Source organism: Chionomys nivalis, chromosome 2 (assembly GCF_950005125.1).
Source record: "Chionomys nivalis chromosome 2, mChiNiv1.1, whole genome shotgun sequence".
Lineage (NCBI taxonomy): Eukaryota > Metazoa > Chordata > Mammalia > Rodentia > Cricetidae > Chionomys > Chionomys nivalis.
The window spans coordinates 3968755-4039396 of NC_080087.1; the positions used below are offsets into that span (position 1 = coordinate 3968755).

Genomic DNA, 70642 nt, shown 5'->3' on the forward strand with positions numbered 1-70642 from the left:
CCTGCTGAGGGGCTAGAGTGATGGCTAGGGGGTTAAGTGGCTGCTCTTCAGGAGGGCCTGAGTTCAATTCCCAGCAATCACAGGGAGGCTCACAACCATCTGTAATGAGACGTGGTGCCCCTCTTCTGACCTGCAGGGATACATGCAGGCAGAACACTGTATACATAATAAATAAATAAACAAATAAATAAATAAATATGAAAAAAGAATTCCCTGCTAAGTCTAGCCCAACATCCAACCCTGAAAAACCACAAACTAGTAAACCATGTTTCTGTTATACTACTAAGATTTCAGGTGAAAACCAGGAGTGATGGTGCATGTATTCAATCTTAGCACTCAGAAGGCAGAGACAGGATGATCTCTATGAGTTCAGGGCCAGTCTGGACTATATTGAGAGTGGCGCACCAGCAAGAGCTACAAAGTAAGACCCTATTTCTAAAACTTGGTGGGGAGAGGGTTCAATTTCTTGTTTGCTGCCAAAATGTAGTGTTTCATTAAATAAGCTTATAGGAAAGGTCGCCATGCTTGGGATTGGACCTTCAAATGCTATAGAAAACATAAAGGCCGCCGGGCGGTGGTGGCGCACGCCTTTAATCCCAGCACTCGGGAGGCAGAGGCAGGCGGATCTCTGTGAGTTCGAGGCCAGCCTGGTCTACAAGAGCTAGTTCCGGGACGGGCACCAAAGCTACAGAGAAGCCCTGTCTCGGAAAACCAAAAAAAAAAAAAAAAAAAAAAAAGAAATATAACACCATGGGGCACAAAAAGCTTATCAGTTAGCTGAAACCACAGCCAGAGATGGATTTTGTAAGGCTTTTACAAAGGTCAGATTCTGAACCCACCTTCTTATAGTAAGGTGTACCAAGCATTAGGTCTGAACAAAGGACTTTTTACAATCCTGAGGTAAAACTCAGATACAGATTGCCTTACTTTACAATCTTCATTAATAGAGTTTTTTTCAGTTAAACTAGTGTTTGTACTTAATCTACTGTTTCCCTGGTATTTCCAGGTGGTGTTTGCTGAGCTCTGAGCTCTCCCCTTAGATGTTGCCAGTTTCATGTAGCAGGAACAATGCACAACCCAGTGTTGACTGAGGTTCCTGTCCCACCTGGTCCTTCAGTCCTTCAGTCCCATAGAGATCTACTACATTAATTATAAACGGATTGGCCTATTAGCTCACGCTTCTTATTAACTCTTATAACTTATATTAGCACATAATTCTTGTCTGTGTTAGCCATGTGGCTTGGTACCTTTTTGGGTGAGGCAGTCACATCTTGCTTCTTCCGTGTCTGGGTGACAACTGCAGACTGAAACTTCCCTCTTCCCAGAATTCTCGTTGTCCTGCCTCTACTTCCTGCCTGGTTGCCCTGCCTCTACTTCCTGCCTGGATACTGACCAATCAGCATCTTATTAAAATACAAGTGACAGGTCACAAACTGTTGTCCCATAGCACTCCCCTCCTTTTTAAAAAAAAAACAAGAACTCTGAATTGAATCTCCTTTGTTTAGCTTTTCTACTGACCATTATCCATAACAACTTTTAACCAACATTCTGAACAAAGGCAAGCATCCATAGTCCATTTTTTGGGAACATGGGTGTAGTTTTCCAGGCTATTTCCTGCTGGCTGGGAGCACTGATAATCTTATGGGGACCTAAAGAAAATTTAGAATTATGATCAAATCCTGACTGGAGTATCCTCTGAGTCTTGATCCTCTCAGGCAGCAGTCTTTGAACTGTTCTGGATGTAGAACTCAGACATCTGAGCCATTCCTCCTATCAGAGATTTCTCAGGGGGTCTTCCTTGGTCAAACCTGATTTTTCTTTTTTCTTTTCCTTTTTTTTTCCGGTTTTTCGAGACAGGGTTTCTCTGTGGTTTTTGGAGCCTGTCCTGGAACTAGCTCTTGTAGACCAGGCTGGTATCGAACTCACAGAGATCCTCCTGCCTCTGCCTCCTGAGTGCTGGGATTAAAGGCGTGCGCCACCACTGCCCGGCCTCAAACCTGATTTTGCTTAACACAGAATGAATCCATAGTCCCTCATTTCCTGTGGAAACAAAAGAAAAAACTCTTCTCCAAAGTAACATACCTTTTGATTTAAATTTTTAAAGTCAAAGCATTTTCAAAATATATATATTGGATTAATCCAGCAGCATTTATAATCAAATGTCTTTTATCAGCTTTTGCTCCTTCCTCAGTCATCAAACAATTTGAAGACAACACAATAACACACAGTATCCAGACTCTCTGTGTATTTTTCATCTTTACGTGACTTTATTTTAAACCTTATTTTATTTTTATTTTAATTTTTGGCTTTTGGAGACAGGGTTTCTCTGTGTATCTTTGGTTGTCCTGGAATTCACTCTGTAGACCGGCTGTCCATGAACTGAACTCACTGAGATCGGCCGGCCAAGTCCTGGGATTAAAGGTGTGTGCCACCACACTCAACTACTCTTTCTTTTTTTATTTTAAGGACTTTATCATTTTTCTTTTATCTTTTATTTTGGTTTTTCAAGACAGGGTTTCTCTGTAGCTTTGAAGTGTGTCCTAGAACTAGCTCTTGTAGTCCAGGCTGGCCTTGAACTCACAGATATTTGCTTGCCTCTGCCTCCCGAGTGCTGGGATAAAAGGCATGTGCCACTGCCGCCCAGCTATCCTTTTTCTTTTCTACATATATGTTTTAAACACACTGTAAACTTGGTTTAGAGGAAACCCGGAACACCATGGTACCTCATGAATCAGGTATTTGCACCTGGTGCTGTTGTTCGACCCTAGTGTCCAAACACCGAGGAGGAGTCGCCCCCAGAGACCACCTCACACACCACAGCCAATGCAAAAGCATGAGGATTTTATTAATTCTGTCATGACAGGGTCTCCCAGCATTCGAGAAGCTGAGGGACCCCAAATAGACGGCACAGGCTACTTTTAAAGGAGAAGGCCACAGAAGCAAGGGGGGTTGTTCTTTGACTAATCTGATTGGCTTATTCAAAAGGGCTATTACCAATAATTGGCTGGAGAGCTGTTGCCAGATCAGATGAGGTAAGAGGTCATTTTGACCCCATTTCCCAGGGGACCGAATCAAAACATACGTATATGGGTAATTGTTCAGGAACTGAGTACGTGCATATGTAGCTGTTAGGTCCTTGCTTCCCAGGGGAGGAGGGGAAGCACTATGGCATGGAGGCTGAGAGGATTCAGAATTGTCAGAAATGGCTTCAGAATTGTCTTAAAGTCTTACATACTTATACTTTGGCTAGTAGATTTCCATATCTCAAAACAAACTGATAGAAGCTTCTGACAATACAGTGTAATAATAGTCAAAGAACAACCCCCCTTGCTTCTATGGCCTTCTTTAAAAGTAGCCTGTGCCAGCTATTCGAGGTCTCTCAGCTTTCCAAATGCTGAGGGACCCTGTCATGACAGAATTAATAAAATCCTCATGCTTTTGCATCGGCTGTGGTGTGTGAGGTGGTCTCTGGGGGCGACTCCTCCTCCTCCTCGGTGTTTGGACGCTAGAGTCCAACAAGTATAGGAAGAAATAAAGATGCAGCGAGGGACGGCACTTCAGTTCACTGGGACTGAGCTCCCTGCATCCTCAGAGGCTAAGATCATTCTCTATGCGTCTGAGTCTTCATTTCACGAACTCACGTGAAGTCACATACCTGCGCTGAAATATTTCTGACAAGGACAAGCTAGAAAAAATGAAAATCTTTTTTCTTCTATGTCCTTTCATGTGGGCTGCTAACAGAAGGTATGGTACAGATTTAAAATTCATCTTCTGCCGGGCAGTGTTGGCACACACCTTTAATCGCAGAACTCAGGAGGATCGCTGAGAATTGGAGGTGAGCCTGGTCTATAGAGCTAGTTCCAGGACAGCCAGGACTGTTACACAGGAAAACCCCGTGTCAAAAAAAAAAAAAAAAGGCAGAATTTATCTTACCCTAGTAACCATAGATGTACCATAAACCAACTCCCCAGAGCCATCTGCTCTGAAAATGTTTTTTTTCCATTGTTCCAGGACCCATTTTCCTTAACTGCCTGGTCCTGTTTTTGTAAACTTGTTTACATGCAAAAGCCGCTCCCTATGATTTTGCCCTACAAAAAGGGCTTGAGAAATTGGCTTGAGGCTGGTCTCAGGAACCCTGCCTTAGGGGAAGACAGCAGCTGAACTGATTACAGAAGCAAGATCAGGTAGTTAAGGAAAATGGGTACATAGAGAAAAAGATTCTCCAAGGGGGGCAGGGGGAGAAACGGGTCAGGATGGGGACGGACACACCTTGGGAAGCCAAAAAATCCAGACAGGTTAAACCCACTAGTAACAGAAAAGGTAGGAAATGATGCTGGGCAAACTATAAACGTGAACATGCAATATCTATCAGTAGGCTTGCAGGCGTAATAAAGATGAATTCTCCACAGCATGAGAGTGAAAGACCCATGCAACAGGGCTCACATGGAGGGGCTTTATATTAGGGGAAAGAAAATGGGAAAAGGGGGGGGGGAGTCAGACACTCTGGGAGTGGGGGAGAGAGGGCGGGAGAGAGATGGGAGGTGAGCAAGGCCCACCTTTTAAAGGGGACATAGTGAATGTGCACAGCAGGTGTTCTTAGCAGCTGCAGCTGAGGATGTATCCTGTCAGGACCCCAAGGGCAGACCAGTACAGATGCCTGAATACTAACACTCACCCTGTGGTTTGGTTTCAAAGGTCTGATATGCAACATATGAAAAGGCTGTCTCTGAAAGAAAAAGGAGTAAGAAGAAGAAGGAGGAGAAGAAATAAAATTACCTTAAATTGAGCAAGACCAGGTGTGTACTTTTTTTTTTTTTTATTTTGTATGCATTGGTTGTTTTGACATGGGTGTTGGGTTCCCTGGAACTGGTGGTACAGACAGTTGTAAGCTGCTGGGAAATGAACCCGGGTCCTCTGGAAGAACAACCAGTGCTCTTAACCACTGAGCCATCTCTCCAGCCCCCCAAGAGTGTACTTTTTTTTTTTTTTTTTTTTTTTTTCGAGACAGGGTTTCTCTGTGGTTTTGGAGCCTGTCCTGGAACTAGCTCTTGTAGACCAGGCTGGTCTCGAACTCACAGAGATCCGCCTGCCTCTGCCTCCCAAGTGCTGGGATTAAAGGCGTGCGCCACCACCGCCCGGCTCCAAGAGTGTACTCTTAACAGCATGTTTAGAAACGAGCTGACCTCTCTATGAACATATTTGTCACTCCAGTGCTCTCGTTGTCTGCTGAAATTAATCTTTTTCCACTCTTCTTGGCTGAGCTTAATTTGACTCTGCATACACCAAGATGGGAGCCCACCGCATTCGGTCACATTACTAATGTTGACTTGAAACTACAGCTTTCACCTCAAATGGGGTTAAAATTGGTTCTGGACGCTGGGTGGCACACACTTTTAATCCCAGCACTCAAGAGGCAGAGATAGGCGGATCTCTGTCAGTTCGAGGCCAGCCTGGTATACAGAGTGAGTTCCAAGACAGACTCCAACGCTACAAGCAAATGAAATTAAAATGAAAAACAAAAAGTTTATTCTGAAGCTAAATTTGAGTGATCATAGCTCGGGAACAAATATTCAGGTCTTCTCAAGTACAATGTTCCAAGGTAGAAGCAGTTTTGTGGAGCTTTTACAGTAACAGAATAAAGAAAATTTAAAATCAAGGCATTCTAAAAATATACTGGTGGAGACATTAGTCAGTCACAGGCAGAGAAGTCTCACCTACAGGCCCATGAGCTATCCGAACACATTCTTAGCCTTTTGATTGGTGGAGAATAGCATTTTGTTAATCGTCTTTACCTGTTTTTCAGGATGTTAGGTCTGACACAAAGGTTGGGCAGTAAGGACTCTTTAAGGGGCAAAAGATAACCTGAGAGAAATAGTGTCAGCAACATTCTAAACTCTTTAAAGGCAAAAAACCATTTTGTTAGTTGACCAGGCTATGAAAGCAGCTTACTTCTAGGAATTCTGGTTTATACCAGCTAATATCACACTTTTGTTTTGTCTTTCCATTTCCCAGGGCAGTGCGTCTAAATCCAAGACACAGGGCAGTGCGTAGGGGAGCACCCAACGGTGTGAAGCATTTCCATAAATTTGTTTCTAATGCTTATTCTCAACTGCATCCGTTAATCTTTCTCTTCCACAGAGTTCTGAACATCCTTTAACTACGAGAGGGCAAGTTTCAAGGCTCTGTGTTTGCCCCAACCTCAATTCTCCTGCAGGACAGCAGAACCTCCCTTGGGAAGAAAGGAGGAAAGCAGCAAACTCTAACATTAATTATGATTAACAACCTTACTTAGGATGTATATGTTACATGAAAATAAGAAAACGATAAGAAACTGTCTCTAACATGATACAACAGAGTAGAACCAAACTACTGATCCCTGCCTCGGGAAGCCTGCTTGCCCCTCGCTCCTCTGAGGAGGAAATGCAATCTGTTCTCCTCCGGGAAACGACACCACCAATATCCACTTAGACAAGTTCTGTTTGCTAAAGACAAAACCGTTCTAAGAGAAATCTGCAAATTTTCAACGTACAAACTACAGTTTGTCCTTTATATCCAAGCGCTGAGAATCCCACCCGCCTCAACAGCCTTAGGATCTAGAATCAACACCTTAAACTCAGAGGTCCCAAAAGTCCTGAAAAAGCGTCCAGTCTCCGCGCCCCCGGAAGTAGAGACCTGTAGCGGAAGGCTGCGGTTGGCCCCGCCCTCCAGCCTCCTGCGTTCATTTCCGCCTCCTGCCGCACTTCCGGTGCGGAGACCACACACCCCGACCCCTCCAGGACCCCATGGCTGCTCCCGGGCCGGTGGAGCTGGGCTTCGCCGAGGAGGCACCGGCCTGGAGGCTGCGCAGCGAGCAGTTCCCGAGCAAAGTGGGCGGGCGGCCCGCGTGGCTCGGCCTGGCGGGGCTGCCGGGGCCCGGGGCGCTGGCGTGCGCGCGCTGCGGCCGCCCGCTCGCCTTCCTGCTGCAGGTGTACGCGCCGCTGCCCGGCCGGGACGACGCCTTCCACCGCAGCCTCTTCCTCTTCTGCTGTCGCGAGCCGCCGTGCTGCGCCGGCCTGCGAGGTGAGCGGCCCGCCCGGGGGCAGGGCCGAGGCTGTGGGTGCCCCGGGTCAAACCTCGGAGTGGGATGAGCCGGTTGATGTGGGCAGTTGGAGTCGGGTAATAGAAACTGTCTCTTAGAAACGTGCCCCTACCTACAGATTTTCATAACTCTAATTGTTAGGCACGAACGCTTCCCGGTTTTATCCCCTCTCCTGTAAGAACTCCTCCCTGAAAGAAAAGACTTTACTCTTCCTCTTTATGCGGAGGTGAAGAAGGTTCAAGTGTTTGGATTTTGTTTCACTAAAAACCTTTATACTTTCCATAACTCTTCGTTTCAGTTTTTCGTAATCAGCTACCGAGGAAAAATGTGTTTTACTCATACGAGCCACCTTCTGAGACGGGAGCTTCAGACAGTGGAGAATGTGCGTGCCTCCAGCTTAAGACAGGAGCCCATCTCTGTAGGGTTTGTGGCTGCCTGGGCCCTAAAGCCTGCTCTAGGTGCAAGCAGGCACATTACTGCAGTAAGGAGCATCAGACACTGGACTGGCGGCTGGGACACAAGCAGGCTTGTGTACAGTCAGGTAAGACATCCGTTTCCAGCAGTTTCGGTGCCTTGGTCAACCCAGATACTTTAATTTCTGATTGAAGTTGAAATTAGAAAACAAAATACTTTAGAAAGTTTTAGAACTGGTAACATGAATACTTTAATAATGAAAGTGGTGTTGAAATCATATGAACATCTTGAGTATTGGCTTTTAGACTCCCTAGTCAAAAATAGAACCAGCTAAACACAGTAGTTAACAGCAGTCATGTATAGTGTCACTGTCTTCTGGTCGATGGCACATGCACCCCTGATAATGAATTCTTTTGGGCTAGTCTCATGAAGTTGTGTATAATATCCAGTACATTGATAACAAGTGACTGTATTAACAGTTGGTATATTTATTGTACCATTTAATCTTACTTTAGCCTAGTATGTATTTTAAAAATATTGAGCCAGTGGTGGTGACACCTGTCTGTAATCCTAGCTCTCAAGATGCAGGAGGAGTTTGAGGCCCATCTGGGCTACACAGTGAGATCCTGACTCAGAACTGAGCTTGCTGTGCTATACAGGCAGCAGCTTTACACATTTAATGCCATTACTTCACTGGATGCCTGGCGTCCGGCTACACAGTGATTGTCCTATGCCATAGTGACTGATGAAATGCTTTAGAAATGGGAAAATTTTAGATCATCTTAAAACTAAATGTTTATTAATGATGCTAATAACTTTCTTGTAGATCCTTTAAACCAGACAATTCCAGATCACAACTTCCTGTTTCCAGAATTTGAAATTATAACAGAAGCAGAAGATGAGATTATACCCGAGGCTGTAGAAATGGAAGATTATTCTGACGTCACAGAAAGCATGGGTAAGGACTTGGCATATAAGTTTTACAGTACTATGACCAAATACACTTTAGGAAAAACACTTCAGGGAGGAGAGCCTCCATCAGTATGTCGGTGGTGAAACAGAAGATCATGGTGGGAGATTATCGGTGGTGAAACAGAAGATAATGGTGGGAGATTGTAGATGAAAACAGTAACTGCAGAATGTATGACAAGGGCCCTTTGTAACAGTGTTTTAATTCTACTTTTAGATCCATACTTTGGTTACTGTCTCTAGAGTTCATGTGCTAGGGCTGTGTCGAGGCTGAAGTAGTGCCCAACACACTTGTGATCATGAGTCCAGCTTTCACACTCTAAGGTTGCTCATGCGGGGGCTCACTGAACACACTTGGCCTGTGCTTCCAGGGTGGAAACCAAGTTCTGGGTATCATGTGTTTGAACAAAGAACTTAAGTTTTATGGTTTGATTCTAGATCTTGCTGACAGTAGGATTTCAATTTCTAAACCACAAGGTGAGGCTTATAGAAACCAAATTAGGCTCTCAGTTCTTGGTTCATGCTCGGTAACAGGGACACACAGTGGGAAGAAGGCACCCAGGAGTCAGGAATCCAAACAAGTGAATGTCTTGTGACTGTTAGAAAGGTGAGATATGTGGGGCTGGAGAGATGGCTCGGAGCTTAAGAATCTAGGAGTGGATGCACATGAACTACCGATGTAAGTAGGATGTGTCTGCTCGTGTATACTGTTGATCACATTTTTACAAGTGGCAAGTCATGAAAATGTTTTCCTACATAAAGGAAGTTAACAGGAGGGATGACATGCTCAAGAATTGTGATTGTAAGAAGGACCTTGGTCTTTCCGCAGGGCAGGGAATTTGGACTGCTCTTCAGTATCGAGAGGGAGGGGGAATGGAGTGGGGGGAGGAGAAGAGGAGTGGGGATAGGGGGAGGGAAGTGGGGGGAGGGCAATATTTGGGAGGAGGGGAGGGAAATGGGAAATAGGTGGAAATTTTAATTAAAAAAGAATAAAAATAAATAAATAAGTAAAAAAAAAAGAATTGTGATTGTAGGACCTGACAATCATTTATGAGTGAGCATTAGATAAGAAGCAATCATAAAAGTAAACAGTTGAATTATATATCCACATAATTCTACATGACTTCAAACCAGTGATTTGACAGATGTGTATCTAATAAAATATATTTCAAGAGTGGGAAAAAAGCGATGGGCACGTTTTTCTTTGGAAGTAGATCCTCATATAGGCCAGGCTGGCCTTGAACTCTGCCTCCTGATTGCAAATATTACAGGTGTTATACATTTTATATCTGACCGCTGTTATTTTATTAAGTAAATTAATATATTAGGTCTGAGGAAATAGTACAGATTTGCAGAAAGTAGGTCTGAATTTTTTTATTGGAAGATGGTAGCAACTCATAAGTACTTTATAACAAAGATTTAAAAATCTTTAGATTTTTAAAAATTGTTAAGATTGTGAAATTTTAGAAATTGTTAGATCATCTCATTTATAGTTGGTACTCCAGATCTATAAAATGATCTATTTAGAGAGATAGCTGATTCCAGAACTACTGAGGAAATAATGAAAGAAAGTGGTTATTATTGGAAATTGAAGTTAATAGTTAAGAATTCAATTATCACACCTTTAATCCCAGCACTTGGGAGGCAGAAGCAGGTGGATCTCTGTGAGTTCAAGGACAGCAAAGGCTGTTATACAGAGAAACCCCATCTCAAACACAACACCCACCCCTCAGTCATCAGTGGATCCTAGTGGTACAGACCTACAATATCAGCTACTCAGTAGGCTTAAGATGAGATGATTTTAAGTCCAAGGCCTTGGAGGGCTACCAACTGGGGTCAAGGCAAGCCTGAACAAATTCATGAGGCCCTAACCAGACGAATAAAAACAGGACGGGCTTTGGAACTCAGGGCATTTTGCCCAGCATGTATCAGGCTCTAGATTCAATTCCTGATTCAGAAAAGCAGAAACTTCATTAATCATCAATTATTATCTGTAAGTGACTGGGGGAATCTTGAAATTTGATTTGAAGCTGGCTCTTCATAACAACTACAGCACTTCTACTTTTGTGCATGTTCAACATTCACAAGATAAACATTTTCAGAATGCTTCCCTGAAGTGACTGTCCAAGCTGAGAATTAGTTTGGGCTGCAAGGAGAAAGAGATTGGGAGGGAGGGAAGGGACAGGGTCACCTGTGGAGTAGCTTAAGGCTTTGCCTCTTCCCTTGAGAACACCAATGTGAGGGAGTGTGCATTCTCCATGCATCCTGGCTATTTATGGCAGGAAGTGCCATTAATTAACGCCTCCCCCAATTTATCAAAATGGTGACATTGAATTTCAGCTTATCTGACTCAGGATATTAAGTTTGTATTTTGATACACGTTACCACACTGTGTTGGCAGCCACTGGTCTGCTGGAAAACTGGCTGTGGAACAGGAACTGGCACTGATGGGTGAGATGGAAGGAGGCTTGAAGGAAGAATCCAGATGGTTTGAGCACGGCAGTGATGAGGACACCATTGCAGGGAGCCCCAAGACGCACTGCTATAGTTCTGAGCCACCATTCACATTTTAATTTGAAGCCCTAAAGACTAGATCTATAATGATTACATGTTACCTACAAATAGGTACTAAAATTACTTGAACAGAGAATCTAATTATGTTAACTAGGTTCTCCATACATTTGAACGGCTAAATTGTGGGGATTATCCAGTATTCCATAATTATTGTGTTGGTTTTTTCCCCCCAGGGAGGATACCCGAGGAAGAACTAGATTCCATGGCAAAGCATGAATCCAAGGAAGATCACATTTTTCAAAAGTTTAAATCCAAAATAGCCCTTGAACCAGAACAGGTAAAATGGGATTTATACCTCTTCACTGTGTTCTCAAACTTATAAAACCACTATGATTCACATGCCCATACACTGTGTACATTATATATGTACAGAATTCCAAAAAAAAAAAAAAACACATAAACAAAAATCCCTAAAGGCAACTTCCTAAACACACTGGAGCAAGTGAACAACAAGGGTAACAGGAAGCTTTGGTCTGTCCGTAACACTAGGTGGTTTTAGCAATGGTGATACAAGTTAAACAAGAGAGGAAAAACACTCTGAAGCTGATTATAGTGAATTTACCCTTTTTTAAACAATTTAACCAAACACTATGTCTGACTACATACATATCCCTTTTTCAGTACTTAAGGATCTTGGCTATACATGAAGCCAAGTACTGACTGCTATGGCCACATTTTGTACGTAGACTCACAGTTGTATGGTAATGAGTTATTCTTAACTGAGATTCTAACACTGTGGGGCCAGTGCCTGCTGCTGAGTCAGATGACTGAGTCTGCTTCTGGGGACCCACATAGTAGAAGCAGTTGACTCTCACAGGTTACCCTCTGACCTCCACGAGTGCTGCCATGTGTACACACAATTTTTAATTGTTTAAAAAGGCCCTGACATGTTAGGGAAGAAATGAGCTGAAATAATGGCTTTGAGGTTTGGGTGTTGGTAGTGCACAGAAGAAGCACATGGGGATCCTCTAACTGATCCTCATACCATGTTTCCATGGGGAATTCTTAGATGAGATGTACTCCTTGTTACCTTCTAGATTCTCAGGTACGGAAGAGGTATTAAACCCATCTGGATTTCTGGTGAAAATATCCCTCATGAAAAAGATATTCCAGATTGCCCCTGTGGTGCCAAGAGGATATTTGAATTCCAGGTATGACCTTAAATAATGACTTTTTAAGAAAACTGGACCAAAATATAGGTATTAAAATATTACTCTGTCTTCTCCCTAGGTCATGCCCCAGCTGCTAAACTACCTCAAGGCAGACACACTGGGCAGAAGTGTGGACTGGGGCATCCTGGCAGTCTTCACCTGTGCTGAGAGCTGTGACCTGGGCACTGGCTACACAGAGGAGTTTGTGTGGAAACAGGATGTGACCAATACACCCGGACAAGGGCTAAATCCTTAAAACCGTTCCTTATGCCTCAGGACCCCACAATTCCATCTCTAGGACTTTATCCTAAGAAAGTAGTTACCAAAGACTTACATAAGTATAAAAATGTTGCTTGATACATTATTTACAATGTCTCTGTATTACTAAAACAAGTGTCCAAGGATGGGACTTTCATTTTTTGTATGTCCATAATGAAGGGTGACACTTGGTGCTACAGACATACATGGGTGCCCAGGGGGTACAGGGTATCATACCAGGATGTCACACTTATGTTGATGGCATGTTAATAGACATACATATATGTGTACATAGGAATAATCTGGAGAGATGGCTCAGTTGATTGTAATTACTATTAGTTATTTTTTTGCCTGTGTGTTAGGTGCACCACATATATGCCTGGTGCCTTTAGAGGCCATAAGACAATGTGGAGTTCCCCTAGAACTGGACTTAGACACTTGGGAGATGCTATGGGTGCTGGGAATCAAGCCTGGGTCCCTGCAGGAGCAGCCAGAGCCAGCTCTCCAGCTGTTAAGAGGGCTTGCTACTCTTCCAAAGGAACCAAGTTCAGTTCCTAGCACCCAAATCAGGAAGCTCACAGCTCCAGAGAATCTGATGACCTTTTCTGGCCCGTGGGCACCCAGTACATGTGGCATAGCTCATACAGGTGCATAGAACATACAAATAAGCAAAAACTAAAAAAGAGTATCTGGGAAGGAGCCCTGTGTTTTCCTTCTGTAACCTGCCACATGGCAGCACTTCCCACCTCCATGTGGGTTAAAGAGGGAGGGAGGGAGGGAGGGAGGGAGGGAGGGAGGGAGGGAGGGAAAACTGGAGCCGTCCATACTATCTAGTTCCAGAACAAGGAAAAACTGAACTTTGTTAGTCTGAGTAGGATGAAGGAACCAGTAAAGAAGTCGTGGTACCAGGCTTGGTAGGAGCCTGGATTTTAGAAGGCCCTACTTCATCTGGCCTTGAAGAGCCAAGGGGACCTGCTGATAGAGACTGAGAAACAAGGGCTTTGTCTTTCCTTTACAAATACTCTGCACAGACTGCATTCACAATGACTGAGGAAGGTGAACAGTGAAGGAACTGTCCCTGGAAGCAACAACCTGACTGACTGAAGGGAGGCACTGGGGCCATCTTTCAGGTATGGGATGTTCTGTATGGTTCACTGCCAAGCCACGTGACCGAATCTTAAGATGTGAGCAGGGCTTCCAGTCCTCATCCATTCACAAGTGAATTCCCGTCGTCAGACACCCACACTGAGACAAACCTGAGAAAGCTGTTGTGTTGTTACTTTAGCCTCCTTGCTCACCCTGGTTTGTTTTCGAGACAGGGTTTCTCAGTGTATCTCTGGCTGTCCTTGAAATACAGAGATCTGCCTGCCTCTGCTTCCCAAGTGCTGCCACCCTGAATCTTAATCTAGCAATCTTCTAAATTTTAAGAGGTTATATCACAGTCTACTACCATTGACTATCTGGCTATACTTATTACACAAAGTCCTGGCTTATGAGTTCATACCATGTATGTGTACATTAAAATACACATACAACCATTTAGAGATTCCTACAAGGGTCATTTATTATTTATCAAGCTACTTTTAAGGAAAGATGCTGTTCATTTTTACTTGAGGTAAGAACCACATAGAACTGGTATTAGAGCACACAGCCATGGAAGGCATTAGCATCAACTTGAGCAAACATGTAGAAACACACCTACTCAGGAAAAGACCAGGACAAAGAGATGCCAAGTCTGACTTCACATCCCAAATTATCAGTAATCCTGTCCACTCAAAATGTATTACAGAAGGGTCTGAATGCTGAGACCTTTAAAAGTCAATATACTAAAGTATTTATAAACAGCAAGGGCTATTATTTGGGAACATCCCCAGGTGGTATGGACATAGACCCAGCCAGGTGCACTCAGGAGTATGACCTTGGAGGCCACAAACTGAGTGCCTGACCAGTCTGGGCTAGACACAGCAAGATCCCTTCTTACTACACTATCTTGGTTGGTTTTTGTTAGTTTGACACAAACCTAGACCTATCTGGGAAGAAGGAATCTTGAGAAAATAGTTCCATAAGATTGACCTATAGGCCAGTCTGTGGGATACACTCTTGATTGATATGGGAGAGCCCAGCTCAATGTGGGTGGTGCCACCTCAGGGCAGGCTGAGCGAGTCAGTGGGCAGTGTTGTTTCACAGTCCTTCTTTAGCTCCTACCCTGTCTTCCCTTCATGAAGGACTACAACTATAAGCTGAAATAAGCCCTTTTGTCCCAAGCTGCTTTTGGTCATAGTATTTTATCACAGCAGTAGAAAACCTAAGACAGCCACTTTCTTAGAAAGACTGCTGCATGTGTAATCTAGGGACAGTACACTTTAGTGCATGCTAATCTGCAATCCGCTTATGGCCTTCAGAATTAAAGGGTTCTACTCTGGGGGTATGTCAGTCACAGAGGTCATTCCTTGCAGGCACAAATCCTGTGTTCTAGCCCCAGTATGTCAAAAATAACAAGGATAAAAAATATGCATAATACAGAAATGGTTAAAACCTTGGCAAGACACAGTGGCTCATGAGACTTACCATCCCAGCTATTTGAGAGAGCAAGGCAGAATCACTGAGTTCACGGCCACCTGGGCTGTAGGAGTCTAACCGTGTCACCCTGTCTCAAACAGAACAGGAAAGAAGGAAAAAAGCAAGGCACTTTAAAGTCCCAGCCACTGAAATATTAAAAATAAATACCAGAAAGAAGAAACAAGATTACTACTTTTCAAAATTACCACGTGCCTAGAACTTAGGGTTCCAATGCAGTCAACTACTAACAGCAGCAGGAACAGGAGCTCAATAAACAGATTGGAAAAAGTTAAATATAAATTAGTATTTTTCCTTAAAGTGTTATGAAAAAATAAGAAACCATGTTCAAATAATTAACTTTTATGACATGAAAATGCTCCATATAAAAGGAATTCTAAAACCTAAAAAAAAAAAAAAAACCATCTTGAAGAAACGTACTAGAATGATGTCCTTCCCAAACATCAGTAACACCTAGGAGGTGCAGGAAGGGGTACTTTGTATACTTTTGGGGAGTTGGGCTCTAGTACTGATTTGTTAAAACTTGGAATACATAAATTGTTTACATCAATTCCCCTTGTAAAAGTATATTATAGAAATTTATGTATTCAAAATACACATATGAGAATACCTGGGCCATACTGCATAACAGTGTGCACTAGAGGTAACAAGGACCATCACTAAGGGAATGGTTCAAATCAAGGTATTTAGGACATTACATTGCTGTTCTTGGAAGTGTAACTGACACACTGTAAAGACAAAAAACCAAAACAAGTCACCAAAGTACTGAACCAAAAACAAGATAAAAAGTAGCTCCGAAGGACAGAATTGCACATTAAAAACTTAAAGAGCAACACACCTTAACCCCCTAGCCCACAGTTCTTTCCCACCCTTGGTCCTGAGTGGCATGGTAACTTGTGAGCACTGAGACCGAAGCCTTACTCTCCCAACTGCTGGTGTTCAGTGGCACTCCTCTCAGCCTTGTTACCTCAGAATGGTACCTAGTAACCCCAAGTTCCAGGGGCTAATGCCACTGAGAGCAGTCCCTCGCTAGTGCCCCTCTGCCTGCTGCCACATCAGGTATACGGGAGGGCTCAGGGTGAGAAGACACTAATCTGGAAGTTACCTGGGGAAAGAACAGCTAAGGATGGAAAGAAAGACTTCTTTCTGATTGCACATACTCTGAGCTGTGCACAATATACTTTTACAATTAAAAAACAGGACATAAAATGCTCCCAAATAACCCAAGGCTTCATAAGTGTCCACCTTGTATTCAAGAGAAAAAAGCCATAACCAAAATGCTACATCAGAGAAGCTAGCTATCTGTGGACAGGGCGCCAACTTCCACATCTGAAATACTCAGAGCCCTCCGATGTCCCTTACCAGCTACGAGGGCCTGGTAAAGGCTGAAAAAGGAACAGACATAACTAGTTTGGTGAAGATCCAGACACTATAGAGTATCTAAGGAATAAGAGGGTATTCAGTGTGGATCATAAAATCAGTGGCATGTCCATTTTCACTGCAACAGACAAAAACAAATGACAAGCAAACAAAACAGTGGTCTCAGGCATTATATCTAAAATAAATCTCTTTGACAGTATGATCACATGACTCTTACAAGGTTTCGTTTATAACAAAAAATCTAACAATTTACAAGCTGCATGTATGTGCAGAGCCCTCTGGAGAAAGAAAATATGTACATTTATTTTGATTAATACAACTATTCAGTTCTGCAATACTGGGAAGGAGGAATGTATCTGGCACAAAAATAACTCCTTAGAGTTACAAACTAGAAAACAACACTTTTAAAAAAAGATTTTTTACTTTTCTGGTAGAAATATAAAAACTGGCTTATGTGGGAAAAGTTAAAATAAAAAGTCCAATTGTACAGGTGGCTTGAACACTTAAAAGTTCTGTCCCTTAAACCAGCAAATTCATCAACAGCAGTGTTTAAAATCTAAATATAAATAAGTGCGCAGAGCTGCCCGAATAGCAGCACAGAGCAAGCGGCTCACAGTGATGCTGCAGGGCGATCTCAGTGCAGAGGAGGTGACCTTTCCAGTGTCCGCAGAAGGACACAGTGTCACTTCATGCTGCCACCTGTAACCGAGTGTCCTTCCACAACTGTGCCATCAGCGGCACCAGAACTGACGGATTCAAAAGACAAGTGGGTGGGGGGCAGTAATGCATGGCAGCCACTATGTGGTCTTCCGGAATCCCTTTAAGATGGGGTAGATGTTTTCAAATGCTTCATAAATTTCTGCTCTAACTTTAGCACCTACAAAGACACATTGGAATAGAAATGAGATGGTTAAGTAACATTTCTCAAAATAGAAAGCAACATCGCTGCCTTAAAATAAAGTCGCAAGTACAGTTCTCCATACCCAGTTAAGACAAACTTGCTGTGTATACCAGGCTGGAGGCCATGCTCTCCAGCTCTTGTTTTTAAAACTTTATTTATTTATTGCATTTTTTTAAAAAATGAGAGTGGCAGAGGTGGTGGTGCACACCTTTAATCCCAGAACTCGGGAGGCAGAGGCAGGAGGATCTCTGTGAGTTTGAGGCTAGCCCAGTCTACAGAGCGAGTTCCAGGACAGGCCCCCAAAGCTACTGAGAAACCCTATCTTAAAAACTATTAATATACATATAATAAAAATACACCTGGTGACTTTTAACACCCTAGACCACCATTTCCTCACCATAGTTGGTCCTGGCCAGGATCCACAAGTCAGCAAGGCAATACCCACCCCCTAGCCCACAGTTCTTTCCCACACTTGGTCCTGAGTGGCATGGTAACTTGCAAGCATTGAGGACTGAAGCCTTACTCTCCCAACTGCTGGTGTTCAGTGGCACTCCTCTCAGCCTTGTTACCTCAGAATGGTACCTAGTAACCCCAAGTTCCAGGGGCTAATGCCACTGAGAACAGTCACTTACTAATGTTCCCTCTCTACCTGCTGCCATGACGCATACTCTAGCTGAAGACCACAACTGTAGCAGGACTCTGCTGTTCTCACTCTTCCCCCTTTCTCATGGGGGTCAGGATGGGAAGCAAAATGTAAACAAAAACATCTTTACAAGAGGCTAGACAACTGTCCCAACACAGAAACGCTATCCCAAAATTCCCTGCAATTTTGGTACACTACTTTCTTTTTAACTTACCTGTTAATACAACTTTTCCAGAAACAAAAATAAGGAGAACAATTCTTGGTTTGATCATTCTATAGATTAATCCAGGAAATAATTCTGGCTCATAGCTAGAAAGGAAATGTGAAGTCATCAGTTTTTGTATGAACACAATGAGGCCTTGTGAAGTACTGGAAATACTGAGTGAACAAGTCAGATGCCTACAAACAGGACACACGAGATGAAAACATTTTCACCAAGCAAGAGCCGCATGTCATGGACATGACGACCAACGACATGCTGTCCTATCACGTAATGCTGTCTTCACAGAATCCTCATTCTCTGATAAAGACAAGAGGGTATACTCATTCTCTGATCCTCATTAGATTCACTCTGGGCAGGTCTAGGGATAGTAGTCTATAAAAAAATCTCACCACTCGTCTTAAAAGCTGAGAGTGGCAGTCAGTCAGCCTGGTGATCATATCTTCCCTCCTGGACAGGAATGTTCTAGAGCTGTTAGCTTTTCTAACAGGGTGACTTAACCAGAGTGACAAACCAAATACGAGCTCAAAGATGAGCCTACACCCTGAACTGACATTAATTAATGAAATTCTATCCTAGTGATTTTGGGTTTATTAGTTCAATCTGATAAAAGGACCTGTCTGTTTTATGTGTGACTTGGAAATAAATGCAGGGCAGGCCTCCATGAAGAAGAGCAACATTGAATGGATATCTAAAGCTCAAACAGGAGTTCTATGTTGAAAATTGAACCTAATGTGCCAGGTAAAAAATTGCCCTGGGCAAAGGCCCTGGAGCAAGAGGAGTATGGTGCAGCTGCAAACAGGAAACAGATACCGAGACGAGGCTGTGAACAGGGGTGCTGAGGAAGTGCTCACCAGAGAATGACAAGCAATCATAATGGACAGCTCATCCCTGCTGCCATCTTATCCTCTGCTAGTAATGTTGACAAAGAAGATTCAAACCGGGAGAAAAGTGGTAAAGAAACTACAAATTCATGTATTTAAATGTCTTTACTGACTAACAAAGTGATAAGGCAAAATGATAAGTGAACGTAAGTCACTCCAGTGAAGAGGCATCTGGGTGTCACTAAGTGACTAGGGGAATAAGAGCTGTGAGGGCAGCAGAAAGTGCAGTATAATTGCTTACTAGTAGCACATTCAACTTGCAACTACATCATAGACTTAGAAACTGAATGTCTTAAATGTGCTTCTATAAATGGATTCCTCTCAGACCTACCTACTGAACTGCTGGTGGGTCAGCACAAGGCCTTCCAGCCTTATGGGGAACTTCACATCACAGCTTCCCACCATGTTTTGGATCTTGAAGTCTAAGAACTTAGCTGGGAACCCCAACTTCTGCACAACTCTAGCATATTTTCTCGCTGCTAATCTGGATTGTTCTTCACTGCAGGAAGGATAAACAGTAAGTTATGTGCTGAACCCTAATGGAATAATAATAATTAAGAATAACTTAAACAGAGTCTAAATTGGAAAACGAATTAAACTATCATTGTGTCTTTAACAGAAACCATATTCTACCAAAACATCAGCCATGAACTTACGACATTACTGACAAGTCCTAGATGTAAAGGACGTGATGTAGCATATGATTCAGTTATGATCACTGTTAATACATTCTGACCCACAAATTTCTACTGAGATGAAAACTTCATTTTCATAAAAAAAAAATTACTAAGGTTAGATGGTCGTGGCTCATACCTTTAATCCCAGCACTTGGGATGCAGAGGCAGGTGGATCTCTGAGTTCGAGGTCAGCATGGTCTACAGAGTGAGTTCCAAGACAGTCAGAGCTACCCTGAGAAACCCTGACTCAAAAAACAAAACAAAACACCAAAAGCAAAAATAAAAATTAAAAAAAAAAAAAGTATACTAGCAAAATTTACTATTGACAAATATACACATTCTATTCCCTTACATCAAATTTCTGTCCATTCTTAGGACACCATTATTGGGTGAAACTCTGACTTTCCAACTTACAGAGTTTTCATCTGAAAAGCAGGAATGCAAATACAATGCTACAACCAAAGTATCAGGGTCACAAAGTAAGAAGATGCTATTCAAAGTGATTAGGATAGTCCAGCTGGCCGGTGGTGGCGCACGCCTTTAATTCCAGCAATCGGGAGGCAGAGGCAGGCAGATTTTTGTGAGTTTGAAGCCAGCCTGGTCTACAGAGCGAGTTCCAGGATAGTCAGGACTACACAGAGAAACCCTGTCCCGAAACAAACAAATCAAAAGCGCTAGCCTGATAATAGCAACCCCCAGAAACAAACCCTTAAGGTACCTCTTGGCTCCGGTGCACACCATTTTTCCAGAGCTGAAAATCAGCGCAGTTGTTCGTGGCTCTCTTATTCTCATGATGACAGCAGCAAACCGCTAAAATGGTCAGAAAGAAGCATTAAAGCTGCGCTTTAATTTCTGATTAGTTTCTGTGAGCGAAGAAAGCTCAAGTATTGTAGATCCTGGGTGAAACTCTCCTGGCTACACCAGATATTCCTGTCAATGTATTTAAAAAGTATCTTTGTGCACGCCTTTAAATCCCAGCACCCAGGAGGCAGAGGCAGGCGGGATCTCTGTGAGTTCAGGATCAGTCTGGTCTATAAAGTGAGTTCCAGGACAGGCTCCAAAAACTACACAGAGAAACCCTGCCTTGAAAAACCAAAACCAACCAAACAAAAGTATCTTTTAAAATGTTTTTGTTTCTTATTCTTTTCCTCACACTTATCTACGTTTTTTGGGTATTTCTTTATTGGGCAGTTTTAAAAAATCTCCTGATCTTTTCTCCTTTCTGCTCTTTTGAACTTTCCAAGTTTGTCCAAATAAAGCAATCCATTAGTACCAAAGTAAGCACTGCAGAAAATACTGACGGACTGCTACACACAAAGTAAAAGACAGACAGAGAGCTCTTATGAGGAACAGATGGATAAATGAGAACCAAGAAAGAATCAACCATGCAGATTCAGTAAACTCCTAGCGATGATAGCTGAGAAAGCCAACCAAGAAAAACAATCAACAAAATTCTAGAAACCAGATAGTATTTTTTAGTAAGAGCTCCAAATGTAAATGGTCTTACCTATCCAATTAAAAGACAAAGACTAGTTGTTTTTCTAATCTCACCATTTGCTGACTGCAAGAAACACACCTCAATGGCAAGGACACTTGCAAATTCAAAGTAAAAGCAAGGAAAATGATACACAAAGCAAATGGAAACAGAAAAGAAACAGAGGTAGGCTTCGAGCCAAAAATAGACAAGATGAGGCTACCATCTTAATATGGTGACTGGTTCATCAAGTAGATATAAGAGCTGCATATACTAAAAATAACAAAAACTTGGTTAACTAAAAGTGAACAGGGGCCAATTTGAGTCTTTGTAGTTAAATTTTCTGGTTAGCCTTATATTCAACTAAAAACCTGGCTATGAAATAGGGCTCACGTGTTTCCTACATTTAAAACAGTTCTTTTCCTCAATCTAGATGCTGTCACATTGCCAGTTTCAAGATGACACACAACTGATGAAATCACAGTACAAAGCTGGGCACAGTAAAATGCACTTTTAATTCCAGCATTCAGGAGGTGAAGACAAAAGGGTCTGAGTTTGAGGCCATAAAAATGAAATCATAGTATAAAGTAGCAACCCTATTACAGATAGAAACACAAGGCAGGCAAACATCTAGAACAGTTTTGAAACCTGGGACTCTCTTGGTTTGGCTATGCACCTGGCAGCCCGAGACCCTTACCTGCATGAAAAATACATATACAGCCTTCCCCAAACCTAGAAAGACTCCCACCTACACAGACACACACACACACACACACACACACAGAGCACACTTCAAACAATGGACTAGGTTTCTCCTTCCCTTGATGATCATCAAACACAGTCACTCAATCATACTCCACTTGTGTCCAAGTACAAGGCAGGGAGTGGGTAGGGCTGACTGATTCAGTCTGAATGTTTTTTGGTGCAATAAGGCAAACTGTGTCCTCTGAGTAACCTTTTAAGGGGAATCCCCTACTGCCACCTTCTGCCCACGTAAAATTGGGCATGCATGTCATTAATACCAGTTGTATCATGGGAGGAGACAACAGGTAAGTTACATAACTTGAATCCGTTTGTCAAATAGAAAAACACACCCCTAACAACCAACTCCCTTTCCTTTAGAAGAACCTAGAAAATAGTGCCCCAGAAGGGATCTGGGACTCGAGTCCTTTCACACTCATGTGGCTGATCTGTACTAATGCCTATAAATGAATTCCACCAGTATCAGAAGTGTGAGGCTCTTCACAAGAGGTCACCTAAGGAGGAGCTCCCACAGGAAGAAGTCAGAGACTCTATGGCCAACCTCAACTTACAGGATACAACAAAGGGGGAGAACTGAGACTCACTGGTGAAGACAATGGACAAAACTAAAGCTAGGGTACGGAGACCAACAGCCAGGTTAAGGCCCAGAAAACTGTAAGGCTTCCAGGGACTTTACTAGAACTGTGGTCCTCAATGACTTATCAACTGTAAAAGGACAAAAAGCCTGATTACAATCACAAGTCTTTGGCCTTGCTAGACCAGTGTTCTACCACCAAGCCAGACTCTTAAATTCCTGCAATTTCTCTATCAGAAAAGCCATTTGTGTCCATACCACCACATGTAATTTTGTCTATCAGCAAACCTTCAAAGTTACACAAAGGTGGGAAAACGTGTAATAAACTTGTACTTACAGCCAACAATTATTAATCACTGACCAACCTTTCTCCACCTATGCAATCCATCCCCAGCTCTCCCACAGGATTATGGACTGGGTACCACAGATATGTCATCAGATATGCTTCAGGATATAAATGGGATATTCTGTTTTCCAACTTCTTGTGGTACTCTCCACAACATAAGTGTATGTAAACTTAGTTTATTATATGGATTTCTACAAATGGAGGGGGATATACATAGTAGGTATTCAATAAAACACAAGTTGAAGAACTGAGAATGCAGAGACAGGTGGAACTCTGCGATTCAAGGCCAGTGTGGTCCACAGAGCAAGTTCCAGGACAGCCAGGGCTACACAGAGAAACCATGCCTTGATAAACAAAACAACAACAACAGTTTAGTTTAGTGGGCAGCACTGCCCTAGTATGGTTGAGGTCCTAGTTAAAATCCCAATATTGCAAAAACAGGAAAACAGAACAAAATGAAAAGTCCCAGAATGAACCTTTCCTAGACACTGATCATAAACATAACACTACTCATTTTGCTTGAATCAAGAAACAAGCACAATACAAACTTTCTCACCTACAGATTTACGAAGAATTTTCTGTTTATCTTACACAGTCTCAAACACATGAAAATGGGGCTGACCTTGGGATTATATTCAGCATTTCTGGCACGAAGTGCAATGGTCTTTAGGTCAAGTTTACATCCAAGATTCACCGTGGATACAATATTTCTATAAGAAATTTAAAAACATAATTACTTAAAATATTTAACTTTTAAACAAAGAGGGCAATGGTCTTTAGGTCAAGTTTACAACCAAGATTTGCTATGAATATAATATTTCTGCAAGAAATTTGGAAAGAAAACATGATTTAGATTGATGATCCATTATTTTTCACCAGGCTTTAGTAATAATAAAAATGACAAAACCAAACAAAAAACTCTGCTGACTCTAAATGTTTTAAAAAGTGCCACATACCAGATATTCCCACTTAATACCCAAAACGTACTATGATGTGGTAACTGTTATTTCCATAATCAGACAAAGCAACTGAGCCTCCATGGAATGTACTGCGTTTGGCTTGGGATGCACATGACTCCCAAGTGGAGGAGCCAGAACTTGCGTGTCTCAGGAACCATACTTTCCTGAGCTCTCAAATACTACCAACTATTAAGCTCACTATTAAGTCATTATGGTAAAAACAGAAAGATGTGGATTTTCTCAATCTTCCCAAAATGGAATTCAATGTCTTTAGCAAGGGAAGAAAATACCTGTACTCTGTTCTGTAGTTACCACTGTAAGTTATGTTAAACAGAATCATCACTAGCAGGCTAGGGAGACAGCTCCATTTGTAAAGAGCTTGTGGAGTTCAATCCCCAGAACCCGTGAGAGTGATAACGTGCACTTGCAATCCTAGTGCCAAGGAGACAGAGAGGCAGATTTCTGAGGCTCATTGAATAGTCAGCTTAGCCCAACCAGCAGTGACCAGGATGGAGATATGATTCTTGAGGTTCTCCTCCAGCATACATAGGGAAGTGCATGCACACATGCACAGAATTCATCATTCCCCACCTGGCTCTAAAAGACTGTTTCATGCCACTGAATCCCAGTCTCAAGGCATTCTATGCAGTAACAGGGTTTCTCTGTGTAGCCCTGGCAGGGCTGGAACTCACTCTGTAAACCAGGCTGGCTCTGAACTCACAGAGATCTTCCAGCCTCTGGCTCCCAAGTACATGCTCTGTGGCTATGGAAATAAGGGTACATCCTAGGCTGGTTCTAATAGATGAAAAATTAGTGTGGAGCAGTACGGACTGTGTCTAGAGGAGAGCTACCAGGGCTTATCTCTCTAAGATTATAAAAATCAAAAGTAATCTTAAAATTGTATATAGGCAATGTGTAATAGTCAAGATTCAAGATTATATACCATGTAGCTTAAAAATGATCTGGCACGGCTTACAAAAGACAATTATGTATGTAAAAAGAAAGTTGATCTCAAAGTAGGGAAGATCAGCTAACACAAACTGAACAGTGTTGTCTGCAAAGTGTTGCCAGGCTATCAGCTTCCTTAAATGAAATCTACACACTTGTTACTGAGGAATATCTAGATTTCGGTTGTTTCAGGAAGAAATAAAAAAAGCCCGTGCCTCCTACCCCTTAACATGTGGGAACTACTTCACTTAAGCAGAAACATATTTCAAGACAAGAACTGCCATCCTCGAGGCAGGCAGATCTCTGTGAGTTCGAGACCAGCCTGGTCTACAGAGCTAGTTCCAGGACAGGCTCCAAACCCACAGAGAAACCCTGTCTCGAAAAACCAAAAAAAAAAAAAAAAAAAAAAAAAAAAAAAAGAACTGCCATCCTCACAAATCTCCAAAGATTGGACAAGCCTGTGATACAACTGGCTGTAACTCAGACAATTAGCTACAGGGAATGTCCACAGTATTGATGAAACTCAACTTCATTTCAGCAGCCCCAACACATAAACACAACTCCATTTCTAAGGAAAGGCTCTGCTGAGAACACTGCCTCACTCTGTGGCTTTAATTCCTTGCCAAGAGCAGATGAAGCCGCACTATAACAGAATTACCTTAAGTAAATCCACTGTCTGAAAGCAAATAGTGTAATACCATTGAAAGCCTCCTCTGGTGCAGGGGACAGAGACCATAAAAAACGTGTGCGCATGTGTGCACACACACTGGAAGAGGGAAAGCGAGAGCACACACGCTAAGAGGTACTCACTGCAACTGTGGTATGATCCCAGAGCTCTCAGAGGCTGGTGTGGCAGGAGTGATCGGGGTCATAGGGGTCATTGGTGAAGGATACAAGGGGGTGGTGCCTGGCAAGGGTGCAGTGGTCAGAGTCTGGGAATGGAAGATCTGTGGAGTCTGGCCTGAGGCACCCTGTGTGGGCTGCTGAGATGCTGATTGCTGAACTGAGGCTGCTGCAGTTGCTACTGCCTGCTGCTGCTGCTGCTGTTGCTGCTGTTGCTGCTGCTGTCTTTGTTGCTCTTCCAAAATGGACAGACTATTGGTGTTCTGAATAGGCTGTGGAGTAAGTCCTGTGCCATAAGGCATCATTGGACTAAAGATAGGGATTCCAGGAGTCATGGCTCCCTGTGGAAAACAGAGAATGATTAAGACGTTAATGTTTAGCAGTATAGGCTCTTTCCTACTGGAATCCAGGTAAAATGTAAAACCTGATGCTTTCTGAATATAATAGGTCTTAAATTACTAGGAAAGAGTTTGGCCGGGCAGTGGTGGCGCACGCCTTTAATCCCAGCACTTGGGAGGCAGAGGCAGGCGGATCTCTGTGAGTTCGAGACCAGCCTGAACTACAAGAGCTAGTTCCAGGACAGGCTCCAAAACCACAGAGAAACCCTGTCTCGAAAAACCAAGAAAAAAAAAAAAAAAAAAAAAAAAAGAATTTGGTACCCTGAGATGTATCACTTTTCTTCTGTGGCACTAAACACAGCAGATGAGTACTTAGCATCTAGAGTCTGTTATTTATAATATACAAGACAGATGCTTAGCCACCCAAGCATATCTAGACAGTAAGGACAAGGCAAAGGTTCATGTCCCTATGTAAAGTGCAACCCAGTCTATCAGGATTAGCTACCAAAGCCTGTTAAATACTGTTAACTGCCTTTTCTATAATGCTTCTGTCTTACAAGTACTGCTAGATTTAGTAACTATTTATGTGGAAGTAGGAAGAAAAAAGACGGCAAATTAATACTGAATTAGTAACAAATAATCTAGGTCTAATTCTATTGCAACCACACACACATTTTATATAAAAATTAATGTTTAACTTTGTAAGCAGATTTTGTTGCCATCTTGGGCTAGGGAGGTGACTGCAACAGAGTCAAGAAGGAATCTTCTTGAGTAAATTAAATAAATGTTCTACAGCTCACACAGATGGACGTCTTCTAAATTAGGTTCCAAATAAACTCCCCAAGCAGAAACGCATCATGCCTACCCAAAGCAGAAACTTCCACAAAGTAAAACAAGCTTGAGAAACATACAAATCCATGTTCAAATCTGGGTGGCTAAAGTGTACCTTCTTCTGCTTTCTCTTAATGGGATTATGTCAGCTCTCCTTGCCCCCACTTCTTGCTCTTTTACCTGTGGGGAGGCCAAGCCCTGAGCATAAGGAGGAAGGCTGTTGTTCTGGTCCATGATTCTCACTTCCTTCAGTGTTCAGATTTTTCCTAGAGCATCCTCTGCAAATTCTCCTTAGAAACGTCCTTAACTTTCCAGGTTATTTCCACACACCATGAAACAGTGATGCTGTGTTTGAAAAAAAAATGTTTTAAGTTTAATCAAGTTTCATGTTCATACAAAATACACACACACGCCAAGTGGTGGTGGTGTAAGCCTTTAATTCCAGCACTCCAGGAGGCAGAAGCAGGCAGATCTCTGAGTTCGAGATCAGTCTGGATACAGAACAAGTTCTAGGACAGGCACCAAAGCTACAGAGAAACCTTATCTCAAAAAACTTGAAATACAAACAACAAAACCAAAACACATATACAAGCTATCTTGGAGAAATCTATATCCTTTAAGTCCAAAAGCCTAGGGATAATATATTTTTTAATCCCAAAAGCCTAGTCCATGTTTCCTGTGATTCATATAAAACTGCCAACAAAACTATGTTACTATGGAGTTAAATATTCTAATAGTACTTAAAAGTAAGGTGTTAAGATCAGTAATAAAAACTTTTGGAAAAAGGGCTGCCAAGAATGGCTCAGCAAGTACAGGCTGTCAATTCTGACACTCGGAATGTACCCATATGGTGAAAGGAGAGAACAGATTCTCACAGGCTGACTGTTGACATAAATGTAATTCACTTTATATTTTCTATGTGTGGGTATTTTGCCTGCATGTATGCCTGTGTACCACTTGCATGCCTGGTACCAGCAAAGGCCCAGAAGAGAGGGTCAGATGCCCTGGAACTGGAATTAACAGATGGTTGTGAGCCACCATGGGGTCATATATATACTTAAAATAAATATGAGTCTTTGGATAAACAACTTGTAACTTTGAAACCTGTATGCTATAAATGTTTAGATTAAGATCAAATTGTAGGGCAGGAGAGATGGCTCCAACCTGGGTTCTCTGGACGAGCAGGCAGTGCTTTAACCTCCGAGCCATCTTTTTTAAGAGTCAGAATCAGGGACCAGCCCTTTGTAACAACCCCCAGCAAAAGATCTTTTGGGCGGTATGGGAGAACACCTAGGGAAAACAAATTCCTAAGTGAACTGTACTATCAGACAACACTTATTAAGTACTGTTTATATAGCACTATTAGATCAATGCTGGTTTTTAAATATTCTGCTCTGTTTTATACCCTTCCCAATGTCTCAAGCATAAAGTGGCATAAATATTAAACTGGATATAATATGCTTTAGGTAATCATTTTTTTGTGTTCCAATTTTAATTAAAGACAGATTAAACAATTAATTTTATAAATGCAATGTTCTTAACTCCTTAGAACACATTAATAAAAACTATGTCTGGAACTGGGCTTCTTAAATCATCATCTCTTTGGTGATCATGGATATGCAGTATGATTATGGATTAAGAGCTTTTTTAAAAATTTGTAGTGGTAGCGACAGAAACAAGAGCCTCATAAATACCAGGCAAACGCCCATCCTCAATTCTTTAAAGACACTTTTTTAAAGAGCAGTTCAGTTCATGAAGACCGATAACTTGCTCAGAGATGCCATAAGGACTGTATGAACCAACAATGGATGAACAAACTGAATTAGCTATCAAATCAAGATGAGTCTAACTGCTGGGCAGTGGTGGCACTCACCTTTAAAACCAGCACTTGGGAGGCAGAGGTTCAAGGACAGTCTGGTCTATAAAGCAAGTTCCAGGATAGCCAGGCTACACAGAGAAACTGTGTGTTGGGGGTGGAGAGGAGATAAGTCTAACTATAGACACATAGTAAGCAGAGAACAGACATTAGTTATTGCACTTAAATCTTTATAAAAGGATTTTTATCTTATGTGTATGAGTGTTTTGTAAGCACGTACGTATGTGCATCACATGTGTGGTGCCTGCAGATGTCAGGAAGATGGTATTGGATTCCCTACAACTGGATTTTCAGATATTTGTGAGCCACAATGTAGGTGCTGGGCACCAAAGTCAGGTCCTCTACAAAGGCAGCAAATACTCTTAACCATTGAGTTATCTCCCCAGCCTGACAATCAGATCTTATTCTAAATGTCTATCATCAACTAACATCACACAAGACATACAGGCTTCAAGTTACAAGTTGTGTATTCAAAGGTCGCAGTCATGTTAAGTACATGCTGGTACAGGCCTTCCGAGGTCTCAAGGGCCGCAGTCGTGTTAAGTACATGCAGGTACAGGCCTTCTGAGGTCCAATGAAAGGATGTCACAGTCACTACGAGAGGACAAAGGCCCCAAACCATGTTCCTACAAACTCACTATTGAAAAAATGAAGAGATGGGCTGGAGAGAAGGCTCAGAGATTAAAGCACTGTGTGTTCTTCTGGAGGTCTTGAGTTCGGTTCTCAGCAACCACATACACAGTGGCTCATAACCATCTGTAATGAGATCTGGTGCCCTCTTCTGACTTGCAGGGATATATGCAGGCAGAACACTGTATATATAATAGGTAAATTAAAAAAAAAAAAAAAAAGAAAAGAAAAAGAAAAAAAAATGAAGAAATGCCCATTTCTGAGAGATACTAGATATACGAGAGATACTAAGGTTACAAGAAAATTACACTTTTTCTGATATTACCAGAAAAATGTATTTATTATTCTCTAACAAAAATGTTCCAGATACAAAGATAAAGAAGATACAGTCTTTAGCAATATAAAAAAATACATATAACTGTAAAAAATTAGCAACACTAAAATCGCAGGTATTTACTAAGACACAAGAAAGCTGCAATCAGCACACGTGTCTTCAAATCTGTGCCTGGTGTGCAGTATATAATCAGCACACACGTCTTCAGATCTGTGCACCTGGAACTGGGCCTGGTGTGCAATACATAATCATCAGTGAATGCTATGGAAGGAAGAACACAACTAAAGTCAGGGGTTGGAGAGATGTTCAGCAGTTAAGAGCACTGTTTCTCCCCAGAAGGCCTAGGTTTGAGGCCTAGCACCACATGGCTGCTCAAACTAGCCGTAAATCCAGTCCTAGGGAATCTAGTGCCCCCTTATGTCTTCCATGGGCCCCAGGCATGCATGTGGTACTCATACAGGCAAAAGCATTCACAAACATAAACCTTTTTTTCCGAGACAAGAGACAGAGTTTTTCTCTCTCTGTAGCTTTAGAACTAGCTCTTATAAACCAGACTGGTCCCGAACTCAGATCCACCTGCCTCTGCCTTCCCAATGTTGGGATTAAAGGTGTGTGCCACCACTGCCTGGCTAACATATGTAAGTCTTCTTAAAAATTAAGAAAAACACTAAAGTTACATACCCTTTTGAGAGGCCAGATCTTTCACAAAGCAGGAGCAATTTAACACGGATCTAGCAAGAGGAACAAAACCATACAAATCAGCATACACACACAAGTGAAAGGCAGACAAAGACTAGAGAGCATGCAGTATGTGACAGACTTAGTATGGAAAGTCACTACAGGAGGTGACACAGCAGCTATAGGTGGGTTATGTAATTTGGAGTGTTATTACACAGGCAATGGGATTAAGTTAAAGGATTTGGAAGTGTAGGTGGGGAGCTCCTTTGTCAAGAGAAGATAAATCTGAGAAAACTGGAGACTGAAAATTCAATTTCTGAGGCCACTGCTTTAGTTGAGCCAAAAAGATAATGAAGGTTGGGTTTAATGTCCAAAGTATAATCAGGGATTTATCGAGATCACTTTGTGCAAATGAAGTTCACCGATCCGGTTGGTTATTATTATTATTACTTGAGACAGGGTTTCTCTGCAGCTTTGGAGCCTGTTCTGGAACTAGCTCTGTAGACCAGGCTGGCCCCGAACTCAAGAGATCCACCTGCCTCTGCCTCCCGAGTGCTGGGATTGAAGGCCTGCGCCACCACCGCCTTGCTGAACCGGTTAATTTTTCAAGACGAATATTGTCGTATGCTATGCACAGGTCATCTCACACTTGCAGACGATATAAACTATCTTTCCTCAACGTATCATAAAATCGGAATAATCGCTACACTAACTTATTTTTGGACTGTTTTCCAGAGGCTTCATCTTTTGGAAACTAAGCCATCAAATTGAATATTTGAGAAACCTATTCTGCAGTCTTCCAAGTGTCTGTCTAATCCTGTCAGGCGTCCTTTCCCAGAAAACCCTACTCAAGAGTTCTGGAAAACCACGCCAACCTGAGCCTAGAGACGGTGAGCACAGTGTAAATAAAGTAGCGCGTGTTTATTATACGTTGATTTCAAGTGAACTTGAATCTCAGGCTTCTGACCAGACTGTCCTTAATGAGGGAAAAAACGCGGGGCCGCAGGCCTGGGTAAAACGGTCCCCTAGCGGGGGAAGCAGCGCAGGCGTGCAGTGCCGCCCGGTGTCAGCCCCCCGGAAACTCCCACGCTTGGCACAGGGTTTCCAGACCCCGCCGGAGCGGTGGCCCGGTGACTGGTACTCGCCGAGCCGCCACAGCACGCGCGGGGCGCCGCTCCCCGCTCGGCCGCGCGCCCATGCCAAGTCCCCTCCGGCTGTCCCGGGGACCCCCTCAAAGCGAAGAAAAGGCTGACCGACCGTTACCTGGACCGCACAGACCTAGCCAAACCGCCAGCAGGGACCCGCCACCGCTACCGGACTCGACCCCGCCGGAGCCCGACGCAATCTGATGCCGTCACTTCCGCCCGCTGTGCTCTGGCCTGGGAAGCTTGGGGAGGTGGGTCCTTTCCGAAAGGAAACGAGGGGGCGGGGCTCCCAGCAGTTCCGGGGCGGGGCCCCGTGATCATTCCGAACTAGGCGGGGCCCCGTGATCATTTCGAGCTGGTTGTTGTCAAAGGCTGGAGAGGTGCGGAGTGTGTAGAGCTAACAGTTGGAGATGTGGCTTTAGGGATCAAACTCAAGCAAGCATTCTATCACTGAGCTACAGCCTCAGTCTTCCATGCTTTGTTTTTAGAAAGGGTTTCTCTGGGTAGCCCTGGCTGTCATGGGATTCCCTCTGTAGAAAAGGCTGGCCTCAAACTCAGAGATCCTCCTGCCTCTGCCTCCGGAGTGCTGGGATCAATGGCGTGAGCTACCACGCCCTGCTAGTGTACCATGGTTTTTAAGCTCACAGTGTTACCAAGGGTACTTGGAAGCTCACCGTCTCCTCTACTTAGTACCATAAAGCTGAAAGTAGCAGTCGCCTCTTAGAAACTTGTGAGATCGAAACGTGAATAGCAAGCAGATACTCTTTATCACGTTCTCAGTGAAAGTTAACTTGTGTCTAAAGAAAGACAACAAAACATGCGTCTTTGTAACCACACATTCATTTACAATTTAGTTCTGTACCTATCAGCTCTCTTCCCGACTGTTCCAAGAAAACATTTTGTATTGTTGTTGGTTGTTTTTGTTTTTCTAGACAGGGTTTCTATGTAGCTTTGGAACCTGTCTGGAACTTATTCTCTAGACTAGGCTGGCCTCAAACTCACAGAGATCCTCCTTTCTGCCTCTGCCTCTCTAGTGCTGGGATTAAAGGCTTATGCCACCACCTCCTAGCTAGGTTGCTTCCTGATGCTTGATTGAATTTCAATATATCTTGATTTCTTTTTTTCTGTGCTACATCTAGACATATGCAGGTCTTGTTTTGCTTATGTCATTTCCCTCGTATTTTGCACTGTCAACAAGTTAATGAGTTCCTTTAGTCTCTCTCTCTCTGTGTCTCTCTCTGTCTGCCTGTCTCTCTCTCTCTCTCTCTCTCTCTCTCTCTCTCTCTCTCTCTCTGTGCGTGTGTGTGTGTGAGATGGACGGTATCTGTGTGTTATGTGTATGGGGTGTTGATCTATACATGGAGTCTAATAAGTACAGTAGCATTATGTAGCTATTGTCTCCTTAATGAAACATTTTCTCCTGGAGGGACAGGGAACCCCGTAAGACTTAGGAAATTAAGAAAAGTTAACAATGGCCTGACAGGAGGCAACTTAAGGGAAGGAGGGTTCATTTTGACTTACAGCTTAAGGGGATACAGTCCATCACGCAGAAGCATGACGCCTGGAGAAGGGGAAGCCACATTGCTTCTGCAGACCGGAATCCCAGTCACGTTGCGTCCACAGACTGGAAGTTTAGAGAGGTGAATGTTAGTTTGCTTTTTTTTTTATTTAGTCCAGAAAGCCAGGCCATGAGATGATGCCACCTATATTTAGGTTGGGTCTTCCCTCCTCAGCTCAACCATCCTGAAATAACCTGCATAAACATGCCCATAGGTTTTTACCAGGTGATTCTGGATTCCTTCAAGTTAACAATATTAACCATTAGATTCTGGCTAGGGAAACTTAAGTCTTGGCACCTGGGTCGCATGGCTGCGTATAGCACACAGCCTTCAACCCAGCAGGAGCTGCTAATTCTTCTCAAACACCAATGTGACCGTTCGAGTTACCGTTGCTCTGTAATTGGGTTAACTTTTTGGTATGGCCATACTTTTAACTTTGGATTCCCCACGAGTGAACCCAAATGTTTTCTCGGGGTTGGACAACAGGTCCCCTGGAGTCGATGGATCCAGGATGCGCCGCGGGACGCAGGCGGAGACCTCCAAGAGCAACGACGAGCGCGGGCTAGAGGAGCCCGGTGGGCGGGGCCGGACGGGGCCGGAAGTGGACCTGCGCCGGCGGCCATCTTGCCGTGAGACAGCAGGAGTCGGGAGGGATGCTCGCCATGGCCGCTTACCGGGACTTCGACCGAGAGCTGGCAATGAGGGCTCAGGGCTCCGCCGGCCCCGCGCACCTGCGGTTCTCGCCTTACTCCTTCAATGGAGGGTAAAAGCTCGGTCTGCTGCGCTCACCTTGGTCGAGCCGGGGCGCGGCGAGCGGGTGTGGGGTGGCGGTGATGCAGCCTGCAGCCCGGGACCCGGACGGTGCACGACGCCCTCGGTGCAGCCTGCTTTAACCCTCTGCTCCGTGGGCGGCTGTGTCGTGGGGCCGGCGGGCAAGGGGCGATGTTCCTGTTAGCTTTGGTTCGTCCTGGTTAATAGACGGCGTCGGTGGTTCCGTCGCTGAGCCGTCGGATCCGTTATTATTTCAAATAGAAAATGTCATTGGTTAATTAGACTTAATTTGTGGGCCACTGATTTTTTTCTTTTAATGCTTGTTTGGCTTAAGTTCAAGGGTGAAATATAGAGGTTTTTGTTATACTGTGAAACGTGGCCTGCTGGGCAGGTTCTACTGAGCTATGTCCCCGGCCTTCCCCGTGTGTGTGTGTGTGTGTGTGTGTGTGTGTGTGTGTGTATTCTTACTCTCAGATTGCTTGTGCATTGTAAATATTCGCTGTATTCGAAGGGATGTTTTTCCTTCGAATTTAGGACCCTAGGCAATACAGGGATATATTTCATCAACGTCTGTTCATTGAAACAACCATTATTTAAAAAAAAAAATGTGGCTTGTTAAGAAAAGCGAGACAACCTGGAGGTGGTGGCGCACACCTTTAATCCCAGCACTCGGGAGGCAAAGGCCAGTGCAGCGAGTTTCAGGACAGCCAGGGCTACAAGGAGAAACCTTTCTCAAAAAAGAAAAATCGTTAGTTGTGTCTTTGTGAATGTTGAACGTTCACTGTGTAGGGAGTGAAATATTGACTGTAGCCTTGGCTGTGCCCTCTGAAGAATAAATGTGGAAGTGTGCTCTGCGGCTCCTTTCGGTTTCTTGAATGGTGACATTTTTGTAAGCTGCAAGCAGTTAAGTGACTTGTTTCATAGTCTTCGTCCTTGGCGCATTTAAACAGCCCTTTCCAAGAACTGGTGAGAATTAGAATTGGTTTTAAATTCATAGCTTTCGTTTTCCAGTGTGCTGCTTCATTCTGCGGGCAAACGCTAAGTCCTTGGGTTGTGAGATGTGTTAACTTCAAGGTATTCTGAATGCAGGACTCATAATTAACTTTTAACCGCTTGCAGTTCCTCTTAATCCATTGCTCTCCTCATAGTTACTTACAGCTCTCTAGTAACTCACCCCCTTTTTTTTTTTTTTTTGGTTCCTATTAGCATTTATTGCATTGATTGCAACTGGCCTGCCAAGTAGCCTCTGGTTTTGCAAAATGATACTAGTTTCTTTGTGGCTTTTTGTTACTTAAGACTTTTACATTCCTCATCCCTGGGAATATAATTCCCAAGTCTATTTCTGTAACTTTATTTCTCCAAAGTCCCCTCAATTCTGGCGTCTTTGGGAAAAGGTTTCTAAGTGCACCCTGTTTTTCACCATAACTCATGTTAGTAAGCAAAACAAGCGGGGTGATGATTCCTTCAGAATACTCTGATTATGTCATAACCCTGCTTATGTCAGTGTAAAGTCAGGGATGCTGTAGTTGTTTTTCCGACTAAACACGCTTAGGAAGTCATGAAAACTTGGTTGCATACAGTGGTGATGTATTGTCCTTTTTGTCCCCTTCATCCTGCTTCCTTGCTGTTACATCTCTTATTGGAACAGGATTTATATTCCCGTTTCACAAACTGTATTGTTGCCATAATTGTCTTACAACCTCGCTTTGCAAGTGGAGCTTTTCTCCTTCTTGTTTGTCTAACCTTCAGGACACCTTGCTGAGATCTAAAATCTAGCTTGGGATCTGCAACAGTTCATAGCAGTGTGTCTGTCCCTAGGGACACAAAAAGGGCCGCCTTAAGTTGCTTGAGCGGACTGCTGTGATATTTTTTTCTTTCTGTTTCTATTCATGATTTGTGGAATGCCATTCCTCTCTGCTTTGGGGCTTTAGTGCAGAACTTATTTTGGTAAAAATACTAGGTAATGTTTTCTGGGTTTATTTCCTAGAAGGACCTATGCTAGGTGCTTTATGTGAATTACGTTGGCTAATTCTCACACTCTGTAACACATCAGGTACTGTTGTTACCATCAATTTGAACATTAAAAATTTATCCAGAGTCACACAAATAATAAGTGGCATGAGTGGGCCTCTCCCTAAAGTAATTGCAGTGCTCAGGTGCTTAGTCATCACATGCTACTGTCCTACTGTATAGCACGGTGACGTTGTTCGCTCCCTAGGAGACCAGTCCTATAGCAGGCAGACATCAACTATTGAATCTTTACAGCATGCTAATGTGAGATAGTTACTGTTATTTAATTATTTATTTTAAAGAAGTTCAGTAACTTGCTTGGGAAAACACCATTAGGATCTAGATTCTATTTTTATGGTTTTTCTCTGGGATTCTTCAGTAAGTGAAACTATACAGCAGGAAAAAGATAACCACCTTGCTCTTTGAATGTGGTGTGACACACTGTTTCTGGGAAGACATCACACACACACACCTGCTCCATGACTGACTGAACTTTAGCTTGGAGAATCAATACACTTTTATTGGGGTTACTATAACAGGAGTATGGGCTAGGAGGTACTTCAAAAAGCAAGGATGAGCTGGGTGGTGGTGGCGCACGCCTTTAATCCTAGCACTCGGGAGGCAGAGGCAGGCGAATCTCTGTGAGTTCGAGGCCAGCCTGGTCTACAAGAGCTAGTTCCAGGACAGGAACCAAAAAGCTACAGAGAAACCCTGTCTCGAAAAATCAAAAAAAAAAAAAAAAAAAAAGGCAAGGATGATCTAGAATCAACTCTATCTTAGAAAAGTCGACCCCAACACAGTCGATGGCTTAGAAAAGCTGTACTTCTAGATCTCTGTACAATTTGTAGGTAGCTCACAAGGCAGAAAATCTCTTACAGCTTGGCTGGTCAGAGCCTCCTCCCACAACAGTTAAGACAGGGTCTCACATGTAGCCCTAACTGGCCTGGAACTCACAGAGCCTGCCTTTCCCTCTCAGATGCTGGAATTCAAGGTGCACACATCAGGGGCGGGCGTGAGGAAGGTCCAAGAATTCTCAGGTTTTCACAGGATGTAACTTTGTTTGCCTCAGGTATTCTCCTTATGACTCTCAGGAGCGCCCACCATAAAGGATGTTTCCATGTGGAGGAATAGACATTGCCTAACAGCTTTCCTACAAAGAAATAGATGTGGTCCTGAATTCAGCTTGCTTATAGGATTACTATCTATCCATACCTGGTCTCCAAGAGACAAATGTGTTGCTTTATAATACCAGTGCTTTTTATACATGAATATTTTTGATCTTTAGTGATGAAGGTTGATTTAGTGTTTTCCCTGTTACCACTTCCCAAGGAGATACTAGAACAATTCCGTTTTGTATTCTTTGTTGTATATTTTGAGAAAATTGAGGCCTTCAGTAGTTAAGTTGCCCTTGGACTTGTAACTGCTGAATGGGGAGGGCACATTAGAATCTAGGTTAGGAATTTTCCAAGATGACATGGAACCAGGGATCCTTTCCTCCAGTCTTCTGTCTTTCATTTGAATTCTATTCTTACATCTAGTAGATTTACCTAGATAGGTCCTGTGGAGCACACTCCTACTTGAAGAGAGAGTTGCCACCCTGAAGAATTAATGTTTTTTTTTCCTTTTTTTTTTTTTAATCAGTACTGTATTGGCAATTGCTGGAGAAGATTTTTCCATTGTTGCTTCAGACACTCGGTTGAGTGAAGGGTTTTCAATTCATACCCGAGATAGCCCCAAATGTTATAAACTGTAAGTAAATCAGCCTTTCTAGATTTGTTTTATTTGTATGTTTGTCTGTATATATGTCTGCGCTTCATGTATGTGCAGTGTCAACAGAGGCCAGAAGAGGGCATCAGATCCCCTGGAACTGGAGTCGTAGTTGGTTGTTAGCTGCAGTGAATTAAGCCTGCCCAGGTTCTGTGGAAGAACAGCCAGTGCTCTTAGCCATCCACTGAACCTTCTCTAGCCCATAAGTAAATATTTCTAAAGACACTTCACTTGCCTTTGTGGTGGCAGTTGGAAAGGTGCATGGCTAATTACAAAACTCGTTTAAACTTGCAGTAGAAATGGACCCAACAAGGCTTAGATTCTTTGCACAGCAGTTTAAGGTAACGTGGAGTAGAAAATAAAGAAGGCAGCATTGGCATATTTCAGTCCTAGGCATGGCTCACATCTTACCATAAGAAGCAGTGAAGTTTGTCTTACCTTCCCAGTTCCCAGCTACCCAATTTTTCTATCTCATTGGTTGCTTTTCCATAAGGAGATTAGAATTAGACTTTAGTCGTATGTTCATATGTTTTTAACTTCTTTTTTTTTTCTGTAAAAGTAGTCAGATTTATGAAACTTCTATATGACCCATGGGCTACATCATGCTTCTCATTTCCTAGCCCTAGATTGTAAAGTAGTAGTCATCCTTATTTTCTTTAGCCTGTTAATTGTATATCTTTGACTTACCGAAAATTCATTTGGTGTAAGACCAAATGGTATTGGTATGTAGACTCCCATGCTGTAAAAGGACTGACTAGCTGTTGGTTTGTACACCTTGTTTTTTTGTTTTGTTTTGTTTATAGTCAAATAATTTTCCTGGAATTGGCTTTTTACAGAACAGACAAAACAGTCATTGGCTGCAGTGGTTTTCATGGAGATTGTCTTACTCTGACGAAGATTATTGAAGCAAGATTAAAGGTAGGTGCTTTTGTACATGTCTACCCTGTCAAAACAATTCATAAGATTCTTCTGAGCCTCGATATAACTGCTGCATTGGAGAGAGAACAAGCTAGCAGGCGGAGCTAGCATATCCTAGAAATAAAGCAGTGCCACCACTGGCGGTTGGGATCACACAGATAACAAGGGACTGCAGCACATGTCTGTTTACACCTCTGTGCTTTGTCGTGTTGTCTGTTTTCTGGAGGTGGCCCGAGGACTCTTCTGAGGCTTCTCCTTCTGAAATATCAAGTCTGCTCTGGCAGAAAGTAGCCTAGGCAGCCATAGAGCAGAGCATAATTTGGAAGTGTCTACTGACCTTTTCTTCCTCACACCTTCACACACTGGTAGACAGCACACAAAAAAAGAAGACATAATCTCTGGAGCATTGATGAAGGGAGGCAGCTTCAATAGAAGTCACCAAGGCATGATGTGATAGGAACACGTTAGCAGGGGTGACCACATTCTCTGTGCCTGCTTGGGCCACTTAAGGAGATCCCTCACATAGTCATGAGACAGTTACTTAACTCACATTTGCTGTGTGTGGCTGTGTAGAAATATTCCATTGTGTATTTTAGAACATTTAGTATTGAAAGCTTCAGAATTTACATTTATTAGCAGACACACGGTGCCTTCTATTCCATCCTATATGATAACTTATCTTAGAAATTCGTCTGTATTTGTCATACAGCTTACCTGTGATTGTTCAGGATTTTGACCTTGATTGACAGCACTTAGGCTTAGCTTTAGAAATGGCTTGCTGTGTGACTAACAAAAAATGGTAAACTCAGCCAGGCATGGTGGCACAGGCCTTTAATCCCAGCACTCTGGAAACAGAGGCAGGTGGGTCTCTTTTGAGGCCAGCCTGGTCTACAAAGTGAGTTCCAGGACAGCCAAAGCTGTTACATAGAGAAACCATGTGAAAAACAACAAAAATGGTGAACTTAAACCTATTTCATGTTTATAATTTTTGTGGATAATTTAAAGTTTTTAAGATATAGTATATCAGGGTTACGAGGTTCCTGTATTGGCATCCTAAGATCTTTTTTAATCTGATTATTTATTTTATGTGTATGGGTGTTTGGTCTACACATATGTATGTTGACTATGGGCATGCCTGGTACTCAAGGAGGTCAAATGGTGCCTGAGTCCTTGAAAATGTCTGTCAATAGTTGTAAGCTGCCGTGTAGGTGTTGGAACCCAAACCCAGGTCTTCGCAGGAGCAACAAGTACTTGTAACTCTGTTGAGCTATCTTTCCAGTCTATGATCATGTTTTTGATACTGTTTTCCTTGGTAGACTTGAGAAGCAAGACTATTACCCTTCAGTGATGTGTTTGTCTAGCAGTTTGCGAAGAGTGGGACCCCAAATAATACAGTCCAGTGATTCTGTTTGTTTTTGTAAGAGACCTGTTCATAAATATTTTAAGTCTCAGGGGCCATTGCATTTCTATCACAACTACCCTGTTTTGCTGTTGGATGGAGAAGGCAGCATAAACAACATGGCTGTGTTCCAGGAAATTTTTACTTAAAAGAATCAGGTAGTGGGTCAGGTTTGACTCCTCGTGCTGATACCATTCGGGGTGCACAGTGCAGGGATGCGATGCATTTGGAACATCTTCCTCAGGCTTACCTTACATGCTCTGCTTATTACGGTGTTGTCGAATTAGTAGTGTCGGAAATGAAAGAGGGCAGGGTAAGTAGACTCTTTAAATTAGTATTCTTCACATCCTATCCTTCCCCTTAAAAATGTTTTTGTTTGGGGCTGGAGAGATGGCTCAGAAGAGCACTGGCTGCTCTTCCAGAGGTCTTGAGTTCAATTCCCAGCAACCACATGGCGGCTCACAACCATCTATAATGAGAACTGGTGCCCTCTTTTGGCCTGCAGGCATACATGCCATCAGAACACTGTATACATAATAAATAAATATTAATTTTTTTGTTTGTTTTGAGACAGGGTCTTTGTGTAGTCCTGGCTGTCCTGGAGCTTGATGTGTAGTAGACCAGGCTGGCCTCAAACTCACGGAGGTTGTTCTGCCTCTGTCTCCATGAGTGCTGGGGCAACCATTCACTTAGTATAGGGAACCAAGTACAGACCAGAATAACATTTCTACCAGAGTCTTACCGTATGGACCAGTGAGCTTATTGGGGTTCTTTAGATGACTACGGATGAGGGGTTACTTAGAGGAACATGGGCAACCGAAAGGCAGCTGCATCACCAACAAGCCCACCGAAGCTTGGGGAGCAGCTCAGAAGGCTGCTTAACTCTCCCATCACCACACAGGCAGCTGTTTCCTGTCTGTGTAACCTTGAGAACGGCCCTCTTGAATCGTGGTTTCAACTGTCCTGGAATTTGTCAGGTTTATTCATTTTCTGAGTCTTAAGAGTCTGTTCTTTTTTCCAGGGAATGTTTCTATTCTGAAAGACTCGTTACATGACAACCACCTCAAATATATGTAATTAAACTAATTTATGTTAGTAATACTATGTTATTTGGTCATGAAAGAAATAAACTTTTGTCAGACAGTGGGGGTGCACACCTTTAATCCCAGCACTTGGAAGGCAGAGGCAGGTGGATCTTTGTGAGTTTGAGGCCAACCTGGTCTACAGAGTGAGTTCTAGGATAGCCAGGACTGTTTCACAGATTAACCCTGTCTCAAAAAAAAAAAAAAAAACCAACCAACAAACAAATAAATAAGTAAGCAAATAATAAGTGAATGAATGAATGAAAGAGCTTTTGTATGTCACTAAGGAACGCCTATATTATGCACTGGTTGCCATGGAAGTTTGACAGATTCTGACTCTGCTCGCCTGTGTTTTTTGTTTGTTTTCCAACCATGAAGATGTACAAGCACTCCAATAACAAGGCCATGACAACCGGGGCGATTGCTGCAATGCTTTCTACCATCCTCTACTCACGGCGCTTCTTCCCGTACTATGTCTACAACATCATCGGTGGACTCGATGAAGAAGGTAGCATCTTGCTTTCTGGCAAATGCAGAAGTGTTGTTTCATAAATGTGCATGCTTCCGCCTGGAGTTGAGCCATCTAGCGCAGCAGCTGTGTACTCTGATCAGGAAAGTATAAGAAACTAAAGCTGAAAGGGATAAATTACATCCAGAGGCATACAAGTGCTATAAGGTACCTGGTGAAGGCGTCACTTACATTTTCTCAGGATCTGGAATGTGTTGGTAGTTATTAGCTTTTATCTTACAGACTTGACCTACAGAATTTGACTACAGACATATTTAGTTCTTGATAAGGAATTTCTGGAGCTGGAAGAACTTGTGGTTAAGCGCAATTACTGCTTCTGCACAAGACCTGACTTTGGTTCCCAGCCCTGACATGGTGACTCACAGCTGTAACCATTTGTAACCAGTTCAGGGAACCTGGTGCCATCTTCTGACCTCTGAGGGTATCAGGCAGCTCATTCTGTTGTGTAGCAGGCTTTTCCTGGGGAGACGTAATACATACACACTGCTCACCTAGATATGTAGCCAACAGCAGACCAGTGTGGACACCATCATAGTCCAGAGTGGTGAACTAGTGAGCTTTACTGCAGCAGAAGTGACTCAAGGAAACCTGGAGCACACTGTACGGCCTGCAGGTTGTTTGATAGGTTGGAGAGTGTCACTTCTAGGTAATTGAGCAATACGTTTTCAGGCAGCTCAGCCAATCTGCTTTTTTTTGCAGGTTGGCTTGTCTGGAAGTGACTTCTCAGCATTATTTATTATTTTCTCTTGGGAGAGAGAGGGATCTTGTAAATCTGATTAGTTCCAGCTCCTTCCTGAAGCCATTTTGAGTTGTTTATCATCTGTCTTAGCTTTCTTTTTTTCTTTTTTCGAGACAGGGTTTCTCTGTGGTTTTTGGAGCCTGTCCTGGAACTAGCTCTTGTAGACCAGGCTGGTCTCGAACTCACAGAGATCCGCCTGCCTCTGCCTCCCAAGTGCTGGGATTAAAGGCATGCACCACCACTGCCCAGCATGTCTTAGCTTTCTTATAGGATGGAATGTTTTAATCAGGGAAGAAACTGCTATACAATATAGTCATACATGCAGGCAAAAGACTTAGACACATAAAATAAAAATAAATCTTATTTTTTTTTTAAAGTAATTTCTTAGTCTTTGGAGCTGGACATGGTAATACATGCCCATAACCCCAGCATTTTGCAGCTGAAGCAGAAGCATTGTATCCTTCACGTTCAAGACCTTGTCTTTAAAAGCAAGGGTGATTTGGGTTAATTAATACCTGTACTTCTCACAGTGTTCTCAGAATAGGCATCTTTAGATTTTTCTGTCAGAGTAAGATAGGATATATTTTTAAGACTTTTCTTAGGCGGGATGTGGTAGCACATGCAATGCCAGCAGTCTGGCAGAAGGATCTGGAGACGGAGTCCCAGAGATTTTTTTCTTAATATTTTTTTATTTATCAATTATACAATATTCTTGTTCATGTATGAACTACAGGCCAGAAGAGGGCATCAGACCTCATTACAGATAGTTGTGAGCCACCATGTGGTTGCTGGGATTTGAACTCAGGACCTCTGGAAGAGCAGGAAATGCTCTTAACCACTGAGCCAAATCTCCAGCCCCAGTCCCAGAGATTTTTGTCCCAACTGCCTGATCCCCTTCCTGACAGCTGCTTATTTATAAATGCTCAGCTGATAACTCAGGCTTGCTAAACTTAAATTAACCCTGATTCTTTTCTATGCTAAGCCATGCGGCTTGGTATTCTCATCTTGCTCCCTCTGTGTCTGCTGGTAACTCCTGATTCTGCCCTTCTTCCCAGAATTCTTAGTTTGGTTGCCCCGCCTATACTTTCTGCATGGCTCCTATCAGCGTTTTATTAGACCAGTTCAAGTGACAAGTCTTTACAGTGTATGAGAGGATTATTCCATAGTAAGGGTCTCTGAATTTGAGGCTAGTCCTGTCTACATAGCAGGTTCCAGGACAGCTAGGACTTCATAGAGATCCTGTCTCAAAAAACAAAACAACAAAAAAAGGTGTGTGTGTGTGCGCATGTGTGCATTTACTCCCTGTCCTCACTGTCATTAGTTCTTGGAGAACTTTGTATAGTATATTTTGATCATAGTCGCCCATCTCCGCGGTTCCTCCCAGGTATACCATTCCCTAATCTTCTGCCCACCCAACTTTGGGGCCTCTTTGTCTTCCTTCCTTCCTTCCTTCCTTCCTTCCTTCCTTCCTTCCTTCCTTCCTTCCTTCCTTCCTTCCTTCCTCCCTCCCTCCCTCCCTCCCTCCCTCCCTCCCTCCCTCCCTCCCTCCCTCTCTCTTTCTTTCTTTTTTAAGCGTCAACAAGTGCAGTTTTTGTTACTCATACTCTTGATGTGTGGCTTCCACTAGGATGTGGTCAGCCTGCCAGGGGACAAACCCTTAAAGAAAACCAGCTCTCCTCTGTAAACAGCTGTCAGTTGACAAGAACTCCTTTGCTAGAGGTGGAGCTAATGTCCACGTCCCTTCTCTGTGTTGCTTTGATGAATCACACTGCTGTGAGTGCTGATGCCCAGAAAAGGGTCACCGTAGTCAGCACACCATCTTTCCACCCACACAGGTACACATAATGGAAACTCTTATTCTTTGATTGTGTGTGGGGTGTGATAGGCATGTTTGTGCAGATACCTTCAGAGATGTTGGGAGCTCCCCACAGGTGCTAAAGGATCTTAAACTTGGGTCCTTTGCAAGAGCAGTAAGTATAGTCTTAACCACTGAACCATTTTTCCAGCCCAGACTTTTGTTGTTTTAAGATAACGATGTCTTAAGAAAAATCAGTCTGTGGGGACTGGAGAGATGGGTCAGTGGTTAAGAGCACTGACTGCTCTTCTAGAAGACCTGAGTTCAGTTCCCAGCAACCACATGTTGGCTCACAACCCTCTGTAATGAGACCTGATGCCCCCTTTTGGCTTAGCCTGCAGGTGTACATGCAGGCAGAACACTATATACATAATAAATAAATCATTAAAAGGAAAGAAAGGAAAAAAATCAGTCTGTGTATGTTTGTGTGTAAAAGTGTATACATATATGTATGTATAAAATTGTCAAAAAACAAACTTTTTTTTTTTTTTTTTGGTTTTTCGAGACAGGGTTTCTCTGTGGTTTTGGAGCCTGTCCTGGAACTAGCTCTGTAGACCAGGCTGGTCTCGAACTCACAGAGATCCGCCTGTCTCTGCCTCCCAAGTGCTGGGATTAAAGGCGTGTGCCACCACCGCCCGGCAACTTTAAAAAATTATATAGCTAATAACTACAATCATTTTTAAAAAGTAGCAACTTTAAAAAGAAGTAAGTCTCTGTGACTGATGTGTCCCTCAGCCGGATCCTGGCAAGGGGCTCTGGAGATGGAGTGTAGGTGAGACATCTACCTCAGGGTAGTGCATTTCACCCCGGCCTTCTCCTCCCCCACCACAGAGAGGAGTCCTATGCCTTGCCCCTTCTCCTGTCCCCGGATGGACCCTCCCCCACCACAGAGAGGAGTCCCATGTCTTGTCCCTTGCTCGTCTGTTTTCCATGCCTGCTTTTCCACGGCTCGTGTTGATATTTTACAGTGCCTCTCTGACTTTGATTTCTTCTTTCTCCTCTTCCTCCTCGTCTGTCACTTGCTATTCTTTCCATAACCGCAGCTTAGTTATTGCCCATTCTTATTTTTTTGCCTTGTGAATAGTTCATAATTTTTCTTGTCCTGCTTTTTGGAAATTCCCTCAAGGATTTTTTTGTTTTGTTTTATTTTTTGTTTTTTAAATTCTGTTGTTGCTTTTATTTCTGGTGCCTTTTAATTTTTAAGGACTAAGGTTTTTTTATTATTATTATACTAGTTTTGTTACTTTTTGTACTTTATTAGAAGTTTTGTTTTCTCTTCATGTTTTTTTCTCCTGTATTTCATAATGGAGCCCGTAATTATAATGACTTGTTAATTCAGGGCTGTTTCTTCATCATGAAGAGTGATGCACTGTCTCTAATTAGCAGTCCTTAGCAGTGTCCTAGCATACTGCTATATCACTGTAGTTAAACTCATAGTTATTACTACTATAAGTCTTAAAACTTAGTTCTTTGATAATTTCATACATGCATATTAATACGTTACAGGTTCCGTGTACCTTCTCAGCTTACAGCTGGAGCCTTTTGTTGAGGGTCAGTTTTCTGTTCTTTCCTGCCCACTCAGCCTAAAACCCCAAATCTGCTGAAGTCTCTGAAGACTTGCTGTGCTGTCTTGTGCGCTAGGATGGGAGCCTCCAGGGTCTAGATGGTGTTTCCCTGATGGGTCCGCCTTTGTCTGTGACTTTATGTTTCTTTTCTCTACTCTGTCAGTGTGTTCACTTTGTTCTGTATAACAGTGGGGTTTTTGTTTGTTTGTTTGTTTTGTGTTTTATTTGTTTTTTGCAATAGGGTTTCTTTGTGTAGCCTTGGATTTTCCTAGAATTCACTCTGTAGACCAGACTGACCACGATCCTCCTGCCTCTGCCTCCTGAGTGCTGGGGTTTTGTGTGTGCCACCGCCCAGCCTTGATGTCTCTTCTTAATTCTGGGAATTTTTCTGTTTGGATTCTTTTAAAAATGTTTTCTTTGCCACTAGAACAAGTTCTTCTGTGTCTCTAGCCAGTGTCTTCAGATATCCTGGGATTCCCCCTGGTACCTTCTTAATATCTTATCTCTATTAGTGGGGGATTGTCACAGTTTTCCCATCTTGTCTTCAGCTCAGGTGATCTGTGATCTCCATGGTCCATTCTGTTGCTGAGACGTTACAGTTTTATTATTGACGTCTGTGTTTTATTTCTGGCATTCCACATTGCTTTTCCTCCAGTGTTTTATCCATTTGTAACTCCTCTTTCATGTAGGCACCACTGCCTACTTGAGTTCTTTGTTAAGATTTATATGTGTGATTATCTGCATATATTTATATGTACCACATGTATGTCTGGAGCCTGCAGAGGCCAGAAGAGACCATGAAATCCCCTGAAACTAGTTACAGTGTGTGAGCCACCATGTGTGTTCTGGAAACCAAACTTAGAGCAGCAAGTGCCGCGCTGTCTCCAACCAGAACCCTTCCTTACTTCATCCAACTCTTTGTTCCTTTGAGCATGCTTATTATTTTGAGTTTTCTCTTTGGGATTGCATTTAACTCACTGTGATTAGATGTAGATGCTATCGGGTTAATTTCTTTTTGAAGTTGTGTTGGTTTTCTAGTTTCTGCTTACTGCATTGTGAATTGCATGGCTGATATGTTTTGGTGATTTTTGTTTATTAGCTACATTCTTTTTTTTTTTCTTTTTTGGTTTTTTGTAGCTTTGGTGCCTGTCCCGGAACTAGCTCTTGTAGAGCAGACTGGCCTCGAACTCCCAGAGATCCGCCTGCCTCTGAGCTATAGTCTTTCAGTTGGAATAATTGCAATGTTCAGATGGTACTTGGGTTTGGTAGTTTATAATTTAGAAATAGTTCCTTCAGGAGCTCTGGGTTCTTCATTTAAGCTCCATCTCATATCCTGAGTGGATACTGTATTACTACTGTGCAGTTTCCTGAGTGAGATACTTTATTATTACTGTGCAGTTGTTCTATTAGCCACTTAGTAATGGTGTTCTTTTAGACTTCAGTAACTGTTTGAGATAAATCACCAAGGGTAGTATACAGTATACTTTTTTGGATTTTAGTTAATAAGATTAGGAGTGGGAGGGAAGTAGGGTAGGTAAGAATAAGGATTAAGTATTAGGTCAGCTTTAGAAAGAAATATAATTCAAGTTGGGTGAAGCAGCTAGGAAGGGAAAGCATAATACTGTTAAGTCTGCAGATTTTAGAGATTGCCTAAGTTAGGGAATTTTAGGATTAAGTTTAACTTTTTTTCTCCCTCCCTTCCCCCTTCCTTCTTTCATCTCGTTTTTAAACAGTGTTGTGCTTCTGTTATGAGAGAATGCCACTTTTCTAATAACTTAAGATTTCTGTAATTTTTTTGCCATTTTGAACATTGCAAAAATATCTGCCTGACTTATATCAGAAACAAACAATGAATAATTTCTTTCAGTGTTTCACAAAGAAACACACAGAGTCAGAGTATCTTGGCAAGGCAATTCTGCTTGCAAAAGATGCACTGGAACCCAAATGAGCCTAGCAGCACAGCAGGGCCAGCATGGGTTCATTTTATCCCTGTGACTGCACCTTATCTCCTTGGTGGATGCTCAGCCTCACTATCTGACATAGTTGGCTAGTGGATGTGAGAGTCAGAAAAAATGAGTCCTTATCAGCTGCCTGTAATTTAATTTTTTTCTTATACACTTGTAAAAGAATTGTATTTACAATTTTTTTAGGTAAGTCCTGTTCTGCAAATAAAATAATTTTTGTGTCATGGGTATGGGCTTTTTTACATTGGACAGATACTGATGTCAAATTTCTTTTCCAAAAGACATAATTTGATTTCAGTGGAGTCTGTAAGGTTTCTTATGTTTCTGTCTCTCTCTTTTTCTTTTTAAAAAGTTACTTGGGCTGGAGAGATGGTTTAGCATTTAGAATACTTGCTGTCCTTCCAGAGGACCTGAGTTTGGAGCTCATCACATGCACATTGGCCTGTGTTGTACAGTTGCCTATGACTGCAGCCCCAAGGAATCTCTTGGCCTCCATAAACATTTATACATATGATGTGAACATTCACATGTGAATATATTAAATATATATAATATATTAAAATAATATATTTTTAAGTTACTCATTCTAGTAGTTCAAAACAAGCTGTAACATTTTGGGAAAAATAAAACTCTTACTGATAACATTTGTGTTTTGCTAAAACCCTTCCTTTATTGAATATTAAGCAAATGATTAAATGTTACCATTAAGTTGGGTTTGCTGGTGTTTGGCAGCAGGTGGTTCTCACCTGTACCAGAGTCTGGTCATGAATTCACTATCCTCCTGCTTCAGCCTAAAATGTGGTGTCTTAGGGTTTCTGTTGCTGAAGTGAATCACCATGACCAAAAAGCAAGTTGGGTAAGAAAGGGCTTATTTGGCCTACACTTGCATCATTGCCGGAAGTCAGGACAGAACTCAGCAGGGGCAGGAGCTGACCTAGGGGCCATGAGGAGATGCTGCTCACTGACTTGTTTATCATAGAACTCAGGACCACCAGACTGGGATGACTCCACCCACAGTGGACTGGGTTCTCCTGTGTCAATCAATTAAGAAAATGCCCTACAGGGTTGCCTACAGCCCAATCTTATGAGGCATTTCCTCAGTTGAGGTTTTCTCCTCTTTGATGACAGAAAACTAGCTGGTACACATGAATTGTACAGTATATTGGTAAAGAGTATGTTTACTTAATAGTAAAAAGATAAACACAGTAAGTTTTTGGTATTTTTATTTACATTCAGCTCTAAGAAAATTTTTAACTATCGGGTCTGTGCTGAAACTACACAGGCTTATTTGTTAGTAATAGAATGAAGATTTTGATTAGAACTTCAAATAAAGGCCTGTGATCATCACCTAATGTGTCTGAATGGCCTGCTTGCTCCGGGCCTTGAGATGGTTGTCAGTGACATTAGTTCTAGGCAAGTTGGCCACAGTGTTGGGGCATCAAGATGTGAACCTCTTTATCTCTGACCCCATTTTATAAATAGTCTGCTGGGGTCCGCTGCACAACAGTAAATGTATTCTGACCTTTGCCAAAAGTTTGACCAAATATAACACTCTGTATCATGTTCTATTTCTCACGGTATAATGTTTACTTTTTATTCTTTAAGGAAAGGGAGCTGTGTATAGCTTTGACCCAGTGGGCTCCTACCAGAGAGACTCCTTCAAGGCTGGGGGCTCAGCAAGTGCCATGCTGCAGCCTCTGCTTGATAACCAGGTAATGTGATGTGTGGGCCTCTGCTGTGGCCTCTGCCTGTGGCAGCTAAAGCAGCTGTGGTGCCCTCCAGCTTTTTCATTCTGCTGGGATGCTGCTAAGGTCTTCTTGATTGGTTTTGCTACCAAACCGTTTTTTCTCTGTTCTTCTGGTGCCCTTTTTTTTATCTGCCCTGTGGCTTCCCAGACTCTGTAGTTGTTGGTCATGGCTCCGGTCTTGTCCATGCTGTCTTTACCTGAAATCACATAAATGCCTCCCTCATTACCCTTACTGTTTCAGTTTATCCCTATTTTATATTCCACCTCGATTCAGACCTGCATTTGTTGAGTTTTCTAATAATTCTTTCATCCTCCAAGCTGATACCTACTTCATGCTGCTCATGATTTCTGTCCCCTGCTCGTGCTGTTTGCCTGTATCATGTCTTCTGTACCACACCCAGTCTTTGTTTTCGCCTGAGATTCTTCTGCCTGACCCGCACTTCGGTCAGGAATAGCTCATGCTCTTCAATTTCAATGTCTTCTCCTAGTTTTTTTCCTGAGCCATTAAAAAAGTACCACAACCAAAAGCAACTTGGTGAGGAAAGGTTTTATTTCAGCTTAGCGACTTGTACTCTTTGGAGGGAAGTTGGGACAAGAACCTAGAGGCAGGAACTGAAGCAGAGGCCATGGAGGAATGTTGCTTACTGGCTTGTTCCCCATGACTTGCTCAACCTGCTTCCTTATGCAGCCTAGGACCACCTGCCTGCAGTGGGCTGGATCCTCCCACATCAATCGTTACCTAGAAAATGTCCCCCCAGACTCGTCTATGTAGGCCAGTCTGATGGAAGTATTTTCTCAGCTAACCCCCCCCCCCCACGCACACACACACCTTCCCAAGTAAACTGCAAAGTCTTTCTGATGAAGCTGCCTTTTACCAGACTTACTTAATGGCCATTCTGGGTGCTCTTGGCTCCCCCTCCTCACTTACTATGATTTTTTTTCTCGGTGTCTGTGTCTAAGTGTTTGCGCTCTTGTGGGAGCTTGCCAGGTTTCTGTGTGTTTAAGCTGGGACTAGAATATTCTTAGCTTGAAAGACTGGAGAGATGACTCAGCGGTTAAGAGCACTGATTGCTCTTCTAGAGTACCCGGGTTCGATTCCCAGCTCCCAAATGGCAGCTCACAACTGTTTATAACTCCAGGATCTAGCACCCTCACACATTTATACATATAGGCTAAAACTCCAATAAAATAAACAACAAAAAGACATCCTAATGTAACCTGTTACATCCAGTACAAATCCTGGACACAGGGAGTGTGCTGTGGATATTGGGATGCTTCATGTGAGTTTCTGTCTTTCCAGGTTGGTTTCAAAAATATGCAGAATGTGGACCACGTGCCCCTGTCTCTGGACAGAGCTATGCGGCTGGTGAAGGATGTCTTCATTTCTGCAGCTGAGAGGGATGTGTACACTGGCGATGCCCTCAGGATCTGCATTGTGACCAAGGAGGGCATCAGGGAGGAGACTGTTCCCCTGCGGAAAGACTGATTGTGAGCATGTATTGGAGCTGTGGCACAGGCTTGTCATTATTAAAAAGAAGCATGAAAAGTACTCATTTTCTTACAGTGTCTTCTCTAGGTGTGACAAATTGGGAAGAATTTCTTTCTTTGTGGCTGAAGTGATGACTCATCAGTTCAGAAAGTGTGGTTCTTGCAGAAGACCTAAGTTTGATTCCCAGCACCCACCTGTAACTCCAATTCCAAGGGATACGATGCCCTCCTCTCCTCAGTAGGCACATATACATAATTATATATAATGAAAAATAAAATCTTCAGTAAAAGAATTTTTCTTTATTTGGGTTTGCTTATTTTAAGATTTACTTTACATTTTGTATGTGCTTATGTGAATATATGCTACATGTGTGCAGATACCTATGGAAGCCAGAAGGGGGTGTCAGTTCTGCTGGAGCTGGGTTTCAGGTGGTCAGGAGCTGTCAGATGGTGCCATCCAAACTTGGGTCATCTGGAAGAGCCATACGCTCATCTCTCCAGCACTGAAGAATGTCGAAAATAGGACTAGGGAGATGGTGATTTGGTTTGGTTTAGTTTTTTGGTTTTTCAAGACAGGTTCTCTCTGTAGCCTTCTATCCTTGACTGTCCTGGAACTCACTCTGTAGACCAGGCTGGCCTCAAACTCTGCCTCCCAAAGGTTGGGATTAAAGGTGTGTGTCACCACCTTCTGGCTAAAGAATTTTCTTGTTGACTAAAATTGCTTGCATCTGTGTGTTGGCATACATGTGTAGGACAGAAGACAACATGAAGATGTCAACTCTCCTTCCACCCGGCGGGTCCTGGGTTATTGTTAGAGATTGCTTGTTCATTTCCCAGCCCCAAAATAATAGCACAGAAACTATATTAATTGCAAGATTGTTTGGCCAATAACTTAAGCGTATTTCTAGCTAGCTCTTAAATAAACCCATTTCTACTAATCTGTATCTCCTCGTGGTTATGGCCTACTGGTAAAGTTCCTTCCGGAGTCTGTCTCCTATTGCAGGTATCTTTTCTAGCCTAGCTATATTCTGTTAAGCTATTGGCCGAAGCAGCTTCTTTATTAACCAATGGCAATCGAACATAATCATAGCATACAGAAGGAAGTCCCACATCACTGAGGGTCATATGTGGGTTACCAGGCTTGGCAGCAAGCACCTGTTAAACAAAACTGCATTTTAACTGTTATAACACTTGAATAAGCTGAACTGTAAATGTTAGGACTCACCCAGCTACAGAACTACCTCAAGTGTGGCAGAATTTACTATTAATTGGTAATGTTTAAAGAGTTCAGTTGTTTAAAAAAGGGGAGATCGTATGGAGTGTTTTTGACAGTTAAATGTTGTATATGCAGGTGTTTTAAAAATGATAAAAAGCCAGACAAATTTTCTTACATTTATCCCTTCCAAAAAAAAATTTACCCAAACTGGTAAATATGTCAAGAATCTATGAATACATTTGCCCTGTGTCTTCCAAGCTTCACAACACAACAGATGTTGGCGTTTATGTGTGTTGGGCTCTTAAATGGACCAAACAAGAAGGGATTTATTAGGGGAGTTGATACAGAACTGTCAAGGCCACAATAACATTCTCCAGAGTTAGAGTGTAAGCATAGCTAGTTGAAGCTCAGCTGAATAGGACTTCCAGAGTACTGTTCTTTTCAGACAGCTTTATACTGTAACCCAGACTAACGTTAAACAGTCATCTTTCTGCCTTTGCCTCCCAAAGTGCTGTATTATAAGTGAGCCAAGATGCCTGGCTGAGAACCTGTGTTCTGATGGCCGGGGAGGAGGAGAATCTGTTCTGCCTCTGGAGAGATGACAAATTGCCCGTATTCTTGCTTCTTTTTATTCTGTCTGTCTGTCTACCTATTTATTTTGAGGCAAGATCTCATGTATACTATATTGGTATCAACCTTGCTGTGTAGTTGAGGACCTACTTCTGTTCCTACTTCTACCTTTAATTGCTGGAATAAAAAGTGTTCACCACCACACTGTTTATGCTATGACTATACCCAAGGTTTTGTGCCTCCGGAGTGTAATGACTAATCTCAGTTGTCAAGTTGAGTGCATTTGGGATAAACTAAAAACCCAGGTTGCTGGGTACTAGGTGACCCACCAAGCTGCAAAGTTGGACGTGCAGAGCAGCAATCTTATCAAATGGAAGTGGTTTGTATCTGATCAGGTCCAAATAGACGGAGAACAAGCAAGTTACATGAAGTTGCTCAGCTACCCTTTTTTCTATTCCTGTTACATTGTCTTCTCTTCCCAAGCATGTTCTTACGGCTTCATGGAGTGTGCTTTATAATTGGCTGAAGAAAAGGTAACTAGGGCCTGATTTTCTGGTTATTTGACATGCTGGGCAGGTACCACCTAGAAGTGGGCAGCTGCATCATTACAATCATGACAGATACTGGTGAAGGGAAATCTTAGCAATGAGTAAAACCTCAGCCAAAGCACATGGTCGTACATTTTGCTTGGATTGAGAAACGGTCAGTTGTGTGGTTGTATTCCTAGGCTGAAACGTGGTTTGGCTGGATAGTCAGCGATTGGAAAGAGCAACCTGAGAAATTGAGGCATTTGGGGAAGAATTTTTGACTAACTGTTCTTGGTAACTGAGATATGTCAATCTAGGATATTTTGTGTGTGCATGTGTGTGTGTGCTTTTAAGTAAGCTCATCCTGAGAAAAAGTCCTGGACATCCAATGCATCCATTGTAGTCGCTTGCTAATAAAGACTTTGTTGGCTTGAACCTGTGTCTGAATGGTCTTCTGTAGTGGGTACCTCACAACAACAGATCGCATAAAGAATGTGTTTGTCAGTGTCTTTTAATTCTCTTTAGCTACAGATTATTTTAACACAATTTCTGAAGCCTTTTGGCATGGCCTTGTTGCTGAGGTTCAGAGTGTGTTGTCATGTAATTCCTAGAACTCAATTATCTGGGTGGCTTTTAATGAAGATTTTAAACACACTTTAATCAACCTCCAAGTGTTGTTTGAAAAGCTACCTTTATGTGGATGATTTTATTCTTGCTACATAAAATGGAAGGGATTGAGAGAACCTAATGGCAATTGTTGATTTAAAAAAAGGAAATGTACTACTTTCTGGAGCTAGTAGCCATGATTCACTCTTTGTGGTCAGATACCAGCCTTCGTCATGGACTAAGTGATTCCCTGCCCAGAGATGAAAAGATTCAGAATCTGACAGTTACTGAGGGAGCTGGGATTCCAAGTGGGTTCTAACACCTTGCCATGTACCTATCCATCTTCTACATCTTAGGCCCACCCACATAGTTGCTCCATTTCATCGGTGCCTCTCAGTATACCACAGAGAGTTTGTCTCTTAACTGCTGTGGTTAATGCTCTTGTATGTAGTGGGAGCTGCGGGCTGCGTCCCTGCCACCCAGCTCCCGGCTGCCTGGCTAGCTTATGCCCCGAAATAACAACACACAAATTGTATTCTTTTAAACACTGCTTGGCCCATTAGCTCTAGCCTCTTCTGGCTAATTCTCATATCTTGCCTTAACCCATATCTAGTAATCTGTGTAGCACCATGAGATTTGGCTTACTGGGAAGATTCTAGCCTACGTCCATCTTGGGCTGGAGCTTCATCGCCTCTGGCTCAGAGAGGAGAGGCATCTGACTCACTTCCCTTCCCAGCATTCTGTTCTGTCTACTCCACCCACCTATGTTCTGACCTATCAGGCCAAGCAGTTTCTTTATTATTCAACCAATGAAACAACAGATAAAGACCCTTCTACATCACTTGTACACGGTAAAGATTTATTACTCTTACTGGTTTAATAAAACGCTGGCCAGCCAGGCAAGAAGTATAGGTGGGGTGATCAGACTAGGAGAATTCTGGGAAGACCAAAGGCAGAGTCAGGAAGATTCAGAGGAAGCAAGATGAGAATGCCTACCTGAGAAAATGTACCGAGTCACATGACTAAGCATAGATAAGAATTATAGGTTAATTTAAATTGTAAGAGCTAGTTAATAATAAGCCTCAGCTACTAGGCCAAACAGTTTATAATTAATATAAGCCTCTGTGTTTCAGCTGGGTGGTGGTGGCGCACGCCTTTAATCCCAGCACTTGGGAGGCAGAGGCAGGTGGATCTCTGAGTTCGAGATCAGCCTGGTCTACAAGAGCTAGTTCCAGGACAGGCTCCAAAACCACAGAAAAACCCTGTCTTGAAAAACAAACAAAAAAAGCCTCTGTGTTTCTTTGGGATTGAACGGCTGCCAGACTGGGTGGGATAGAAACTTATGTCTACACTTTTAGATTCCACTACAAGTATCCACACTCTATGTTCAACTTTTGTGGTTAGCTGAACTGCCGTTTTGCTAAGTGCCATCTGCATTTTTAAGATGTGTGTGTGTGTGTGTGTGTGTGTGTGTGTATACTGGTGCCTACAGAATCCAGTGTGTGTGTGTGTGTGTGTGTATACTGGTGCCTACAGAATCCAGGAGAGAGTATTGAGTTGGAGTCTAGACAGTTGTGAGGCACCCTATATGGATATAGGATAATTCAAACCAAACTTATTCTTAACCTCTGAGCCATCTCTCCAGCCCCATACCGTTTTCATTCTTTTTTGTTGTTGTTGTTGTTTTGTTTTGTTTTTCGAGACAGGGTTTCTCTGTGGTTTTGGATCCTGTCCTGGAACTAGCTCTTGTAGACCAGGCTGGTCTCGAACTCACAGAGATCCACCTGCCTCTGCCTCCCAAGTGCTGGGATTAAAGGCGTGCACCACCACCGCCTGGCCCGTTTTCATTCTTAATTTTAATTCAATGATTTTAGTGTTGTCTGGCTGTAGGTATTATCCACGAAAACTTTTCAAACTGTACTCCTCATGATCCACAAAGCATTTTTATCTTAACTCGTATTTCCCCAACTCAACATTTCTTAAGTTTCTTAAGAGTACCAATGAACTTGACAGTCTATCTTATGTTAATTATATATTAATTTTTAGCTAAATGATAGATCATCTGTTGCTGCCTGCTGCCTGTTTCTGGCTGTGCAAGAAACACTGGGTCTGTGTGAAGCTCTGACTCGTTTTCCTGAGTTTCTGGTAGCTGGTTTGAGTCTCATCTGGAAGGAGCTTCTCTTTTGTGGAGAAGTGGCAGCTGTGTCCGTGGACAGTTTGTGCTTTCAGGGTCCTGAGGTAGGCATGTCAGGAACCCACACATCTTATCTGCACTCTGTTCCCCAAGATCCGTGATATGAGATACTGTGTCATCCACAAGATGACTATGCTTTGTCTGTTAGCATCGGTGGATCTATGTGCAGTTCAAGATTGCATCTGCTTGTTCATTTTATCTGAAGGAAGGAATAGCCTGTGGCTGTGGCTGTGAGCACTCAGACAGGCTCAGCCCCTCTGCTCAGTGGTCGAGTCACATGTTTTCTTCTGTAAGACTTGCCTTGGTTGTGGTCTCTTCACAGTACAATAACCCTAACTGAGGCAGAAGTCAATGACTCCTCCCCTATCAGCCATCAACTGCCAATAGCTTCGTAGAGACATGTCAAGACCCCTTAGCTCCTCCCCAAACCATGATGTAAATTTTTACAGATTCAGTCTTGTGCTGGCCCTGTCTAGTCAACTGTAGCTCTGAGAGTTCATGAGCGCTCTGAGCAGGCCATGCCCAGGGGACAGCATCTCACCACTCTCCTTCATTCCCATCCAGCCTGTGCATTCTTTCCTTCCCATCTAGTATATGGTTAAAGAGACTTGGAAGGGAAACCATTGCTGCCTCATTAAAACTGATCGCTCAGCACTTACTAGCACGGTGACCAGTCATGACTCTGTCTTAACTGTCTTCACTGCATAAAGCTCATCTGACCAAGGCTCAGTTAGTAGTCTATGAGAATAAACATGTGTCCAAGAGGCCGTTAGACAAAATGTAAAACTGCTGTAGTGGAGAGTGCATCTATTATGTCTGTGTGCAGACAACTCTGCCTCCTCCCTTAAAAGTTATCCCAGGTGTATAAAACAGGGATTTGGATAAGAGAAACAGCTAAGACAGCAGATTCACCTACAATAATATAGCTTTCCTTCCCAGAATTCCTACTACACAGTATGGTTCATACTAGCCACCATGAAGTTCTGTTGGGTCTGCTTACCTTATTAAGTCCCAGCATCAGAAAGGGATAATTATTTCTTTGTCTTCTCTTTGAGATGGTGGCCAGAGCTTAAGGACTCTCTGACTCCCCAGTACTTTGGGCTTCCTTATTCTCTGAGCCCTACCCTTGTCGTTGGCCACCTTGCTGGCTTACCTTCTCTAGTCCACTCCTCTGGGCAGCTGTAATATTAATAATTTGCCTGTCTTGGTATTTTTATTTTAAATTCTAATAAGTGGTCCTCAGTCTTTTTTTTTTTTTTTTTTTTTTTTTGGTTTTTCGAGACAGGGTTTCTCTGTGGTTTTGGAGCCTGTCCTGGAACTAGCTCTGTAGACCAGGCTGGTCTCGAACTCACAGAGATCCGCCTGCCTCTGCCTCCCAAGTGCTGGGATTAAAGGCGTGCGCCACCACCGCCCGGCCTCAGTCTTAAAATAATAAAAAAGAAGGCAGTCTGAAAATGTCCTTTTGGCAAAATAGAAATGATAGCGGGCCACTCCTTCCCCCATCCGCTGAGGCAGGCTGATCTTTAGCCTCAGGCCTGAGCTCGTTCCTCGGAGAGGCAGCTTCGCTTCTGCCTCTCTCATCTATTCATGCGGGGTACCTCCTTTAAAACTCATTATATTTTTAATTAGTTTATCAAGTAGTTGGTTTCTATCTCTCACGGTTTTTCGAGACGGTTTCTCTGTGTAGCCTTGACTGTCTTGGAACTCACTCTACTGAGCAGGCTGACCTCAGATTCACTGAGATCGGTCTGCAAATGTGTGTAGGTACCCTTGGAGAGTAGAGGTGTCAGATTCCCTGGATCTGGAGTTACTTCTGATGTGAACTCAGTTCCTCTTGGAATGCCCTTAATTGCTGAACCATTTCAGCTGGTTGGAATTGGCACTGGAATTTTTTTTTAAAGACTATGGGGCTTTCAAAATTGTACTGTATTTTATGTTATGATACTACACGAGAATATGGTGACAAACAGGAAATGTTTAACAGTGATTTGTGAGTGTTAAGCTGTCAAGGAGGGAACATCCTGATTCTTGTCCACTTCACACAGCCTAGAATCATCTGAGAAGAAGGAACCATAGTGAAGAATTACCTGATCAGACCAGGCTGTGACCATGTCTGTAAGAGATTGTCTTGATTGATGATTGGTTTGCAAGGGTCCAGCCCACTATGAGCAGCAACATCCCTAGGTAAATAGGCCTGAGCAGTCTAGGAAACCTAGCTGATTATAAGCCCCTGAGCAAGCCAGAGAACAAACCAGTAAGCAGTATTCCTCCAGGATTCCTACCTTCAGGTTCCTGCCCTGAGTTCCTACCCCAACTTCTCCCAGTGATAGACTGTGACCTGGAAGTGTAAGCCAGATAAACCCTTTCCTCCACCTTTTGATCCTGGTGTTTATCTTGGCAACAGAATGAAACGAAACACTTTCATAACTTTCATAACCATTTTTTTTTTTTGATTTTTCAAGACAGGGTTTCTCCATAGCTTTTGGTTCCTGTCCTGGAACTAGCTCTTGTAGACCAGGCTGGCCTCGAACTCACAGAGATCTGCCTGCCTCTGCCTCCCGAGTGCTGGGATTAAAGGCGTGTGCCACCACCGCCCGGCTTGTTTTGTTTTTGAGGCAGGGTTTCTCTGAGTTGCCCTGGCTGTCCTGGAACTCACTTCGTAGACCAGGCTGACCTCGAATTTGTAGAGATCCATCTGCCTCTGCCTGGGATTAAAAGTGTGCACCACCACTACTCGGCTAATTAACCAACTTTTAAAAATTAGGATGTTGGACTAGAGAGATGATGCAGCCATTAAGAACACTAACTGCTTTTCCAGAAGACCCAAGTTCAGTTCTCAGTACCCACAATGATAACTCTTGACAAACTCTAACTCTAGACCCAGAGGATCAATTACCTTCTGGGATCTGTGGGCCACAGGCATGCATGTGGTATACAGGCAAAATACCAATACACATAAAATAAACTAAAAGAAAAAAAGGGTTCTTTTTAAAATTAGTTTTGTGTATTCACACTTGTTCTCACATGCCATGGTGCCATGGTAGAGGTCAGAGAACGATGTATCAGTTCTCTCCTTCAATTATGTGGACTCCAGGGATGGAATTTTGGTAGTCTGTGGCAATTTCCTTTCTTGTTGAAACATTCCATCCTGCAGGTAAGTGCTTTAAGACGCAAGGTAAACAAATCAAAATACCTACAGGAAGTCCCTGAAACTGACTGTTGAGAGTTATTCTCAGTCAGGCCAAGCTGCAAAGAAGAATTTGAGACTACACCAGTTACCTGGAAGAAGTAGAAACTGGTGGATCTTTCTGGAAGAGACTTAGACCAACTGAGGCACCTGGAGAGGACCCTCTCCAACCTGTTGGGCTTCCTGCAGGCTGTGCAGAGTGCTCCTGATTTCCAGATTTTGTGAACTGTCATTTGTGCTGGGGTGGGCTCTGGTGATGCAGTTGTCTTTGCGTCATGTCTGCTCCTGTAACTAACCCCTCACCCATGTTCCTATAAATAACCTCAGTAAAACTCATTGGTTCACCAAGTCCATACTTTGGCCTGTTGTTGACTCGCTGTCTAGGATGAGTAGACATGTATGTTGTGGACTCCCTATCTAGAATGTATGTAGACATATATGTTGCCTCTCCAAAGGAAAAGTCTGTCATGCAATAGGTGCTGGGCCTTTACTAACTGTTTTCTTGGTGTGTTTTTGTTGTTGGTGGTCTTTGTGTATTCTAGATAACAATCTTCTATCAAGTATACAGCTCTCGGAGATTCTTTATTCTGTGGGCTGCTCTCTCTTGGTTGACTGTTTGCTGCACAGAAGCTTTTTATTTTCTCAGCCTCTCATTTGTTCATTGTTATCCTTATTTCCTGTGCAACTGGAGCCCTGCCATAACCTTCTTACCTATGCCTATGTGGTGATGCATACTCCCTATTTTTTAAAAAATGCTTTATTTAATTTTATTTTATGTTTGCAGGTGTTTTGCCTGCATATATTTCTGTGCACCATGGAAATCAGAAGAAGGTATCAGATGCTCTAGAACTTGAGTTACACAGATTGTGAGATAGTTTGTGGGTCCTGGGAATTGAACACAAATCCTCTGGTAAAGCAGTCAATGATCTTAGCCACTAAACCATTTCTCTCTAGCTCCATATTCCCTATGTGTTGCTATAAAAGTTTCAGATTCTAAGTTGAGTTGTTTGATTCATTTATAGCTAATCTTTATGCAGGATAAGAGATAAGATCAAGTTCCATTCTTCAACAAGTGAATATCCAGTTTTCCCAGCAGCGTTTGCTAAAGAGATTGACTTTTCTCCATTCTTGAGACAAGATGACTGTAGAAGTGTAAAGTTAAATCTGTGTCCTCTATTCCATTCATCTAGATGTCTGGTTTTATGCCAGTACTATGCCATTTTTATTACTGTGGTTCTGTAGTATAACTTGAAATCAGGTATGGTGGGGTTTTTTTTGGTTTTTCGAGACAGGGTTTCTCTGTGGCTTTGGAGCCTGTCCTGGAACTAGCTCTGTAGACCAGGCTAGGTATGGTGGTTTTTATATTCTTTTTGTTCCGAGTTTTTTGGGCAATTTCTAGTCTTTTCGTGCTTCAATATTAATTTTAAGATTGTTTTTTGCCTGTTTGTTTGTTTGTTTTCTATGTCTCTCAAGAGTGGTAAGAATTTTTACTGAAACTGTGTTGCATCTGTGTCTTATTTTCTATCGCTGTGATGAAGTGCCATGACCAAAAGGCAAGTTGGGGAGGAATAGGTTTATTCTGCTTACACTTTCACATCTGTTCATCAGTGAAGGAATCCAGGACAGGAGTTCAAACAGGGCAAGATTCTGGAGGCAGGAGCTGATGCAAAAGCCATGGAGGGGTACAGCTAACTGGCTTGCTCAGCCTGCTTTTTTTGTTTTGTTTTGTTTCTCTCCCTTTTTGTTTTTTTGGGACAGGGTTTCTCTGTGTAGCCTTGGCTGTCCTGGAACTCACTCTGTAAACCATACTGGCCTTGAACTCCTAGAGGTCTGCCTACCTCTGCCTCCAGAGTGCTGAGATTAAAAACATGCACCACCACTGCCTGGATTTCTTATAGAACCCAGGACTTCCAAACCGGGATGACTCCACCCACAATGGGCTGGGCTCTTTCCTATCAATCACTAATAAAGTGCCTTACAGCTGGATCTTATGGAGGTGGAGGCGTTTTCTCAATTATGTTTCCCGCCTTTGAGGTAACTCTAGTTTGTCAAGCTGACATGAGACTAGCCAACACACATCTGTATGTTGTTTTTTTGTTAAGATGGTGATTTTGATAATATCAGTTCTTCCAATTCCTATGCATGGAAGGTCTTTCCAGCCTTTTCATCTCTTAGTTTCTTTCTTCCATGTCTTTATAGAGGTTTTTTATTTCCTTGGTTAAGTTTATTTCAACCAACATGGGGGGGGGGGCAGGGAGAGAGTAGAGAGTTTGTGTATGGGAGGGGGTGAATGGGACTGTTCCCTTGACTCTTAGCATGCTTGTCATTGGCATTCTGCTTTTTCATATGCTAATTTTGTAACCTGACACTTGAAAGTGTTTATCAGCTTTAGTTTTCTGTTGGCATGGATGATATCTCTTATATTAAAACCATTTTGTTGGCAGAGGTTTCTGTCCTGCCTGGTCCTGTAGCCGTTAAGTCCCAAAGAACCACACAGAGGTCTACATTAATTATAAACGGATTGGCCTATTATTAGATCAGGCTTCTTATTAACTAATTCTTATAACTTATATTAGCCTATGATTCTTGTCTGTGTTAGCCACGAGGCTTGGTACCTTTTTCTTGATTTGATTTTGGTAGTCATATACACCTAGAATTTCATCCATTTCCTTTAGACTTTTTCAAATTTAGTGGAATATAGGTTTGTAAGATATGTTCTTATGAGTTTCTGACTTTTAGGGACTATTGTTGTAATGTCTTCACTTTTCATCTCTGATCTTACAAATTTAGCTCTGCACTCTGTCTTTTGGTTAATTTAGCTAAGGGTTTGTCAGTCTTATTTATCTTTTTAAAGAATTAACTCTTCATTTCACCAATTCTTTGTTGTTTTGTTTTTGTTTGTTTTTTTGGTCATTTCTGTTTCATGAATTTCTACCCTTAAGTGTTTCTCCTTATCTACTGATTTCGGGTTTGGTTTGTTCTCATTTTTTCTGAGGCTTTAAGGTGCATCGTTAAGTATTCAGTTCTCTCTTTTTTTTAAAATGTGGGTAATTAGAGATATAAAGTTTTCTCTCAGGGCTACTATTTGCTCTTGAGTGGTTCCTAGAGCTTGTGGATTATCTCTGTAAAATATTTCTTCCATAAGAAGGGAAATATTTATGATATGGAGGTGAGCTTGCTGTCCGTAAGGCCGATAATTTGGTGAACACAGCTGATTTGAACTGTGGGCTCCACTGTAGCCTCAAACAGACCCATGACCTGACTCCTGCTTTGTGACGTTCTACAGAGTTGGCTGAAGTCACTCTTTCAAGACTGCCAGACGCCATGCCACTCTCCCAGAGACCACCAGAGGGCACTGTGGATTTACCTCTGCTGCCCCCAGTTTGCTGCTCTCAGTCCTCAGGATTGAGTTTAGTTTCTGTAGTAGGCAGGAAAAAGGAGAATTTGAGCTCCAAGGGTGAATCTTGTTCTTTGTTTAACTTGAAAAAGGGACAATTTGTGGATGCTTTTATCTCAGATTATTCACATATTAAATAAGTGCAAAGGACAGAAGAGATAAACTCAACAAAACTTGATAACTGTACAGGAGGCGTATTAGCTATGCATGTGTTCTGGAAGACAGAAAAGGAGGAAGAGAAAAGGAATTGCCTATGACACAAAAATCAGAACACTGGATTTATTTGGAGCTATGCACTTTTTTTTTTTTTTTTTTTTTTTTTTCCGAGACAGGGTTTCTCCGTAGCTTTTGATTCCTGTCCTGGAACTAGCTCTTGTAGACCAGGCTGGCCTCGAACTCAAAGAGATCCACCTGCCTCTGCCTCCCGAGTGCTGGGATTAAAGGCGTGCGCCACCACCGCCCGGCTGCACTTTTTTTTTTAAGATGGGTTCTCACTGTGTCTACAGGCCTTGCTGGCCTGGAACTTGCTATATATACCAATTTCAAACTCACAGATATCTTCTTACCCATTCCTCCTAAATTCTGGAATTAAAGCATCATGCCTAGTTTTTTTTTATTATTTTTAAAATTTTAATTTTAATTATTTCAAAAGCAATAGGTAGATCATGATTTCTTCTACATTCTCAATTCTCATCATATTGATATTTGTATCTGCTTTTAGAATGGATTGTAACAGCATTGCTGCTCTGTGGTAGTCTCACCGATTTTTCACCTCGTTTAGAACATTAGGAACACACATCTACAGCCCAAACATTGGCTAACTCCACCTGTCTACTGTCACTAGTCTGTTCTCTCTGCCCTTGGGAGTATAACTTTCAGAGTCTCTGCAGTCTTGTCAAGCCATGGCAAAGCCTACACAGCACTTGGAGTCCAGGGAGGGCTCAAAAGTCTTAAACATGCCCTGGAAAACTCCTCAGTGGGAAAACTTCCTGTTAGCAGTGACTCTGTGAAAACCAGTGTGAGCCAGAGGCAGGAGAGAGTAGGACCAGGTCCTGAGCAGCCCTGGTGAAGTAGAACCACGTGATCACAATAGCAATTTCCAGAGGCTCTGGAAACCATGGAAACGGCAAAGCAGTTTAACTTGATGTTTCTGTCCTATTTTGTTAAGAATATGTTTGTGCAGCCGTGAGGTGGTAGTGTACGTCTTTAATCCCAGCATTCAGGATACAGAGGCAGATGGATCTCTGTGAGTTTGAGGCTAGCCTGGTCTACAAAGTGAGTTTCAGGACAGCCAAAGCTGTTACACAGAAAAACCATGTATCAGAAAAACAAAAACAAAAAAAAAAAAAAGAAAGAAAAATAAATGTTTGTACATATATATAAAGCACATATTTGTGTTTTCTTTCCTATTTCTTTATCATGTAATGTAACAAACTGAGGTAGTATAGTTATTATCATATTTAATATATGAAGCTCCAAAAGACAAAGTGTTCCTCAAGGGACACTGATACCTATTCTAACTATCTAACATGTTTTGGCTGTATCTGACATAGTTACAACGTGTTAGGTATAACTATGACCTGCTGTTGTTTCCATTTGGAAATTAAGCATAGCAGAAGGCTATGCGATGTGTGTCAAGTTGACAAGGGGCTGTACTTGTGATAACTAATCTTGGTTGTCAACTTGACAGCATTTAGAATCAACTAAAACGCGAGCAGCCGGGCACACCTGTGAGGGATTTTCTTGACTGGACATTTGAGGCGGGAAGACCCACGCTAAATCTGGGCGCTCCCTTCTGGTGCTGTGAACATAAAGGGACACTGGAGAAGTAAGCTTTTGTTTTTCCCATGCTTGCCCTCATTCCGATGGGCAACCCATCTGTCCTGTTGCAGAGGCATTGCCTCACTGGTGTCAGAACGTGCTTCTTCTGAATTCCAATGCAGACTGAAGACCAGCCCCTCTCCAGGAGTCCTCTGGGACTACAGCACCAGGTTAGAACTATCAGGACGCGTAGCCTTGTAGACTGAAAAACAACTGAAATATATATATGCCTGATAAACTGACTTAATGTTGGATGATTTTTAAATTTTATATTTTCCTTATATAATGAACCTTTATTATTCATTTTTAAATTTTAGAACAGTTTATAAATGAATACAGGTGTATGTTTATTAATATATAAATAAATATCTATTCATTCTTTCTATCAGTGTTGTTCCCTCAGAGAACCCCGACTAATAGTGACAATGCCAGTGGCTGAGTAGTTAATATGACTACATGGAATATTGTGATATTGTGTGGCCACTGGAGACAGAGGCGCTGAGGGCCTTAGAGCAACTTGATAGAACAGTAAACATATTCACTACATGGAATATTGTGATATTGTGTGGCCACTGGAGACAGAGGCGCTGAGGGCCTTAGAGCAACTTGATAGAACAGTAAACATATTCACTACATGGAATATTGTGATATTGTGTGGCCACTGGAGACAGAGGCGTTGAGGGCCTTAGAGCAACTTGACAGAACATTAAGGCACAAGGGAAATGAAATATCCAGAGCACAGAGTTGTGCAGAGTGATCACAAGTGTATGAAAACATAAATATGTTAATACAGAAGAAAAAACTACTCAGATGAACAGAGTGGCCTAATATTGGACAATTTTCCATTTTATAGGTATTTTTATCATTTATTTTTAAATTTTAGGACAGAAGTTCATAAATTTAGAATTCCATATTTAATAGCTCAAACTTTGTATGATTCCAAAAGAATCTACCAAATTTCATAAAATATTTATAATCATTGTGTCTGTTAATCAGCCCCGCTGGCACTTGGCTTGGGTTGATAAGAAACATGTTTTAAAATATAAGTATTCCACTTTAACCAGTATAAAACTCTCATTAGATAGGCCATGTCTAAACTGGGATACTTGTGGAGTGGACAACATTATCCAACTTTTTAATCATTAAAATGCCTAGTGTGCTTGTTTGAAAACATAACTAAGCACAAACCCCCTTTCCTTTGAATTTCTCTGAATCTTTATTGGTTCACCTCTGTCTTTTATCAGGAACATATAAGATACATACAAATGACACAGAGACCAGCACAGTAACCCCAGGTACCTCTCACCACGTCGTCGGCTGTTCTCCACCAGACTATTTTGAAACAAATCTCAGAATGTCTATAATTTTATCTTGTAAATATTCCAGCGCCTCCAAAAGATCATGACTATGTTTTATAATCATGTCACAGTATCATAACCACACCTTCAAGATTAACTGTAGTTCCTCAGTATCGAATATTCCATCTGCTAAAATGCCCTTGATGGTTTCAGAAGTGTCTGTTAACAGCTTGTTCAGATTTGAAGTCCCTACCCCCTCCCACCTTCACTCACTTGCAATTTGCTTATCAAAGAAACAAGGTGGCTTGTCTCACAAAGTCCCCATGTCTTGTTGTTTCCAGTTGCTTTCTTTTCCTGTAAATGGATAGATTTAGAGACTTGATTCCATTTATTTGGTTTTTTGCTGACTAGTCTAGTTATCTAGAAGAGTAGTTTAGGCCTGTTTCTACAATCTAAACAATAAGGGAGTGGGATGGAAATCTTTTTAAAAACTAGATTTATTTATTCTATTTTATGTGTATGAGTGCTTTAGCCTAAATGTATGTATTTACATCATATTATGTGCTGGTGTCTACAGAGGTCAGAAAAGGGCATTAGATTCCCTGGAACTGGAGTTAAGGGTAGTTGTGTCCCACTGAGTGGGCTCTAAGGACTTAACTTGGGTCCTCTGCACGAGCAACAAGTGCTCTTAATGGCTGAGCCATCTCTCCAGCCCCAAAAGATCTGTTGCTCAATTAAAAACTAAAATTTTATAAATATATTTTCATGTAGCAAATTGTTAGACTATCTTTGGTACACCAGCCTGCAAATAACGACCCAGAGACTTATTATTAATTATGAAAGTTTGGCCTCAGCTTTGACTTTCCCCAACTAGCTCTTATAATATAATTAACCCATATTTTTTAGTCTATGTTCTGCTGTGTGACTTGGTTACCTCTTAGTACAGACTTGTTCCATGTCTGTTGGCAAAATTGCATACCTCGATTCCTCTTCACGGTCTCTCTCTCTCTCTCTCTCTCTCTCTCTCTCTCTCTCTCTCTCTCTCTCTCCAGAAGTCCCACCTATTCTCTCCTGACTAGCTATTGGCTGTCCAGTTTTTTATTACACCAATCACAGCAATCCATCTTCACACAGTGAACATTTCCCCTCCACCAACTCCTCCCAGATCCTCCCCACTTATCCACTAAACATTTGTTTCTCTCTTTTTCTCTCTCCCTCCATCTCTCTTTTAAAAAACAAAAACACTCAAAAAAAAAAAGAACCAGAATTCTTTTATTTTCTTTGAATTGGTGTTTTGCCTGGATTTATATCTGTATGTGGGTCAGATCCCCTGTAACTGGAGTTACAGACTGTTGTGAGCTTCCATATTGGTGCTGGGGATTGAACCCAGTTCCACTGGGAGAGCAGCCAGTGCTCTTAACAGCTGAACCATCTCTCTGGCCCCAGAAATATTTTTGTAATACCAGAGTATCATTTTGTTTTGTTTTCTTCTGTTTATGTCAACATGCAATAATTTGCGGTTTCTAAGCAACTTGTCCTTTTCCCTCAGAGGATCTTCCTGCCTGTCTGGTGAGAGCCTCTTTCAATCACTCAGCAGTTCAATGGGTGTGGTTTGTCAGAAAGCTCTTCCTCATCTCAGCTTCTTCAAAAAAATTCATCTTTCATATTCCTACACTGTCATCTTACCTCCATGTTAGGCACAAATATCATTCATATTCTCAAGTTTTTCACAGTTATTGATTACGATGGTTAGGGCTTTTTAAGATTTATTTTTGTTATTTTAGTGTTTTGGCTTGTATATTTATGTATTTGGTGGCAGATGAGTGTGCCATGATACCTGTGGAGATCAGCAGGCAACCTGAGGGAGCTGGCCCTCTCTTTCCACCACGTGGATCCTAGGCATCAGACTCAAATCCTCCGGCATGTTTGGTGCCTTTCCTTACTAAGCCACCCCACCAGTCCATTTATGTGTCTATGTGCTCAAGGAGGTCAGAAGGGGGCTGGATTACCGCTTGAGTCGTAGGCGATTGTAAACCACTGGACACGGGTGCTGGCAACAAGACTTGTGTGCTCTGCAAGAGAAGTTTGCGCTCTTGACTGCTAAGCTTTTTCTATGGTAATGATGGTTAGTTTTCATCCTCAAGTCAACCAACCTAGAATTGCAGAGGAGAGTCTTAGTGAGGGATTGTAGTTCAGCTTGGTCTTTGAGTGTGTCTGTGGGGAATTACCCTTGATTGCCTTAGTTGATATGAGAAGACCTGTTCTGAAAGTAGATAGCACCATGCCTTGGATTTGGCTGCTGGACTGTGTAGGAGTAGGAATTAGCCATGCCCTCAGCTTGCGTGTAATCATTTCTCTCTGCTCTTTTTAAAAAGTTAAAACTTAAAGTCTTTAGGTTTGTGTGTTTTGTGGGCCAGGGGGCTTTTGTAGAAGTCAGAGGACTCACAGGAGTAGATTCTTTCCTTCTACTACGTGGGTCCCTGGGGTGGAATTAAGATCATTAGGCTTGCTGGGCAGTGGTGGTGCACGCCTTTAATCCCAGCACTCGGGAGGCAGAGGCAGGCAGATCTCTCTGTGAGTTCAAAGTCAACCTGGTCTACAAGAGCTAGTTCCAGGATAGGCTCCAAAGCTACAGAGAAACCTTGTCCAAAAAACAAACAAAATAAAAAATCATTAGGCTTGGTAGCAAGCACCTTCTTTACCTGCTGAGCTACTTCCACTTTTCTCTCTGCTCGTGGCTACAGGTGTGATGGACCGACTAGCTGCTATAGCTTCCTGCTGTCTGTCTTCTCCTCAGTGATGGACTGTACCGTGGAATCGTGAGTTACAATAAATACTTTCTCTTACACATTGTTCTTTGTCAGAGTACTTTATCTCAGCAACAGATCGCTCTAATAACTGTTCCCTCAGGCTCTTGTTCCTTTTACAGTTTAGCATTGTTTTCTGAGCTCTCTGCTAATGAGCTCTTGAGTCACAGGTTCTAGGGGCAGCAGTTATGGTTCACTACCCATAGCTTAGCTTCATCCTCACCTCTGCAGTTATTTTTATGACTTTGGACTATTTTTGGAGCGAGCCAGCGACAGCTGTAGGCTACATTTAACCCACACAGCTGAGGCTCACAAACTGTGCTTCAGGCTAAGCACATGATCCTGCTTGGTACCCATAGAGGTGGCAGGAACCAAGTGACTTGAGTGTCTCTGGGAGGCTCAGGTGGTCCAGGTTCCATTTTAGAAACTTCAGATTCAAGCAATGTGTCATGGTGACTCTTGCATGATGGTTACCTGTCCAGCTTCCCACCTGTGGCTTAGATCCCTGGTAGCCTTAAAAGGAGAGGACCTGAGAGATGTCACACGGCTGCACAAGCCAGCAGCTTGTCCTGGAGGAAACACAACTAGGTGGGCTTAGAAGCCTAGGATAGCCCCATGTGTTGTTAAGATATGAAGCTAGAACTCACAAGCAAAGGTAACACCCACGAAAACCAGTGTTCGGCCCTGTGACTGGCTGGCTTGGCTATTACTTTCTCTGCAGATTTGTGGTCAACCATGGCCAGGGTATGAAGTGGCTCTGATGCCCACCTTTGCTGCACTGTTAGAGTACCATGTTCTCTAGGTCATGGATGCTGTTAAACTTAGGTTATTATAACCCAGGACTGATCATTGAATCTTTAGATTGCCTTTGGTAAGATTGTCATTTTTACTATGTTAATTCTATCTACCCAAGAGCATGGGAAATCTTTCCATTTTCTGGTGTCTTCAATTTCTTTCCTGAAAGATTTAAAGTTCTTGTCATACAAGTCTTCCACTTGTTTGGTTAGAATTACTCTGAGATATTTTGTGCTATTTGTGGCTATTGTGAAGGGTGATGCTTCTCTGATTGCTTTCTCAGCCCATTTATCATCTGTGTACAGGAGGGATACTGATTCTTTCGAGTTAATCTTGTATCCTGCTACATTACTGAAAGTGTTTATGAGTTGTAGAAGTTCCTTGGTAGAATTTTTGGGGTCGCTTATGTAAACTATCATATCATCAGCAAACAGTGAGAGTTTGACTTCTTCTTTTCCAATTTGTATCCCCTTGATCTCCCTCTGGTGTCTTATTGCTCTAGCTAGGACCTTAAGAACTATATTGAATAGATATGGAGAGAGTGCACAACCTTGTCTTGTTCCTGATTTTAGCGGGATCGCTGTGAGTTTCTCTCCATTTAGTTTGATGTTGGCTGTTTGCTTGCTGTATATTGCCTTTATTATGTTTAGGTATGTTCCTTGTATCCTTGCTCTCTCCAAGACCTTTATCATGAAGGGATGTTGTATTTTGTCAAAAGCTTTTTCAGCATCTAATGAGAAGATCTGTGGTTTTTATTTTTCAGTTTGTTTATATGGTAGATTACATTGACAGATTTTCGTATGTTGAACCATCCCTGCATCTGTGGGATGAAGCCGACTTGATCATGTTGGATGATGGTTCTGATGTGTTCTTGGATTTTATTTGTCAGTATTTTATTTTGTATTTTTGCATCAATGTTCATGAGTGAGATTGGTCTGTAATTCTCTTTCTTAGTAATGTCTTCCTGTGGTTTGGGTAGCCTCATAAAACGAGTTTGGCAATGTCCCTTCTGTTTCTATTGTGTGTAATAATTTGAGTAGTATTGGTATTAGTTCTTCTTTGAAAATCTTGTAGAATTCTGAGGTGAAACCATCTGGCCCTGGGCTTTTTTTGGTTGGGAGATTTTTGATTACTGTTTCTATTTCTTCAGCAGTTATAGGTCTGTTTAATTTGCTTATCTGGTCTTGATTTAATTTTGGTAAGCAATATTTATCCAGAAAGTTGTCCATTTTCTTTAAATTTTCCAATTTTGTGGAGAACAGGTTTTCAAAATATGACCTGATGATTCTTTGGATTTCCTTCATGTCTGTTGTTATGTCTCCCTTTTCATTTCTGATTTTGTTAATTTGGATATTCTCTCTCTGCCT

General features: G+C 42.4%; 3 protein-coding genes across 6 annotated transcripts; 2 read left to right on the top strand and 1 right to left on the bottom strand.

The window, feature by feature from the left end:
• Positions 1 to 6741: 6741 nt before the first annotated feature.
• On the top strand, positions 6742 to 13188 carry Pdcd2 (programmed cell death 2). Of its 2 annotated transcripts, XM_057757733.1 has the most exons (7): positions 6742 to 6856; positions 6944 to 7059; positions 7377 to 7619; positions 8319 to 8450; positions 11209 to 11312; positions 12073 to 12186; positions 12266 to 13188. In XM_057757733.1, the coding sequence occupies exons 1-7, from the start codon at positions 6783 to 6785 to the stop codon at positions 12440 to 12442; spliced, it is 960 nt and encodes a 319-aa protein (XP_057613716.1). In that variant the 5' UTR covers positions 6742 to 6782; the 3' UTR covers positions 12443 to 13188. The 2 variants fall into 2 exon arrangements, with proteins under 2 accessions (XP_057613716.1, XP_057613706.1); XM_057757723.1 differs by having other exon boundaries at positions 6742 to 7059.
• A 3369-nt stretch (positions 13189 to 16557) lies between these two features.
• On the bottom strand, positions 16558 to 31657 carry Tbp (TATA-box binding protein). Of its 3 annotated transcripts, none has more exons than XM_057757759.1 (9): positions 31598 to 31657; positions 30323 to 30372; positions 26982 to 27146; positions 25600 to 25973; positions 23505 to 23592; positions 20445 to 20536; positions 19381 to 19548; positions 18160 to 18254; positions 16558 to 17278 (listed from the first exon to the last, which is right to left on the bottom strand). In XM_057757759.1, the coding sequence occupies exons 3-9, from the start codon at positions 27033 to 27035 to the stop codon at positions 17199 to 17201; spliced, it is 951 nt and encodes a 316-aa protein (XP_057613742.1). In that variant the 5' UTR covers positions 27036 to 27146; positions 30323 to 30372; positions 31598 to 31657; the 3' UTR covers positions 16558 to 17198. The 3 variants fall into 3 exon arrangements, with proteins under 3 accessions (XP_057613742.1, XP_057613731.1, XP_057613753.1); XM_057757748.1 differs by having other exon boundaries at positions 31583 to 31657; XM_057757770.1 differs by lacking the exon at positions 19381 to 19548 and having other exon boundaries at positions 31583 to 31651.
• Positions 31658 to 33626: 1969 nt separating this feature from the next.
• Positions 33627 to 53605, top strand: Psmb1 (proteasome 20S subunit beta 1). The gene is made up of 6 exons (XM_057762495.1): positions 33627 to 33786; positions 37446 to 37553; positions 38408 to 38489; positions 41349 to 41478; positions 49228 to 49334; positions 50670 to 53605. Exons 1-6 carry the CDS (start codon positions 33677 to 33679, stop codon positions 50853 to 50855), a joined length of 723 nt encoding a protein of 240 aa, XP_057618478.1. The 5' UTR covers positions 33627 to 33676; the 3' UTR covers positions 50856 to 53605.
• The last annotated feature ends 17037 nt before the right edge of the window (positions 53606 to 70642 follow it).

Excerpts from the sequence above, each read along its gene's own strand:
- Psmb1 (XM_057762495.1), top strand. The coding sequence starts at position 33,677 with ATGCTCGCCATGGCCGCTTACCGGGACTTCGACCGAGAGCTGGCAATG. Across the intron at positions 37,554-38,407 it reads AGCCCCAAATGTTATAAACT|AACAGACAAAACAGTCATTG; the intron begins GTAAGTAAATCA and ends GGCTTTTTACAG. Across the intron at positions 38,490-41,348 it reads TTATTGAAGCAAGATTAAAG|ATGTACAAGCACTCCAATAA; the intron begins GTAGGTGCTTTT and ends CCAACCATGAAG.
- Tbp (XM_057757759.1), bottom strand. The coding sequence starts at position 27,035 with ATGGACCAGAACAACAGCCTTCCTCCTTATGCTCAGGGCTTGGCCTCC. Across the intron at positions 23,593-25,599 it reads GGGATCATACCACAGTTGCA|AAATATTGTATCCACGGTGA; the intron begins GTGAGTACCTCT and ends AATTTCTTATAG. Across the intron at positions 20,537-23,504 it reads ATGCTGAATATAATCCCAAG|CGGTTTGCTGCTGTCATCAT; the intron begins GTCAGCCCCATT and ends TGACCATTTTAG.
- Pdcd2 (XM_057757723.1), top strand. The coding sequence starts at position 6,783 with ATGGCTGCTCCCGGGCCGGTGGAGCTGGGCTTCGCCGAGGAGGCACCG. Across the intron at positions 7,060-7,376 it reads GTGCTGCGCCGGCCTGCGAG|TTTTTCGTAATCAGCTACCG; the intron begins GTGAGCGGCCCG and ends TCTTCGTTTCAG. Across the intron at positions 7,620-8,318 it reads GCAGGCTTGTGTACAGTCAG|ATCCTTTAAACCAGACAATT; the intron begins GTAAGACATCCG and ends ACTTTCTTGTAG.